Source organism: Tachyglossus aculeatus, chromosome 6 (assembly GCF_015852505.1).
Source record: "Tachyglossus aculeatus isolate mTacAcu1 chromosome 6, mTacAcu1.pri, whole genome shotgun sequence".
NCBI classification, from domain to species: domain Eukaryota; kingdom Metazoa; phylum Chordata; class Mammalia; order Monotremata; family Tachyglossidae; genus Tachyglossus; species Tachyglossus aculeatus.
This window is the reverse complement of record NC_052071.1, coordinates 4,137,688-4,209,776: the sequence shown is the minus strand read 5'-3', so window position 1 is coordinate 4,209,776 and position 72,089 is coordinate 4,137,688. Positions and strand designations below refer to the sequence as shown.

Here is a 72,089-nt window from a genome sequence, read left to right as displayed (position 1 = left end):
CTGACTTTATCTGACTTTATCTTCTAGACTGTGAGCCCGCCGTTGGGGAGGGACCGTCTCTCTATGTTGCCAACCTGTACTTCCCAAGCGCTTAGTACAGTGCTCTGCACACAGTAAGCGCTCAATAAATACGATTGATTGATTGATTGATTGATTAGTACAGTGCTCTGCACACAGTAAGCGCTCAACAAACACGATTGAATGAATGAATGAATCTGGGGTACCACACAGTGATAATAATAATCATAATGGCACTTGTTAAGCCCTCACTACGTGCCAGGCACTGTACTAAGCGCCGAGGCAGACCCCAGCTAATGGGGTTGGATGCAGCCCCTGTCCCCCGTGGGGCTCCCGGTCTTCCTCCCCATTTTCCAGGTGAGGGAACTGAGGCCCAGAGAGGTGAAAGCGACTCGCCCAAGGTCACAAGCGGCGGAGCCGGGATTAGAACCCATGACCTCTGGCTCCCAAGCCCGGGCTCTACCCCTCCGCCATGCTGCTTCCCCTTCTTTCAGTCACGTTACTGAGCACTTACTGCGTGCAGAGCACTGTACTAAGCGCTTGGGAGAGCACAATATCACCCTTGGAGACGCATTCCCCGCCCGCAACGGCCTCAATAAATACGACTGAATGAATGAGTGAATGAATGAATGAACGAACTGGCCATCTAGAGGGGGAAGAGAACCGAGGTCAATCAATGAGACAGGCCCTTGTATTTACTGAGCGCTTCCTGCGGGCAGAGCACTGTACTAAGCGCTTGGGAGCGGACAACCGGACAACAGAACAGACACATTTTCCGCCCACAGCGGGCTGACAGTCGGGAGGGGGAGGACGGATGGGAAAAGAAATCAATTATAGCGATCTGCAATTTATTACCAGATTTCTTTGATTACTGTGTATACTTGTACGTATTTATTACTCTATTTCATTAATTTGTATAGCTCTAGAATTCTATTTATCTATTTTGACAACTGGACAACAGAACAGACCCATTTTCCGCCCACAGCAGGCTGACAGTCGGGAGGGGGAGGATGGACGGGAAAAGAAATCAATTATAGCCATCTGTAATTTACTACCAGATTTCTTTGATTACTGTGTATACTTGTACGTATTTATTACTTTATTTCATTAATTTGTATAGCTCTAGAATTCTATTTATCTATTTTGACAACTGGACAACAGAACAGACCCATTTTCCGCCCACAGCGGGCTGACAGTCGGGAGGGGGAGGACGGATGGGAAACGAAATAAATTATAGCCATCTGTAATTTATTACCAGATTTCTTTGATTACTGTGTATACTTGTACGTATTTATTACTCTATTTCATTAATTTGTATATCTCTAGAATTCTATTTATCTATTTTGACAACTGGACAACAGAACAGACCCATTTTCCGCCCACAGCGGGCTGACAGTCAGGAGCGGGAGGACGGATGGGAAATGAAATAAATTATAGCGATCTGCAATTTATTACCAGATTTCTTTGATTCCTGTGTATACTTGTACGTATTTATTACTCTATTTCATTAATTTGTATAGCTCTAGAATTCTATTTATCTATTTTGACAACCGTACAACAGAACAGACCCATTTTCCGCCCACAGCGGGCTGACAGTCGGGAGGGGGAGGACGGACGGGAAAAGAAATCAATTACAGCCATCTGTAATTTATTACCAGATTTCTTTGATTACTGTGTATACTGGTATGTATTTATTACTCTATTTTATTAATTTGTATAGCTCTAGAATTCTATTTATTTTGATGCTACTGTCTACTCATTTTGTTTTGTTGCCTGTCTCCCCCCGTCTAGGCCGCGAGCCCGTTGTGGGGTAGGGACTGTCTCTCTCTCACTGAGTTGTCCTTCCCAAGCGCTTAGTCCAGTGCTCTGCACACAGTAAGCGCTCAATAAATACGATGGAATGACTAAATCTGACATCACCCAATAGCCGCCCCCGACCTTCCCGCCGCTGAGCAATGGGGAGAGAACCAAAGCGTCAGTCGATTCGAACTCTGCCCTCCAGGAGCTGGGTTACCAAATTTTTGGTTGTGATGAATTGTGCTATTTATATTCAAGTCACTATATATATATATATATATATATATATATGTTTGTACATATTTATTACTCTATTATTTATTTTACTTGTACATATTTATTCTGTTTATTTTATTTAGATAATATGTGTGCGGAGCACTGAGCTGAGCGCTGGGGAGAGCACTATAGAGGGAGCAAACTCAATCCCTGCCCTCGGAGGAGTTTCCCGTCTACCCTGCGCAGAGTGCTGTGCCGAACGCTCGGGCCGCGTCTGAAGGGCTGGAATCATTCACTCAATCGTATTTATTGAGCGCCTACTGTGTGCAGAGCACTGTGCTAAGCGCTTGGGAAGTCCAAGTTGGCAACATCTAGAGCCCAACAGCGGGCTCACGGTCTAGAAGGGGGAGACAGGCGACAAAACAAAACGTATTGACCAAATAAAATAAATAGAATAAATATGTGCAAATAAAATAGAGTAATAAATACGTACAAACATATATACATAGTGACTTGACTATAAATGGCACAATTCATCACAACCAAAAATTTGGTAACCCAGTTTTCTGGATACGCATATGCTAGCGTGGGGATTTTCCTTCTTTCAGAGCAGTAGTTGCCCAAAATCAATCAATTAATCAATGGTATTTATAATAAGAAGAATAAGAATGGCATGTATTAAGTGGCTACTATGTGCCGAGCGCTGTTATAATAATAATGGCATTTATCAAGCGCTTACTATGTGCAAGGCACTGTTCTAAGCGCTGGGGAGCTTACATGGTGATCAGGTTGTCCCCCGTGGGGCTCACAGTCAATCCCCATTTTCCAGATGAGGGAACTAAGGCCCAGAGAAGTGAAGTGACTTGCCCAAGGTCACACAGCTGACAATTAGTGGAGCCGGGAAGTTAGAAGGTGATCAGGTTGTCCCACCTGGGGCTCACAGTCTTAATATCCATTTTACAGATGAGGCAACCGAGGCCCAGAGAAGTGAAGTGACTCGTCCAAAGTCACCCAGCTGACAAGTGGCGGCGCCGGGATTTGAACCCGTGACCTCTGACTCCAAAGCCCGGGCTCTTTCCACTGAGCCGTGCTGCTTGGCCAACAACTGCTGGCGCTCATTAAGTTTCCCCAACGGTCCCCGGGTTGGGAAGCCGCCAGGATTCCGACGCATTCCGACATGCCTTTAATTAAGGTTTATTTCAGGAGATTCCCGAATTGTGGCTTATCAAACCATCAGGCCCGGAGAATTTAGCGAGATGAGAAAGATTGGCCGGGCCGGATCCGCCGCCGTGGACAAGTTAGTTCTGGGGCGCGGGGAGGGCGACGTTTCCAAATTCATTCATTCAGTCGTATTTACTGAGCGCTTACGGTGCGCAGAGCACTGTACTAAGCGCCGCCGGCAACATCTAGAGACGGTCCCTCCCCGACGACGGGCTCGCAGTCTAGAAGGGGGAGACGGACGACAAAACACGTGGACAGGTGTCAAAATCGTCAGAACAAATCGAATTAAAGCTCTGTGCGCATCATTAAGAAAATAAATAAGATAGTAAATATGGACAAGTAAAATAGAGTAATAAATCTGTACAAATATATATATGTTTATATATATATATATCTATATATATATCTATATATATATATAGATATATATATAGAGATATATATATATACAAGTGCTGTGGGGAGGGGAAGGAGGTAGGGCGGGGTGGATGGGGAGGAGGAGAGGAAAAGGACGGGAATTGCGGGACGGGTCTTTAAATTCATTCAATCGTATTTATTGAGCGCTTACTGTGTGCAGAGCACTGTACTGAGCGCTTGGGAAGGACAAGTTGGCAACATACAAAGACAGGCCCTACCCAACAGTGGGCTCACAGTCTCGTGAAATATTCATTCCCTCCCATTTACTGAGCACTTGCTGGGCGCAGAGCACTGCACTAAGCGCCTGAGCAGCACGTCACACGCTGTTCGCGGGAAAATTCCCTCAGATTTGGGAATATTTCCCGATGGTTTTCCGGGGAAGACTCGCTTCAGCCCCTAGCCATCGATTTCTGCGGTTACGAGGAGGAAGGCCGCCTCCTCTCCGGGCCCCAGGATGCCGGTTGTGATTAAGCCGCAAAAAATAAAATAAATGGATTTCACAACTGGAAAAGAACAGCTGTTTCCTCTTCCTGAGGAAGCCCGTGTCCCTAACTAAACCGCAACTAAACCGCGGCTCGGCCTGAAGCAGCGTGGCCTTGGGAGTCGGAGGGTCCTGGGTTCTAATCCCGGCTCCGCCCCTTGTCTGCCGGGTGACCTTGGGCCAGTCACTTCGCTTCTCTGGGCGACCTCCAATCTGTAAAATGGGCGTTGAGACCGTGAGCCCCACGGGGGACGGGGACTGTGTCCAATCCCATTTGCTGGTAATAATAATGATAATAATGATGGGACAACCTGTTTACCTTGTATCTACCCCAGCGCTTAGAACAGTGCTTTGCACATAGTAAGCGCTTAATAAATGCCACTATTATTATTATTATTATTATGCTGGAATCATGCCAGAGAAGCAGCGTGGCTCAGTGGAAAGAGCCCGGGCTTTGGAGGCAGAGGTCATGGGTTCAAATTCCAGCTCCGCCGTTTATCAGCTGTGTGACTCTGGGCAAGTCGCTTCACTTCTCTGGGCCTCAGTGACCTCATCTGGAAAATGGGGATGAAGATTGTGAACCCCCCGTGGGACAACTTGATCACCTTGTTAACCTCCTCAGCGTTCAGAGCAGTGCTCAGCACATAGTAAGTGCTTAATAAATGCTATCATTATTATTATTATTATTATTATTATTATATGTTAAGCGCTTACTATGTGCCAAGCACTGTTCTAAGCGTCGGGGTAAATACATGGTCCATCAGGTTGTCCAATGTGCAGCTCGCAGTCTTCATCCCCATTTGACAGATAAGGGAACTGAGGCCCAATCAATCAATCATCAATCGCATTTATTGAGCGCTTACTGTGTGCAGAGCACTGTACTAAGCGCTTAGGAAGTACAAGTTGGCAACATATAGAGACAGTCCCTACCCAACAGTGGGCTCACAGTCTAGAAAGGGGAGACAGAGAACAAAACCAAACATATTAACAAAATAAAATAAATAGAATAGATATGTGTAAAATAAATAAGTATTCAATCGTATTTATTGAGCGCCTACTGTGTGCACAGCACTGTACTAAGCGCTTAGGAAGTACAAGTTGGCAACATATAGAGACGGCCCCTACGCAACAGTGGGCTCACAGTCTAGAAAGGGGAGACAGAGAACAAAACCAAACATATTAACAAAATAAAACAAATAGAATAGATATGTACAAGTAAAATAAATAAATATTCAATTGTATTTATTGAGCGCTTACTGTGTGCACAGCGCTGTACTAAGCGCTTGGGAAGTCCAAGTTGGCAACATATAGAGACGATCCCTACTCAACAGTGGGCTCACAGTCTAGAAGGGGGAGACAGAGAACAAAACCAAACATATTAACAAAATAAAATAAATAGAATAGATATGTACGAGTAAAATAAATAAATATTCAATCGTATTTATTGAGCGCTTACTGTGTGCAGAGCACTGGACTAAGCGCTTGGGAAGTACAAGCTGGCAACATATAGAGACGGTCCCTACCCAACAGTGGGGCTCACAGTCTAGAAGGGGGAGACAGAGAACAAAACCAAACATACTAACAAAATAAAATAGAATAAATATGTACAAATAAAATAAATAAATAGAGTAATAAATACATACAAACATATATGCATATATACAGGTGCTGTGGGGAGGGGAAGGCGCCCGGCCCAGAGTAAGCACTTAAACGCCACAGTTATTCCCATTAGGGAACTTACAGTCCAGAGGGCTACCCCATCCCTGCAGGACCAGAATAATAATAATAATAACAATAATAATAATAATAACAATAATAATAATAATAATGGAATTTATTAAGCGCTTACTATGTGCCAAGCACTGTTCTAAGCGTGGGGGAGGTTACAAGGTGATCAGGTTGTCCCACGGGGGGCTCCCAGTCTTCATCCCCATTTGACAGATGAGGTAAGTGAGGCCCAGAGAAGTGAAGTGACTTGCCCAAAGTCCCCCAGCTGACAACTGGTGGAGCTGGGATTTGAACCCATGACCTCTGACTCCAAAGCCCGGGCTCTTTCCACTGAGCCACGCTGAGGAGGAAACTGAGGCCCAGGGAAGCCAAGTGACTTGCCAGAGGTGGGATTCGAACCCAGGTCCCCTGCCTCTCCAGCCCGGGCTCTACCCACTGGGCTGCCCTCCTCTTCCTCATTTTGCAGTTGTCAATCAATCAATCAATCAATCGTATTTATTGAGCGCTTACTGTGTGCACAGCACTGGACTAAGCGCTTGGGAAGTACAAGTCAGCAACATATACAGACAGTCCCTAACCCAACAGTGGGCTCACAGTCTAAAAGGGGGAGACAGAGAACAAAACCAAACATACTAACAAAATAAAATAAATAGAATAGATATGGACAAGTAAAATAAATAAATAGAGTAATAAATATGTACAAACATATATATACAGGTGCTGCGGGGACAGGTCCGGGGCGGGCTCGGCTGTCTCTCCCGCGGCCTCAACGCCGAAAATCACCTGTGACTTCAGGTCCGACTTACTGTTTTTCCAGTATAAGATTCCTTGTACTTCCCAAGCGCTTAGTACAGTGCTCTGCACACAGTAGGCGCTCAATAAATACGACTGATTGATTGATTGATCGATCCAATTTGTTCCTCCCGTTCAATTCCGCGCCCGGATGCTTTCTTGGGGTTTCACTGAAGTTGTGATCATCCACACCTCAAAGCCTCACCCCATCACCCAATTCTGGCGCGTCGGGAAAAAGAGGCCGTCCACACACCCGCCGGGCACTGTACTAAGCGCCGGGCGGGGACCCAGGTGGGTCGGATTGGACACAGTCCCTGTTCATTCATTCAATTCAATCGTATTTATTGAGCGCTTACTGTGTGCAGGGCACTGGACTAAGCGCTTGGGAGGTCCAAGTTGGCAACATTTAGAGACAGGCCCTACCCGACAGTGGGCTCATTGAAGTGGGAGACAGAGAATAAAACCAAACATATTAATATAAAATAAAATAAATGGAATAAATATGTACAAATAAAATAAATAGAGTAATAAATACATACAAACATATATACATATATACAGGTGCTGTGCGCGGGGGGGCTCGCAGTCTTCATCCCTATTTTATGACAAGGTAACTGAAGTAAAGCGACTCACCCAAGGTCACCCAGGAGACAATAATAATAATAATAATAATAATAATGGCATTTATTAAGCACTCACTATGTGCAAAGCACTGTTCTAAGCGCTGGGGAGGTGACAAGGTGATCGGGTTGCCCCACAGGGGGCTCGCCGTCTTCATCCCCATTTTACGACGAGATGACTGAAGTAAAGGGACTCGCCCAAGGTCACCCAGGAGACAATAATAATAATAATAATAATAATAATAATGGCATTTATTAAGTGCTTACTATGTGGAAAGCACTGTTCTAAGTGCTGGGGAGGTCACAAGGTGAGCGGGTTGCCCCACAGGGGCCTCTCAGTCTTCATCCCCATTTCGCAGATGGGGGAACTGAGGCGCAGAGAAGTGAAATGACTGGCCCGAGGTCACCCGGCAGACAAGCGGTGGGGTCAGGATTGGAACCCAGGGCCTCCTGACTCCCAGGCTCTTGGGAAGAACACAATGGAAAAGGGACTTTTTCCCTGCCCCCCTCCCCACGCTGGGGGAGACGGCCAGAAAAATCAAGAACTCAAGTCGGCCTATTTGCCCAAGCCTCTCCCCGGACTGGACTGTCACCTCCGGATGGATGGCGTCTACTACCTCTACTTGTCTTCCCCAAGCGCTCAGTACAGTGCCCTGCACTCAGCAGACTGTCAGCTCCTCCAGGGCAGGGATCAGGTCTACTAGCTCTAGTCATTCATCCATTTGATCGCATTTATTGAGCGCTTTCTCTATTGTCCTCTCCCAAAGTGCTCAGTCCATTCATTCATTCATTCAATCGTATCTACTGAGTGCTTGCTGTGAGCAGGGCACTGTACTAAGCGCTTGGGAAATACAAGTTGGCAACAGAGACAATCCTTACCCCTAGCTCTAGTCATTCATCCATTTGATCGCATTTATTGAGCGCTTTCTCTATTGTCCTCTCCCACAGTGCTCAGTCCATTCATTCATTCATTCAATCGTATCTACTGAGCGCTTGCTGTGAGCAGGGCACTGTACTAAGCACTTGGAAAGTACAATTTGCCAAAAAAATTACTCAACAACGGGCTACCTTCTAGAAGGGGAGAGACGGACAACAAAATAAAGCAGAGAGACAGGTGGCTTTGCCTGTATCCACCCCGGCGCTCAGTACAGTGCCTGGCGCATAGGAAGTGCTTAACAACTTCCATCATTGTTCATTCATTCATTCAACCACACTTACTGAGAGCTAACTGTGTACACAGCACTGTACTAAGCGCTCAGGAAGTACAACTCGGCAACAGACTGTATAGAGTGTATCCACTCCAGCGCTCACTACAGTGCCTGCCACATAGGAAGTGCTCAACAAGTACCATCATTATTCATTCAATCGTATTTATTGAGTGCTTACTGTGAGCAACGCACTGTACTAAGTGCTTGGGAAGTACAACTCGGCAACAGACTGTATAGAGTGTACCCACTCCAGCGCTCCCTACAGTGCCTGCCACAAAGGAAGTGCTCAACAAGTACCATCATTATTCATTCATTCACTCAATCGTATTTATTGAGCGCTTACTGTGAGCAAAGCACTGTACTAAGCGCTTGGGAAGTACAACTCGGCAACAGACTGTATAGAGTGTACCCACTCCAGCGCTCACTACAGTGCCTGCCACATAGGAAGTGCTCAACAAGTACCATCATTATTCATTCATTCATTCAATCGTATTTATTGAGCACTTACTGTGAGCAAAGCACTGTACTAAGCGCTTGGGAAGTCCAATTCAGCAACAAAGAGAGACAATCCCTGCCCACAACGGGCTCACAGTCTAGAAGGGGCTGGAGCCGGGGGGAGACAGATATCAAAACAAGTCATTTGTAGCATCATTATAAATCAATCAATCAATCAATCATATTTATTGAGCGCTTACTGTGTGCAGAGCACTGTACTAAGCACTTGGGAAGTACAAGTTGGCAACATTAAATAAATGAATGAATGAATGAATCAATCAATCAATCAATCAATAAAAAGAAGCCATGTGGCTCAGTGGAAAGAGCCCGGGTTTGGGAGTCAGAGGTCATGGGTTCTAATCCCGGCTCTGCCACTTGTCAGCTGGGTGACTTTGGGCAAGTCACTTCACTTCTCTGGGCCTCAGTTCCCTCATCTGGAAAATGGGGATGAAGACCGGGAGCCCCACATGGGACAACATCATTGCCTTGTATCCCCCCGGCGCTTAGAACGGTGCTTTGCACTTAGTAAGCGCTTAACAAATACCATCCTTATTATTATTATTAATAAAAATAATTATACGTATATATGTATTCATTCATTCAATCATATTTGTTGAGCGCTTACTGTGTGCAGAGCACTGTACTAAGCGCTTGGGAAGTTCAAGTTGGCAACATACAGAGACGGTCCTTAACCAACAATGGGCTCACAGTACGCATATTTTTATTAATTAATTCATTCATTCAATCGTATTTATTGAGCACTTACTGTGTGCAGAGCACTGGACTAAGCGCTTGGGAAGGACAAGCTGGCAACATACATGATGTATATATACATCATATACATCATTAATAAAAATAATTATAAAGATTCCATTCCCAGCCCACCTGATTCATTCATTCATTCATTCAATCGTATTTATTGAGCGCTTACTGTGTGCAGAGCACTGGACTAAGCGCTTGGGAAGTACAAGTCGGCAACATCTAGAGACGGTCCCTACCCATCAGCGGGCTCACAGTCTAGAAGGGGGAGACAGACGACAAAACAAAGCATATTAACAAAATAAAATAAATTCATTCATTCATTCAATCGTACTTATTGAGCGCTTACTGTGTGCCGAGCACTGTATTAAGCGCTTGGGAAGGACAAGTTGGCAACATCTAGAGACGGTCCCTACCCAACAGCGGGCTCACAGTCTAGAAGGGGGAGGCAGACGACAAAACGAAACATATTAACAAAATAAAATAAATAGAATAAATATGTACAAATAAAATAAATAGAGTAATAAGTACGTACAAACATATATACAGTGCCAGGCACTGTACTAGGCGCTGGGGTGGATACAAGCAGCGTGGCTCGGCGGAAAGAGCCCGGGCTTTGGAGTCACAGGTCGTGGGTTCGAATCCCGGCTCCGCCACTCATCAGCTGCGTGACTTTGGGCGAGTCGCTTCCCTTCCCTGGGCCTCACTTTCCTCATCTGGAAAATGGGGATGAAGACTGGGAGCCCCACATGGGACAACCCGATGACCTGGTATCTTCCCCCAGCGCTTAGAACAGTGCTTGGCACATAGTAAGCGCTTAACAAATACCATTATTATTATTATTACTATTACAAACAGATCGGGCTGGACACAGTCCCCGTCCCCCGTGGGGGCTCACGGGCTCCATCCCCATTTTGCAGATGAGGGAACTGAGGCTCAGGGGAAGGGAAGTGACTCACCCAAGGTCACCCGGCAGATAAGGGGAGGGGCCGGAATTCGAACCCATGACCTTCTCACTCCCAGGCCTGGGCTCTGTCCACTTTGAGTTCCAACCTGTGAGCCCACTGTTGGGTAGGGACTGTCTCTATATGTTCCCAACTTGGACTTCCCAGGCGCTTAGTACAGTGGTCTGCACACAGTAAGTGCTCAATAAATACGACTGATTGATTGATTGATTGATTGAACCCCTTGATTGATTGATTGAACCCACCCGGCCTGCGCTTCGCAGCGAGCGCTCAATAAATGCCACTCGTCCCAACCTGCTCCCCTGAGCGCTTAGTCCAGTGCTCTGCCCACAGTGGGCGCTCAATACAGCCGATCAAAGGAAGGAGTCGGAAATTGGATCCCAAATCCCGTTGGGAAAACCAGGGCAGGAGTCCAGTGCCCGGCCACCTTGCTCCCTCGGGAAACTGTCACTGCCCAGGCCTCTTCCTACAGGGAATCATTACAGTCATTACGGGAATTATTGGGCGCTTACTATGTGCCACGTGCTGTGCTGAGCGCCGCCGTCGGTCCCAGCAAACCGGGTCGGACCCGGTTCCCGTCCCATGTCTCCATCCCCACTTTCCAGACGAGGGAACTGAGGCCCGGAGAATAATAACGACGGTATCGGGGAGGCGCTTACTATGTGCCAGGCACTGTTCTGAGCGCTGGGGCGGAGCCAAGGTCCCCATCCCCATTGTACGGGTGAGGGAACTGAGGCCCAGAGAGGGGAAGCGACTTGTCCAAGGTCACACAGCAGACGAGGGGACTGGTGGTACCGGTTAAGCGCTTACTACGTGCCAAGCACTGTCCTAAGCGCTGGGCCCAGGTCCGTCTCTCCCCACCACACCGTGCTGCTTCTCCCAAGTGAAGTGACTTGCCTAAGGTCACACGGCAGTCATTCAATCGTATTTATTGAGCGCTTACTGTATGCAGAGCACTGTAATAATGATAGTAATAATAATGATGGCACTTATTAAGCGCTTACTATGTGCAAAGCACTCTTCGAAGAGCCGGGATTAGAACCCACGACCCTCTGAATCCCGGGCCCGCGCTCTAGCCACTATACTACGTGCGGAGGTTACCATGTGCAGAGCACTGCCCTAAACGCTGGGGAGGACGCCACAATAGCCACGATCCCTGCCCTCCAGGGGCTGACAGTCTACTGTGTGCAGAGCGCTGTACTGAGCGCTTTGGAGAGTCCAACAGAGGTAGTAGACATAATCCCTACCTGTGAGCCCGCTGTTGGGTAAGGACCATCTCTCTATGTTGCCAACTTGGACTTCCCAAGTGCTTAGTACAGTGCTCTGAACACAGTGAGCGCTCAATAAATACGATTGAATGAATGAATGAAGGAGCTGCCACTCTCCTTTTTCATTCATTCATCCAATCAAATCTATTGAGCGCTGTGTGCGGGGCACTGTACTGAGCGCCGGGGGGAGGACAAACGATAAACGGACGGATTCCCGGCCCACAGTGAGCTTACAGAGAAGCAGCGTGGCTTGGTGGAAAGAGCCCGGGCTTTGGAGTCCGAGGTCCTGGGTTCTAATCCTGGCTCCGCCACTTGTCAGCTGTGGGACTTTGGGCTAGCCACTTCACTTCCCTGGGCCTCAGTTTCCTCATCTGGAAAATGGGGATGAAGACCGTGAGCCCCCCGTGGGACAACCTGATCACCTTGTATCCCCCCAGTGCTTAGAACAGTGCTTGGCATGTAGTAAGCGCTTAACAAATGATATCATTATTATCATTATTACCCCAGTGCTTAGAACAGTGCTTGACACATAGTAAGCGCTTAACAAATGCCATTATTATTATTATTATCATTATTACCCCAGCTCTTAGAACAGTGCTTGGCGCATAGTAAGCGCTTAACAAATGCCATTATTATTATTTTTATTATTATCATTATTATCCCAGTGCTTAGAACAGTGCTTGGCACAGAGTAAGCGCTTAACAAATGCCATTATTATTATTATTATTATCATTATTACCCCAGCTCTTAGAACAGTGCTTGGCACATAGTAAGCGCTTAACAAATGCCATCATTATTATTTTTATTATTATCATTATTACCCTAGTGCTTAGAACAGTGCTTGGCACATAGTAAGCGCTTAACAAATGCTATCATTATTATTATTATCATTATTACCCCAGCTCTTAGAACAGTGCTTGGCACATAGTAAGTACTTAACAAATGATATCATTATTATTATTATTATCATTATTACCCCAGTGCTTAGAACAGTGCTTGGCACATAGTAAGCGCTTAACAAATGCCATTATTATTATTATTATTATTATCATTATTACCCCAGCTCTTAGAACAGTGCTTGGCACATAGTAAGCGCTTAACAAATGCCATCATTATTATTTTTATTATTATCATTATTACCCCAGCTCTTAGAACAGTGCTTGGCACATAGTAAGCGCTTAACAAATGCCATCATTATTATTATTATCATTATTACCCCAGCTCTTAGAACAGTGCTTGGCACATAGTAAGCGCTTAACAAATGCCATTATTATTATTATTATCATTATTACCCCAGCTCTTAGAACAGTGCTTGGCACATAGTAAGCGCTTAACAAATGCCATCATTATTATTTTTATTATTATCATTATTACCCCAGTGCTTAGAACAGTGCTTGGCACATAGTAAGCGCTTAACAAATGCCATTATTACTATTATTACTATCATTATTACCCCAGCTCTTAGAACAGTGCTTGGCACATAGTAAGCGCTTAACAAATGCCATCATTATTATTTTTATTATTATCATTATTGCCCCAGTGCTTAGAACAGTGCTTGGCACATAGTAAGTGCTTAACAAATGCTATTATTATTATTATTATTATTATTATTACAAAATGAGAGAATCCCTATACCATAAAAAGCACGGACACGGAGCATCAGGAGGCCTGGATTCTAATCCCGGCCGGACGGCTTGCCTGCTGTGTGCCTCAGTTTCCTCAGCCGTCCAAATGCGCCTCAAAGACCCATTCTCTCTCCCCCTTCACCGATCGACGACGGTACTTACTGAGCGCCTTCTGCGGGCAGGGCACTGAACTAAGCGCTGGGGAAAGGCTGATACAACGGTTCTTGGGCGAGTCACAGCCTCTCTCGGCCTCAGTTTCCTCAGCCGTACAAATGAGCGTTAAAAATCCATTCTCCCTCTTAATCGATTAAGGGTACTTACTGAGCGCTGTCCGTGGGCAGGGCACTGTAGTGAGCGCTTGGGAGGGGATAACACAACAGATCTTGGGCGAGTCCCAACCTCTCTCGGCCTCGGTTACCTCGGCCATACAAATGAGCCTCGAAGACCCATTCTCTCTCCCCCTTGATCGGCGGTACTTACTGAGCGCTTCCTGCGGGCAGAGCACTGTACTAAGCGCTCGGAAGAGGACCCTACAACGGGGCATCCCTGCCAACAGGAAGCTTCCACAATAGAAGGGGAAGGCAGATGTGAAACTGAGAGGTCGGATCTGCTCATCTCCGATCCGCCCTGGTGCTCAGTACATAGTGGGCGCTTAGCAAGTAGCTGGAGCGTTATCTGGGGCTGGGATGGGATGGCAGCGGTCTCCACCAGCACCCCAGAGTCTGTCCCCGACCCCCCATGGCCCCTTTCTCCCCCAAAGTTGCCCACCATCCACTAGCCCCCTCCCCATCCACGAAAGCCCAAGCAGGAGGAGGGTGATGGTTGGGCCTCCTCCTCAGGCGGGCCTAGTGGGTACAGCCCGGGCCTCGGAGTCGGAAGGACCTGGGTTCTAATCCTGCTCCGCCTCTTGCCTGCTGTGTGACCTCGGGCAGGCCGCTTCACTTCTCTGGGCCTCGGGACCCAACCGAGGTCAAAACTGGCCGCGGTTCCCACTTCTTCACAGACAACAGCACCTGTATATATGTATATATGTATTTATTACTCTATTTTATTGGTACATATTTATTCTATTTATTTTACTTTGTTAATATGCTTTGTTTTGTTCTCTGTCTCCCCCTTCTAGACTGGGAGCCCGCTGTTGGATAGGGGCCGGCTCTCAATGTTGCCAACTTGGACTTCCCAAGCGCTTAGTACAGTGCTAGCGCTCAATAAATATGACTGAATGAATGAATGAATGAATGAAAATGGGGATGGGGACTTGGAGCCCCATGGGGAACAGTGACCGGGTCCAACCCTGATTCGCTCAGTATCCACCCCAGCGCTTTGTACAGTGTCTGGCGCTTAAAACTATCATTCTTTATTATTCAACAGGGACTGGGTCCAACCCTGATTCGCTCGGTATCCACCCCAGAGCTTTGTACAGTGTCTGGTGCTTAAATACTATCAATCTTTATTATTATTATTATTATTATTATTATTATTATTATTATTATCATTATTATTACCCAGCCAGAGTTCACCCAAGGCCCTGGTCACCCCCAGGGTCTTCCCTCCACCTGTCCTGCCCCCCGTCGGAGCCAACTGCCCCAACGGCTGCCCCCCACCTTCCCAGATCTTGGGGGTGGGGGTCCCCCAGAGACGGCCCCCCCACCCACCCCGTCCCTTGCTGCCCTGATCACCCCCAGGGTCTCCCCCAACTCAGCCCCCCTCAGAACCACGTGACCCAACGGTTGCCCCCCACCCACCCACCCTCCCGGGCCTTGAGGAAGGGGGGGGGTCCCCCAGACATTGTGCCCCCTAGTCATGCAATAACCCCCTCAGTGCCCGCCCGAGGCCCTGGTCACCCCACACCTGTTTGGTTCCCCCTCAGAACCACGTGACCCGGTGGCTGCCCCCCACCCTCCCAGGACTTGGGGACAGGGGGTCCCCCAGACATTGCCCCCCATCCTGTGCCCCCCTGTCATGACATGACCCCCTCAGGGTCCGCCCCAAGGCGCTGGTCACCCCCAGGGTCTTCCCCTCACCTGTCTGGAGCCCCCCTTGCCTCAGAGACCCGTGCCCCAGTTGGTGCCCCCCACCCTCCCAGGACTTGGGGAGTGGGGGGTCCCCCAGACATTGTGCCCCCCACCCTGTGCCCCCATGTCATACAATCATGCCCTCAGGCTCCTGGTCACCCCCAGGACCCCGTGACCCAGTTGGTGTCCCCCACCTTCCTGGGACTTGAGGAAGGGGGGGGGATCCCGCAGACACTGTGCCCCCCAGTCATGCAATAATCCCCTCAGGATCCACCCCAGGCCCTGCTCACCCCCAGGGTCTGCCCCGTCACAGAACCAGGTGACCCAACGGTAGCACCCCACCTTCCCGGGGCTCTGGAGTCAGAGGTCATGGGTTCAAATCCCGCTTCTGCCCCTTGTCAGCTGTGTGACTTTGGGCGAGGCGCTTCACTTCTCTGGGCCTGGGTGACCTCATCTGGAAAATGGGGATGAAGGCCGTGAGCCCCCCCGTGGGACCACCTGATCACCCTGTCACCTCCCCGGTGCTCAGAACAGTGCTTGGCACATAGTAAGCGCTTAACAAATGCCATCATTAATGAGCCCGGGCTTTGGAGTCAGAGGTCATGGGTTCCAATCCCGGCTCCGCCACTTGCTAGCTGTGTGAATTTGGGCGAGTCACTTCTCTGGGCCTCAGTTCCCTCATTTGTAAAACGGGGATGAGGGCTGGAAGCCCCCCGAGGGACAACCTGATCACCTTGTCACCTCCCCGGCGCTTAGAACGGTGCTTTGCACATATTAAGCGCTTAACAAATACCATCATTGTTATTCTCTGAGCCTCAGTTCCCTCATCTGTCAAATGGGGATGAAGCCTGTAAGCCCCACGTGGGACAACCTGATCACCCTGTCACCTCCCCAGGGCTTAGAACGGTGCTTTGCACATAGTAAGCACTTAACAAATGCCATTATTATTATTATTATTATTATTATTATCATTATTATTATTAGAATGAAGCCTGTGAACCCCCCCCGTGGGGCAACCTGATCACCTTGTCACCTCCTCAGGGCTTAGAACGGTGCTTGGCACATAGTAAGCGCTTAATAAATGCCATCATTATTAGTATTATTATGGGGATGAAGCCTGTGAGCCCCACGTGGGCCAACCTGATCACCATGTAACCTCCTCAGGGCTTAGAACGGTGCTTGGCACATAGTAAGCACTTAGTAAATGCCATCATTATTAGTATTATTATGGGGATGAGGCCTGTGAGCCCCACGTGGGCCAACCTGATCACCATGTCACCTCCTCAGGGCTTAGAACGGCGCTTGGCACATAGTAAGCACTTAATAAATGCCATCATTATTAGTATTATTATGGGGATGAGGCCTGTGAGCCCCACGTGGGCCAACCTGATCACCTTGTCACCTCCCCGGCGCTCAGAACGGTGCTCAGCACATAGTAAGAGCTTAATAAATGCCATCATTATTATTATGGGGCTGAAGACTGTGAGCCCCACGTGGGACAACCTGATCACCCTGTCACCTTCTCAGGGCTTAGAACAGTGCATGGCACATGGTAAGCGCTTAATAAATGCCATCATTATTATCATGGGGATGAAGACTGTGAGCCCCACGTGGGCCAACCTGATCACCTTGTCACCTCCTCAGGGATTAGAACGGTGCTTGGAACATAGTAAGCGCTTAATAATTGCCATCATTATTATGGGGATGAAGACTGTGCGCCCCACGTGGGCCAACCTGATCGCCTTGTCACCTCCTCAGGGCTTAGAACGGTGCTTGGCACAGAGTAAGCACTTAACAATTGCCATCATTATTAGTATTATTATGGTGATGAAGCCTGTGAACCCCACGTGGGCCAACCTAATCACTTTGTCACCTCCTCAGGGCTTAGAACGGTGCTTGGCACATGGTAAGCGCTTAACAATTGCCATCATTAGATTATTATTATGGGGCTGAAGACTGTGAGCCCCACGTGGGCCAACCTGATCGCCTTGTCACCTCCTCAGGGCTTAGAACGGTGCTTGGCACAGAGTAAACGCTTAATAAATGCCATTATTATCATGGGGATGAAGATTGTGGGCCAACCTGATCACCTTGTCACCTCCTCAGGGCTTAGAACGGCGCTTGGCACATAGTAAGCGCTTAACAATTGCCATCATTATTAGTATTATTATGGGGATGAAGACTGTGAGCCCCACGTGGGCCAACCTGATCGCCTTGTCACCTCCCAGGCTCTTAGAATGGTGCTTGGCACATAGTGAGTGTTCAATAATTGCCATCATTATTATGGGGATGAAGACTGTGAGCCCCACGTGGGGCAACCTGATCACCTTGTCACCTCCCCGGCGCTCGGAACAGTGTTCGGCACATAGTAAGCGCTTAATAACTGCCATCATTATTATGGGGATGAAGATTGTGAGCCCCACGTGGGGCAACCTAATCACTTTGTCACCTCCTCAGGGCTTAGAACGGTGCTTGGCACGTAGTAAGCGCTTAGTAAATGCCATCATTATTATCATGGGGATGAAGACTGTGAGCCCCACGTGGGCCAACCTGATCACCTTGTCACCTCCTCAGGGCTTAGAACGGTGCTTGGCACATAGTAAGCGCTTAACAATTGCCATCATATTATGGGGATGAAGACTGTGAGCCCCACGTGGGCCAACCTGATCACCTTGTCACCTCCTCAGGGCTTAGAACGGTGCTTGGCACATAGTAAGCGCTTAACAATTGCCATCATTATTATGGGGATGAACACTGTGAGTCCCCACGTGGGCCAACCTGATCGCCCTGTCACCTCCCTGGCGCTCAGAACGGTGCTTGGCTTAACAAATACAAGCAAAACCAGTTAGTATAAACGCAGAACTTTGTATTTTTGTACAAATAACTTGTACACAGGGGTACAAACACAAAAACGAATAAGCAAACGGTAGCAAATGCCATCATTATAATTATTGAGGAGACAAGTTAAACGGTAACAAATACCATCATCATCATTATTATGGGGGAGGGCAAATACCGTGATTATTATTGAGGAGGCGAGGTGCTTGGCTTAACAGATAGAAGCAAAACGAGTGAGTACAAACGCAAAACTTTGTATTTTGGGGGCAAATAACCTGCCCAAAGGGGTACAAACACGAATAAGTAAACGGTAGCAAACGCCATCATTATTATGATTATTATTGAGGAGACAAGTAAACGGTAACAAATACCATCATCATCATTATTATGGGGGGCAAATGCCATCATTATCATTATTATTATTGAGGAGACAAACGGTAACAAATACCATCATCATCATTATTATGGGGGAGGACAAACACCGTGATTATTATTGAGGAGGCGAGGTGCTTGGCTTAACAGATACAAGCCAAACGAGTGAGTACAAACGCCAAACTTTGTATTTTGGGGGCAAATAACCTGCCCAAAGAGGTACAAACACAAAAACGAATAAGTAAACGGTAGCAAATGCCATCATTATTATGATTATTTTTGAGGAGACAAGTAAACGGTAACAAATACCATCATCATCATTATTATGGGGGAGGACAAATGCCATGATTATTATTGAGGCGAGGTGCTTGCCTTAACAGATACAAACGCCATCATTATTATGATTATTATTGAGGAGACAAGTAAACGGTAACAAATACCATCATCATCATTATTATGGGGGAGGGCAAATGCCATGATTATTATTGAGGAGGCGAGGTGCTTGGCTTAACAGACACAAGCCAAACGAGTGAGTACAAACGCCAAACTTTGTATTTTGGGGGCAAATAACCTGCGCAAAGGGGAACAAACACAAAAACGAAGAAGTAAACGGTAGCAAATGCCATCATTATTATTACTGAGGAGACAAGTAAACGGTAACAAATACCATCCTCATCATCATTATGGGAGAGGACAAATGCCGTGACTATTACTGAGCAGGCGAGGTGCTTGGCTTAACAGATAAAACGCCATCATTATTATGATTATTATTGAGGAGACAAGTAAACGGTAACAAATACCATCATCATTATTATTATGGGGGAGGACAAATGCCATGATTATTATTGAGGAGGCGAGGTGCTTAGCTTAACAGACACAAGCCAAACGGGTGAGTACAAACGTCAAACTTTGTATTTTGGGGGCAAATAACCTGCCCAAAGGGGAACAAACACGAAAACGAATAAGTAAACGGTAGCAAATGCGATCATTATTATTATTGAGGAGACAAGTAAACGGTAACAAATACCATCCTCATCACTATTATGGGAGAGGACAAATGCCGTGACTATTACTGAGCAGGCGAGGTGCTTGGCTTAACAGATAAAACGCCATCATTATTATGATTATTATTGAGGAGACAAGTAAACGGTAACAAATACCATCATCATCATTATTATTATGGGGGAGGACAAACACCGTGATTATTACTGAGGAGGCCAGGTGTTTGGCTTAACAGACGCAAGCCAAACGAGTGAGTATAAACGCCAAACTTTGTATTTTGGGGGCAAATAACCTGCGCAAAGGGGTACAAACACGAAAACGAATAAGTAAACGGTAGCAAATGCCATCATTATTATTATTGAGGGGACAAGTAAACGGTAACAAATACCATCATCATCATTATTATGGAGGAGGACAAACACCGTGATTATTACTGAGGAGGCGAGGTGCTTGGCTTAACAGACACAAGCCAAACGGGTGAGTACAAACGCCAAACTTTGTATTTGGGGGCAAATAACCTGCGCAAAGGGGTACAAACACAAAAACGAATAAGTAAACGGTAGCAAAAAAACGGTAGCCAAAAAACGGTAGCAAATGCCATCATTATTATGATTATTTTTGAGGAGACAAATACCATCATCATTATTATGGGGGAGGACAAATGCCGTGATTATTATGATTATTATTGAGGAGACAAGTAAACGGTAACAAATACCATCCTCATCATTATTATGGGGGAGGACAAATACCGTGATTATTACTGAGGAGGCGAGGTGCTTGGCTTAACAGACACAGGCCAAACGAGTGAGTATAAACGCCAAACTTTGTATTTTGGGGGCAAATAACCTGCGCAAAGGGGTACAAACACGAAAACGAATAAGTAAACGGTAGCAAATGCCATCATTATTATTATTGAGGAGACAAGTAAACGGTAACAAATACCATCATCATTATTATGGGGGAGGACACACACCGTGATTATTATTGAGGAGGCGAGGTGCTTAGCTTAACAGACACAAGCCAAACGGGTGAGTACAAACGTCAAACTTTGTATTTTGGGGGCAAATAACCTGCCCAAAGGGGAACAAACACGAAAACGAATAAGTAAACGGTAGCAAATGCCATCATTATTATTATTGAGGAGACAAGTAAACGGTAACAAATACCATCATCATCATTATTATGGGGGTCAAATGCCATCATTATTATGATTATTATTGAGGAGACAAGTAAACGGTAACAAATACCATCATCATCATTATTATGGGGGAGGACAAATGCCATGATTATTATTGAGGAGGCGAGGTGCTTGTCTTAACAGACACAACCCAAACGGGTGAGTACAAACGCCAAACTTTGTATTTTGGGGGCAAATAACCTGCCCAAAGGGGAACAAACACAAAAACGAGTAAGTAAACGGTAGCAAATGCCATCATTATTATTATTGAGGAGACAAGTAAACGGTAACAAATACCATCATCATCATTATTATGGGGGTCAAATGCCATCATTATTATGATTATTATTGAGGAGACAAGTAAACGGTAACAAATACCATCATCATTATTATTATGGGGGAGGACAAATGCCATGATTATTATTGAGGAGGCGAGGTGCTTAGCTTAACAGACACAAGCCAAACGGGTGAGTACAAACGTCAAACTTTGTATTTTGGGGTCAAATAACCTGCCCAAAGGGGAACAAACACAAAAACGAGTAAGTAAACGGTAGCAAACGCCATCATTATTATTATTGAGGAGACAAGTAAACGGTAACAAATACCATCATCATCATTATTATGGGGGTCAAATGCCATCATTATTATGATTATTATTGAGGAGACAAGTAAACGGTAACAAATACCATCATCATCATTATTATGGGGGAGGACAAATGCCATGATTATTATTGAGGAGGCGAGGTGCTTGTCTTAACAGACACAACCCAAACGGGTGAGTACAAACGCCAAACTTTGCATTTTGGGGGCAAATAACCTGCCCAAAGGGGAACAAACACAAAAACGAGTAAGTAAACGGTAGCAAACGCCATCATTATTATTATTGAGGAGACAAGTAAACGGTAACAAATACCATCATCATCATTATTATGGGGGTCAAATGCCATCATTATTATGATTATTATTGAGGAGACAAGTAAACGGTAACAAATACCATCATCATCATTATTATGGGGGAGGACAAATGCCATGATTATTATTAAGGAGGCGAGGTGCTTGTCTTAACAGACACAACCCAAACGGGTGAGTACAAACGCCAAACTTTGCATTTTGGGGGCAAATAACCTGCCCAAAGGGGAACAAACACGAAAACGAATAAGTAAACGGTAGCAAATGCCATCATTATTATTATTGTGGAGACAAGTAAACGATAACAAATACCATCATCATCATTATTATTATGGGGGAGGACAAACACCGTGATTATTATTGAGGAGGCGAGGTGCTTGGCTTAACAGATACAAACGCCATCATTATTATGATTACTATTGAGGAGACAAGTAAACGGTAACAAATACCATCATCATCATTATTATGGGGGGTCAAATGCCATCATTATTATGATTATTATTGAGGACACAAGTGAACGGTAACAAATACCATCATCATCATTATTATAGGGGGGGACAAATACCGTGATTATTACTGAGGAGGCGAGGGGCTTGGCTTAACAAGCCAAACGAGTATTCTGGGGGCAAATAACCTGCCCAAAGGGTTAGTAGTAATAATAGTAATAATAATAGTAATAATAATTACTATTATTGAGGAGAAGTAAAGGGTAACAAATACCATCCTCATCAGCATTATTATGGGGGAGGCGCCTGAGGTAACCCGTTCCCCTGAGGCGGCGCCCCTCCCCCCGCCCCCTGATTGGCTGTCCCACCTCAGGCTCCCAGAAGCCTCCGGGGCGGGCCGGTGTCCCCCCTCGGCTTGACATGAGGGGGGGCGGGGCTCACCTGAGGCCGGTCCCGGGGGGGCGAGGGGGTCCCGGGGGTCGTCCTGGTGACGGTGGTCCCCCCTCGGGGGCCGCCCGTCCGGCTCCCGCCTCAGCTCGGCCCGCAGCTCCAGGTAGCAGCCGAGGGTCAGCAGGTGGAGGGACAGCGACAGGGCCAGCAGGCCGAGGAACAGCCGGCCGGGCCGGCAGGCGCAGCCCCCGCCGCCGCCGTCCCCGGCGGTGGGCTGCGGGGGTCCCGTCGGGGGCGGGGGGGGGTCCCGGTCCGGCCCAGCCCATGGCCGCCCCGCTCCGCCCCTGCCAGGCGCCGACTGGCCGGCCGAGGGCCGCGGGCCGCGGGGCCGGGAGCGCGCGGGGGCGCGCACGCCCGCCGCCCCGCTGATTGGCTGCCGGGGAGGCCCCGGGGCGGGGCCCGGGGGGGCTGCGCGCTGATTGGCCGGCGCCGAGGACGCCCGCCAATCAGGGAGCGGGATGAAGGGGAGGGGCGCGCCTGGGGAGCCGCCCTCCCCCGGGGGAGGGGGCGGGGGCCGCGGCGGGGGGTAGGGACGAACTCTGATTGGCTGCTGTGGGAGCCCGGGGGCGGGGCCGTCGGGGGGAGGGGCAGGGCGTACGCCCTCCAATCAGGGAGCGGGATGAAGGGGAAGGGCGCGCCTGGGGAGCCGCCCTCTCCGGGGGCGGGGCCGCGGTGGGCGTAGGGACGACTCTGATTGGCTGCCCGGGAGGCCCGGGGGCGGGGCCCGCGAGCGCACGGGGGGGAGTACTACGCTGATTGGTCGGACCCGAGGACGCCCGCCAATCAGGGAGCGGGATGAAGGGGCGGTGTTAAGGGTGGGGATCCGCCCTCCTCTTGGGAGGAGGGGTGACTCTGATTGGCTGTTGGGGAGGCCCAGGGGCGAGGGGGGCTGCCCTGATTGGTCGGCGACGAGGACGCCCGCCAATCAGGGAGCGGGATGAAGGGGAGGGGCGCGCCTGGGGATCCGCCCTCCCCCGTGGAGGGGGCGGGGGCCGCGGTGGGAGTAGGGGTGAGCTGCGATTGGCTGTTGTGGGAGCCCGGGGGCGGGGCCCTAGGGGGGAAGGGGCGGGGGCCTGCGCTGATTGATCGGCGCGGCGTACGCCCTCCAATCAGGGAGCGGGATGACGGGGAGGGGCGCGCCTGGGGAGCCGCCCTCTCCGGGGGCGGGGCCGCGGTGGGAGTAGGGACGACTCTGATTGGCTGCCCGGGAGGCCCGGGGTCGGGGCCCGCGCACTCGCTGGGGAGAGGGGGGCGGCGCTGATTGGTCGGCGCCGAGGACGCCCGCCAATCAGGGAACGGGATGGAGGGGAGGGGTTAAGGGTGGGGAGCCGCCCTCCCCTTGGGTGTAGGGGTGACTCTGGTTGGCTGATGGGGAGGCCCAGGGGCGAGGGGGGCTGCGCTGATTGGTCGGCGACGAGGACGCCCACCAATCAGGGAGCGGGATGGAGGGGCGGGGTAAGGATGGGGATCCGCCCTCTCCGGGGGCGGGGCCGCGGTGGGAGTAGGGACGAACTCTGGCTGTTGTGGTAGCCCAGGGGCGGGGCCCTCGGGGGGAGGGGCGGGAGACTGCGCTGATTGGTCACTGCGGTGGCCGCCCGCCAATCAGGGAACGGAATGAAGGGGTGGGGTAAGGATGGGGATCCGCCCTCCCCGAGTGAGGGGGGCGGGCCGCGGTGGGTGAAGTGAGGACTCTGATTGGATGCTGTGGGGCCTGGGGGCGGGCCCCGCGGGGAAGAACGGGGGGGACTGCGCTGATTGGCCAGCGCGGTGGCCGCCCGCCAATCAGGGAGCGGGATGAAGGGGAGGGGCGGGATAAAGATGGGGATCCGCCCTCCCCGGTCGAGGGGCGGGTTAAGGGGAGGCTTCGATTGGCTGCCGCTGAGGCCCGGAGGGGAGGGGGAAGAGGCGGCCTGCGCTGATTGGTCACCACGATGGCGGGGGGCGGGGCCGAGAGGGAATGGGAGCCGCTTGGGCTGGGCGGCCTGCGCTGATTGGCCGCCGCCACGGGCATTGGGCGCCGCTGTCTGCGCTGATTGGTCGCCGCCACGTTAAGGGGGGCGTAGCCAGGAGGCTCCGCCCCCAGAGGCGAGCGCCCTCCCCGGCGACCAATCAGCGCGCGCCCCCCGCCGTCCCTGTCTCCCATTGGTCGGAGCGGCTGTCGCTCAGCCTCGAGGCCCGCCCACAATTAACCCCTGCCGTGCTGCAGGCGGCCGCCGCCCCCTTCAGTCATTCCTTCCATCGTATTTATTGAGCGCTTACTACGCGCGGGGCACTGCACTAAGCGCTCGGGCCAGCCCAGCCCCCAACCCTTCCTTTCCCTCCCCCCCTTCCCTTTAATAACAATAATGATGGTATTTGTTAAGCGCTTACTACGCGCCAGGCACTGTGCTAAGCGCTGGGGTGGATCCAAGTGAATCCAGTTGGACACAGTCCCACGTGAAGCCTTCATCCCCATTTTTTTTTTTTACAGATGAGGGACCTGAGGCACGGAGAAGTGAAGTGACTCCCCCAATCCGCTAATAATAATGATAATACTGCAGTTATTATTATTATTATTATTATTATTATTATTATTATTACTTCTCTGTGCCTCAGTTACCTCATCTGTAAAATGGGAATTAAGCGTGTGAGCCCCCCGTGGGACAACCTGATCACCCTGTAACCTCCCCAGCGCTTAGAACAGTGCTTTGCACACAGTAAGCGCCTAATAAATGCCATTATAAAAAATAAAATAATAATGACATTTATTAAGCGCTATGTGCAGAGCACTGTTCTAAGCGCTGGGGATAATAATAATGACATTTATTACGCGCTTACTATGTGCAGAGCACTGTTCTAAGCGCTGGGGGGGTTACAAGGTGACCAGGCTGTCCCACGGGGGGCTCCCAGTCTTCATCCCCATTTTCCAGATGAGGGAACTGAGGCCCAGAGAAGTGAAGTGACTCACCCAAAGTCACACAGCTGACAAGGGGCAGGGCGCAGATTTGAACCCATGAGCTCTCACTCCAAAGCCCGGGCTCCTTCCCCTGAGCCACACAGCTTCTCTTTTATTATTATTATTATTATTACTAATAATCATGTTAGGCGCTTAGTATGCACCAGACGCTGGGGTGGAACCAAGCAGATCGGGTTGGACATAGTCCCTGTCCCACGTGGGGCTCACAGTCTCCATCCCCAATTTACAGATGAGATAACTGAGGCACAACGAAGTGAAGTGACTTACCCAAGGTCCCCCAGCAGACAGGGGCAATAATGACAGTATTTGTTCATGTTCTCTGTCTCCCACTGTTGGGTAGGGACCGTCTCTATATGTTGCCAACTTGGACTTCCCAAGCGCTTAGTACAGTGCTCTGCACACAGTGAGCGCTCAATAAATACGATTGATTGATTGATCGCTCTGCTCCAAGCACCGTATTAAGCGCTGGGCTGGATATAAGCAAATCCGGTCGGACGCAGTCCCTGTCCCCCGTGGGGCTCACGGTCTCCATCCCCATTTTCCAGATGAGGGAACTGAGGCCCAGAGAAGGGAAGTGACTCACCCAAGGTCACCCAGCAGACAGGTGGCAGAGCCGGAGAAGCGCCCCGGGCTTCTCAACTTGCCAAACTTGTACTTCCCAAGCGCTTAGTACAGTGCTCTGCACACAGTAAGCGCTCAATAAATACGATTGATCGATTGATTGGGCCGGGCAGTCCAATGTCTGGGGCTCCGGAAGCCGCAAGGGCTTCTGGGAGTATCCCAAAGTATCCCTGGGATCCCTGCTCTGCACATAGTAAGCGTTCAATAAATACGATTGATGATGATCCCGGAGTATCCCGTGGGAGCCGTCCGCGGGAAGCGCCAGCTGTCCCGGTTCCAAGGGGTTTCCTCATCCCCCGACTCTTCCCGCGGGCCTCGGCCTCCTTCCCGTGAGGAAGGAGGAGGAGAAAATAGTGAACGCCAAGAAACGCTGAGGCAAATCCTGCGCGAGAAATAGATTACGGGGCAGTCCAAATTCCTCCCTTGTCTCTTGGGCCATCAAGCAGTGGGAGATGACAGTCTTTAATGGTCTGAAATCAATCAATAATCGTATTTATTGAGCGCGTACTGTGTGCAGAGCACTGTACTAAGCGCTTGGGAAGTCCAAGGTGGCAACATGTAGAGACGGTCCCTACCCAACAGTGGGCTCACAGTCTGAAAGTCTGAAATGCATTCATTCAATCGTTTTGATGGGTGGAGCGCTTACTGTGTGCCCACTGTTGGGTAGGGACTGTCTCTATATGTTGCCAACTTGTCCTTCCCAAGCGATTAGTACAGTGCTCTGCACACAGTAAGCACTCAATAAATACGATTGATTGACTGATTGATTGACAATGACAACAATTCTAGATTCCCCCTTCTAGACTGTGAGCCCGCTGTTGGGTAGGGACTGTCTCTCTATGTTGCCAACTTGGACTTCCCAAGCGCTTAGTACAGTGCCCTGCACACAGTAAGCGCTCAATAAATACAATTGATTGACCATCCCTATATGTTGCCAACTTGTACATCCCAAGCGTTTAGTATAGTGCTCTGCACAGTAAGCGCTCAATAAATACGACTGAATGAATGAATGAGTGAACAATAAACAGTGCAGCGTGGCTTAGGCGCAACAGGCCGGGCTTGGGAGTCAAAGGTCGTGGGTTCTAATCCCGGCTCCGCCACTGGTCAGCTGGGTGACTTCGGGCGAGTCACTTCACTTCTCCGGGCCTCAGTTCCCTCATCTGGAAAATGGGGATGAAGACTGCGAGCTCCCCATGGGACAACTCATCACTTTGTAACCTCCCCAGCGCTTAGAACAGTGCTACGCACATAGTAAGCGCTTAATAAATGCCATCGTTATTATTATTATTATTATTATTATTATTGTCCCAGTGCTTAGAGCAGTGCTTGGCACATAGTAAGCGCTTAACAAATACCCTCATTATTATTATTATTCCCTGCCCACAACAATCTCACGGTCTAGAGGGGGGTCTCTGTCGAGCACTTACGATGTGCCAGGCACTGCACTAGACGCTGGGGTGGATCCAGGGAAATCGGATCGGACGCAGTCCCCGTCCCACGTGGGGCTCACAGCCTCCGTCCCCATTTTCCAGATGAGGGAACCGAGGCCCAGAGAAGTGAAGCGGCTCGCCCAGGGTCACACGGCAGACAAGGGGCAGAGCCGGGATGAGAATCAATCAATCAATCGTATTTATTGAGCGCTTACTGTGGGCAGAGCACTGTACTAAACGCTTGGGAAGTACAAGTTGGCAAGTTGAGAAGCCCAGGAGCTTCTCCGGCTCTGCCACCTGTCTGCTGGGCGACCTTGGGTGAGTCACTTCCCTTCTCTGGGCCTCAGTTCCCTCATCTGGAAAATGGGGATGGAGACCGTGAGCCCCACGGGGGACAGGGACTGCGTCCGACCTGATTTGCTTTTATCCACCCCAGCGCTTAATACAGTGCTTGGAGCAGAGCAATCAGTCAATCAATTGTATTTATTGAGCGCTTACTGTGTGCAGAGCACTGGACTAAGCGCTTGGGAAGCACAAGTTGGCAACATATAGAGACGGTCCCTACCCAACAGTGGGCTCACAGTCTAAAAGGGGGAGACAGAGAACAAAACCAAACATACTAACAAAATAAAATAAATAGAATAGACATGTACAGGCAAAATAAATAAATAAATAAATACATAATAAATGAATGAATGAATGAATAAATAAATAAATAAATACATAGATAGATACATAGATAGATAGATAGATAGAGTAATAAATATGTACTCCCAGGCCCGGGCTCTGCTTTTTCGCCGTCGGATCGGTCAAGCATCGCGTGTCCAGCACTGTGCTAAGGGTTGAGTCCCATACCGAACTCCCAGTTTAAGGCCGGAGGCAGAACAGGCTTTTCAGACCATGCGCTCGTTGTGGACAGGGAATGAGTCTGTCGGTTGTTCACCCAAGCGCTCAGTACAGTGCTCTGCGCGCATTCATTCATTCGTATTTATTGAGTGCTTACCGTGTGCAGAGCACTGGACTAAGCGCTTGGGAAGTCCAAGTTGGCAACATCTAGAGACGGTCCCTACCCACCAGCAGGCTCACAGTCTAGAAGGGGGAAACGGACGACAAAACCAAACATATTAATAAAATAAAATAAATGGAAAAAATACGTACAAATAAAATAGAGTGAGCGGCCAAGAAATACGATCGAACGAATCCCCATTTGACAGAGGAGGAAACTGAGGCCCCGAGAAGTCAAGTGACTCTGGGCTTTGTTCTCTGCCCCGGGTCGGACCCGGTGTCCTGGGCAGAGCCGTCTTCGGGAAGGTCCGAGTTCTAATCCCCCCTCTGCCTCAATCGTTCATTCAATCGTACTTATTGAGCGCTTACTGTGTGCAGAGCACTGGACTAAGCGCTTTGTCCTCGACCTGTCGCATGACTTTAGAGGGGGGAAAAAAACCAATCTCGCTGCTGCCAGCCCGGGCCAACCTTCCTCCTCCCCCGAGTTGGCTGGGTAAGTGTTTTGGGTGAACTGCTACTTACGTATCACGTTTTATAATCATGAGAAATAATAATAAACACACACAATTAGAGCCCCTTTCATCAGAAGAATTCCAAGTGCTTCTACAAATGTTACAGTAATTTCAGCGTAATTATGTGCTCCCTCCCCCGTCTCTCTCGTCTCTCACCTTTCTATCGCTTACTTTATTCCCTCACTTTTTCTTTCTCTCTTACTCTTTCCTCATTTTCTCACCCCATTTCTCCTTAAATCTCTCTCCTTCTTTCTTACTGCTTTACTCTCCTCTTTTCCTCCTATTTCTTTCTGTCCCGTTCTCTGTTTTTACCTCTCCTCTTACTTATATTCTCTTTCTGTCTCTTTCTCTGCGTCACTTTGGGTCTTTCTCATTATTTCTCGTTCGTTCATTCATTCAATCGTATTGAGCACTTACTCATCATCAATCTTATTTATTGAGCGCTTACTGTGTGCAGAGCGCTGTACTAAGCGCTTGGGAAGTACCTCTTTCACTCTGCTTCTCTTTATGGCTTCTTCTCTCATTCCCTGCCCTGCTCAACCTGTCTCTCTCACCTCTCTGCCCTCTCTTTCATTTTCTCAATCGATCGACGCTACCGAGTGCTGATCGTGGGCAAAACACTAGACTGGGCACTCGGGAATGGGCGGCGGACAGTTTTCCTTCACATCGACCTTCCAGTCAAGGGGAGGAGACGGCCGTTAATATAAATAAATCGCATTTATGCTCTCCTCTCTCTTTCCTCTATTTCTCTTTCTAGCTTTGTCTTTCTCTTCTAAATAAATCACATTTATGCTCTCCTCTCTCTTTCCTCTATTTCTTTGTCTTTCTCTTCTCCTCTCTCCCTCTCTCTTTCTCCTCAACGCTTCCCTCTTGCTTCTAAATCCAGGAGGGCCTGGGGTAGGGCATTAACCACTTAGCACGTTAGTCACCTGGCTCATGACCGAGGTATTTATTAAGCATCTGAGGGCCTGGAATTCAGGCAGTCATGTTTATTAAGCATCGACTTTTAGACCGTGAGCCCACTGTTGGGTAGGGACCGTCTCTATATGTTGCCAACTTGGACTTCCCAAGCGCTTAGTCCAGTGCTCTGCACGCAGTTAGCGCTCAATAAATACGATTGAGGATGATGATGATGAGGGGAAGGGGTTGAAGACGGGCGCGTGAGAGACCAACGAAATTGGAAAAGATACGGATGATGCTAAAGGTAAAGAATGATAGTACAAGGATGTATTTTTTAAGCACTTACTAGGCGTCAAGCGCTGTTCTAAGCGCTGGGTGAGTAGGCCTCAGGTGGCGGCCATGCGTTTGAGTCCTTCCCGGGTGTGGAGAGGAGGCTGAAGGGAGATAGCACGGCGGCCGGCGGCGACGAGGTTCCTCTCCCTCACGGCTCGGCCCGGCAGTCACCGAAGACGAGGCCGCGGCCACCGCGGGGGCCCGTCCGACCTCCTCAGGGTCGAGCCTCCGTTCATGGCCTTCCCGGGCCGGAGCGGAGGCCGATGGGCAGTGAGATGGCGGCCGGGGGAGAAGAGGTTCGGCTCCCTCACGGCTCAATCAACCAATCAATCAATCAATCGTATTTATTGAGCGCTTACTATGTGCAGAGCACTGTACTAAGCGCTTGGGAAGTACAAATTGGCATCACACAGAGACAGCCCCTACCCAACAGTGGGCTCACAGTCTAAAAGGGGGAGACAGAGAACAGAACCAAACATACCAACAAAATAAAATAAATAGGATAGAAATGTACAAGTGAAATAGAGTAATAAATATGTACAACCGTATATACATATGTACAGGTGCTGTGGGGAAGGGAAGGAGGTAAGATGGGGGGATGGAGAGGGGGACGAGGGGGAGAGGAAGGATGGGGCTCAGTGTGGGAAGGCCTCCTGGAGGAGGTGAGCTCTCAGCGGGGCCTTGAAGGAAGGAAGAGAGCGAGCTCGGCGGAGGGGCAGAGGGAGGGCATTCCGGGCCCGGGGGATGACGTGGGCTCGGCCCGGTAGTCACCGAAGACGAGGCCGCGGCCACCACGGGGGCCTGTCCGACCTCCTCAGGGTCGAGCCTCCGTTCGAGGCCTTCTCAGGCCGGGGCGGAGGCCGATGGGCAGTGAGATGGCGGCCGGGGGAGACGAGTTTCCGCGCTCCCCGTCGGCTCCGGCGTGGAGAGAGAACCCATTACGAACCTCGAGGGCAAGGAATTCCTGGTGGAGCGGGAGGTCAATTCCCTCTCCATTCCCCGGAGCGAGGGCCCGGAGGAAGGTTGGAAGCCGCCTCTCCGCCGACCCTTCGGGCGGGTCGGCCGCTCCCGCGTCCCCCTCCCTCCTCCGGCCCCCCGACATCAAAAGCCCGCCGGCGGCGGCAGGAATCCGTAGGACGCAGAGTTAATTAGTTATTAGTTAATGTGTGCGAAACGCTTTGATGATGAAAAACGTTCCCTTAGCCCGAAGGAGGGTAATCATACGACAGAGACCCGTATTCTGTTGCTGTTTAGGGCAATTATAGGCGAATCAGGCTCCGTTTTTATTCACCGCCTCCTTTCCAGGCAGACCGACTCGGCCGGCGGCGAGGCGGGATGGGTTCTCCTCGGCCCGGTTTGGCCACGTCCTTAAAAAACGCTTCCCCGCGCCCTCCCGGCTCTCGGTCTGCTGAGCTCAGCGGCTTCTTCGGGTCTCCCGCCGCGGCGGATCCTCCTCACGCGCTCCCCTCCACGTGGCCGTGTAACGGGGAGCGCAGTCGGTATTTACTGAGCGCTTACCGTGTGCCGGGCGCCGGGCCGAGCGCTTCGGAGAGGCCGGTGGGACCACGGGACGGTCCCCCGACCATCGAGGGCTGACGGTCTAGAGGGCCGGGGCTCGGGAGTCGGAGGTCGCGGGTTCTAATCCCGGCCCCGTCGCTCGTCCGCTGGGCGACCTCGGGCGAGTCGCTCCGCTTCTCTGGGCCTCAGTGACCTCACCTGGAGAATGGGGATGAAAAGCGTGAGCCCCACGGGGGACAACCTGATGACCCTGTATCTACCCCGGCGCTTAGAACAGTGCTTGGCACACAGTAAGCGCTTCGAGCAGTGCTTCGCACATAGGAAGCGCATCACAATAATAATGATGGCATTTGTAACAAATACAACAACAACAATAATAATGATGGCATTTGTTAAGCGCTTACTACGTGCCAAGCACTGTTCGAAGCGCTGGGGTAGTTGCGAGTTAAGCAGGCGGTCGGTCGGTATTTATTGAGCGCTTACTGTGTGCAGAGCACTGGACTGAGCGCTTGGGAGAGGACGGTACAATAGAACAGCACCTTCCCTGCCCCTGGTAGGCTGACAGTCTAGAGGCCCATCTCCTCCAGGAAGCCTTCCCTGACTAAGCCCTCATCTCCTCTTCTCCCGCTCCCCTCTGCATCGCCCTGGAACTTGGATTTGCCCCCCTTATTCCCTCCCTCCCTCAGCCCCCCAGCACTTGGCGCTTAGAACAGTGCTTGGCACATAATAAGCGCCTAACCAATGCCATCATGAGAAGCAGCTGGGCTCACTGGGAAAGAGCCCGGGCTTTGGAGTCAGGGGTCATGGGTTCAAATCCTGGCTCTGCCGGTTCATTCAATCGTATTTATTGAGTGCTTACTGTGGGCAGAGCACTGTACTGACAGCTTGGGAAGTACAAGTTTTTCGTCAGCTGTGCGACTTTGGGCAAATCACTTCACTTCTCTGGGCCTCAGTGACCTCATTCCATGAACGAGTCGTCTACAGTCGCTGCCTGAATTCCTCAACCCCAACTCTCTCGACTCCCTCCGATCTGGCTTCCGTCCGCTACGATCCACGGAAACTGCCCTCTCAAACATCACCTCCTACTTGCCAAATCCAACGGCTCCTACTCTGTCCTAATCCTCCTCGACCTCTCGGCTGCCTTCGACACTGTGGACCACCCCCTTCTCCTCAACACGCTATCCGACCTTGGCTTCCCAGACTCCGTCCTCTCCCGGTTCTCCCTCTTATCTCTCCGGCCGCTCATTCTCGGTCTCCTTCGCGGGTTCCTCCTCCCATCCCCTTACCGTAGGAGTTCCTCAAGGGTCAGTTCTTGGCCCCCTTCTGTTCTCCATCTACAGTCACTCCCTCGGTGAACTCATTCGCTCCCACGGCCTCAACTATCGTCTCTACGCTGATGACAACCCAAATCTACATCTCTGCCCCTGCTCTCTCCCTCCCTTCGGGCTCGTGTCTCCTCCCGCCTTCAAGACATCTCCACCTGGATGTCTGCCCGCCATCTAAAACTCAACATGTCCAAGACTGAACTCCTTATCTTCCCTCCCAGACCCTGCCCTCTCCCCGACTTTCCCGTCACTGCAGACGGCACTACCATCCTTCCCGTCTCACAAGCCCGCAACCTCGGTGTCGTCCTCGACTCCGCTCTCTCGTTCACCCCTCACATCCGATCCGTCGCCAAAAACTGCCGGTCTCACCTCCGCGACATTGCCAAGATCCGCCCTTTCCTCTCCATCCAAACCGCTGCCCTGCCGGTTCGATCTCTCATCCTATCCCGACTGGATTACTGCATCGGCCTCCTCTCTGATCTCCCCGCCTCAATCTATACTTCACGCTGCTGCCCGGATCGTCTCTGTGCACAAACGCTCTGGGCCTGTCACTCCCCTCCTCAAAAATCTCCAGTGGCTACCAATCAACCCACGCATCAGGCAAAAACTCCTCACCCTGGGCTTCCAGGCTGTCCATCCCCTCGCCCCCTCCTACCTCACCTCCCTTCTCTCCTTCTTCAGCCCACCCCACACCCTCCGCTCCTCTGCCGCCACTCATCTCCTCACTGGGCCTCGTTCTCGCCCGTCCCACCGTCGACCCCCAGCCCACATCATCCCCCTGGCCTGGAATGCCCTCCCTCCACACATCCGCCAAGCTCGCTCTCTTCCTCCCTTCAAAGCCCTACTGAGAGCTCACCTCCTCCGGGAGGCCTTCCCACACTGAGCCCCCTTTTTCCTCTCCCCCTCCCCATCCCCCCACCCTACCTCCTTCCCCTCCCCACAGCACTTGTATATATATATATATGTATATATATATATATATATATATATATATATGTACAGATTTCTTACTCTATTTATTTTACTTGTCCATATTTACTATTCTATTTATTTTGTCAATGATGTCCATCTAGCCTTACTTCTATTTGTTCTGACGACTTGACACCCGTCCACATGTTTTGTTTTGTCATCTGTCTCCCCCTTCTAGGCTGCGAGCCCATTGTGGGGTAGGGACCGTCTCTCTATGTTGCCGACTTGTCCTTCCCAAGCGCTTAGTACAGTGCTCTTTACACAGTAAGCGCTCAATAAATACGATTGAATGAATGAATGAGGGCGCCCCCCCCCCGGGCGGGGCTGGGGCTGCGCGCATGCGCAGTCGGGACGTTGGCCGCTGGGCGGCAGCGCCGCCCAGCGGCCTCCAGGGGGAATGCAGCCTGGGAAACCCACCCAGCCGTCAATCAACCGAGTCATTCATTCATTCAATCGCATTTATTGAGCGCTTACTGTGTGCAGAGCACTGTACTAAGCGCTTGGGAAGGACAAGTCGGCAACATCTTGTTGCCAATTTGTACGTCCCAAGCGCTTAGTCCAGTGCTCTGCACATAGTAAGCGCTCAATAAATACGATTGATGATGATGATGATGATGACGGGCTCACAGTCTAGAAGGGGGAGACAGGCGACCAAACAAAACAAGTAGATGGGCGTCAATACCATCAAAATAAATAGAGTAAATAAATAAATAATAAATAAATAGATTTATACACATCATTAATGAAACAGAGTAATATGTACCAACAGACACAAGAGCCATGGGGAGGGGAAGGGGGTATCACGGAGTGTGGGTGATGGGGTCTTACTTCCTTCCCTTCCCCACGGCACCTGTATATATGTATATACATTTGTACATATTTATTACTCTATTTATTTACTTGTACTTATCTATTATATTTATTTTATTTTGTTAATATGTTTGGTTTTGTTCTCTGTCTCCCCCTTCTAGACTGTGAGCCCACTGTTGGGTAGGGACTGTCTCTATCCGTTGCCAGCTTGTACTTCCCAAGCGCTTAGTCCAGTGCTCTGCACACAGTAAGCGCTCAATAAATGATTGATTGATTGAGGGGAGGAGGAGAGGAGGAAAAGGGGGCTCAGTGTGGGAAGGCCTCCTGGAGGAGGTGAGCTCTCAGTAGGGCTTTGGAGGGGGGGAGAGAGCTAGTTTGGCGGATGTGAGGAGCGCTTACTGCGTGCAGAGCACTGGACTAAGCGCTTGAGAGAGGACAATACAACAATAAACAGGCACATTCCCTCCCCGCCAGGAGCTTGACAGTCTAGAGGTGGAAACAAAAGTACAAATAAATAAAATAAAGATCTGGACATAAGCGGTGTGGGGCTGGGACGGGGGATGAAGAAAGGGAGCGAGTTGGGGCGACGCAGAAGAGGAAAAGTGGGGGGCTTAGTCTGGGAAGGCCTCCTGGAGGAGACGGGCCTTCGATAAGGCTTTGAAGGGGGAGAGCGGTGGGCTGGGGGATGTGAGGAGAGAGGGCGTCCAGGCCGGAGGCAGGACGGGGGCCGTCGGCGAGATGGACGAGAAGGAGGGACAACGAGCGGGTCGGCGTGCGGGCCGGACCGGAGGAGGAGGAAATCAGGGAGGGGAGGCAGGAGGGGGCGGCCCCGGGGAGGCCTTTAAAGCCAATGATGAGGAGTTTCTGTTTGCCGCGGAGGTGGACGGGCAACCACTGGAAGGTCTTGAGAAGCGGGGAAAGACGGTCCTGAACGTTTTTGGAGAAAAATGATGCAGGCAGCACAGGGAAGTCTGGACCGGAGTGGGGAGAGGCGGGAGGCAGGGAGGCCGAGGCACTCGGCCGGGCGGGAGAGGATGAGTGATGGGATTAACGTGAAGCAGTGAGGAGGGAAAGGATTTTAGCCATGTTGTGAAGGTGGGACCGACAGGATTTCACCAGAGCAGACGTTCTTGGGCTCGATCTCAGCCCAATCCCCCGGCTTGCCCCCCTCCTCTCTCCAGGCCTTGATGATAATTGTGGTGTTGGTTAAACGCTTACTATGTGCCCCCCGTAAAGAATGAGGGCAAATGTTAAGCGCTTACTATGTGCCAGGCAGTGTATTAAGCGCTGGGATACGTATAAGCAAATCAGGTGGGGCTCACAGTCTCAATCTCCATTTTACAATGAGGTAACTGAAGCTCAGAGTAGTGAAGCTTTTTTTATTTATTTGTACATATCTATTCTATTTATTTTATTTTGTTAGTATGTTTGGTTTTGTTCTCTGTCTCCCCCTTTTAGACTGTGAGCCCACTGTTGGGTAGGGACTGTCTCTATATGGTGCCAATTTGTACTTCCCAAGCGCTTAGTACAGTGCTCTGCACATAGTAAGCACTCAATAAATACGATTGATGATGATGATGATGATGAAGCGACTTGCCCAGCTGACAAGTACCGAAGCCGGCAGCAGATCCCATGACTTTCTCACTTCCAAGCCCGTGCTCTCTCCGCTTTGCCGTGCTGCTTCTCACCGCCGTTCGAACATATTTACTGAACGCTTACTGGGGGCAGAGCGCTGTACTAAGCGCTTGGGAAGTATAATTCGGCAACGGATAGCGACAATCCCTACCCGACAACGTATCTACCCCAGTACTTAGAACAGGCGCTGGACAAATAGTCAGCACTTAACAAATACCATAATTACTTGTACTATTATCGTTAAGCGGTAAGGTGACTTACCCAAGATCACACAGCAGACGGGTGGCAGGGTCCCAGGTGGGTGCTCTTTCCACTAATAATGACTGTGGTGTCTATTAAGCGCTTACGAGGTACCAGGCACCGCACTAAGCGCCGGGGCGGGTCCAGGCAGATCGGGTCGGACACGGTCCCCGACTTCATCCCCATTTTCCAGATGAGGTCACGGAGGCCCGGAGAAGCGAGGCGACTCACCCAGGCCCGGCCGGCGGAGCCGGGATTCGAACCCACGACCTTCTGACCGCAAGGCCCACGATGCTTCCCCACCAGACCCCCGGGCTCCACTGATTGATCCGCTTTCTGTGCGCCCGGCGATGTACTGAGCCCCAAAGTCCGGCCCACCCCTGCCCGCCCGTGACCCGGAGGGGAGAGAAAAAGAGCGGGGAAAAACCGGGTATCATCAAGTCTTACCATTTTATTTCTTTTAACTGGGCTAAACAGGGAGCCGAGTCGCTTCTGTGCCCCAACGGTACAACGGAACGGAAAACGATACAGGTACGGAGACTATCGAACACAGAGTCAGAGTATAAGAGTGGGGGGTACAACTAAATTATAGCGGGGAGGGGGAAAGGGTGCCGGGGGGCTGGGAGGGAGAGAGAAGGGGGGCTTTTGTTTCGTTTTTCTTTTCCTGGTCAAGTCAAAACCAGCTTGGAAAAATCAATGGCACAGGGAATAGTGCAAAAGAGTCCTATCCATGAAGCACAGTGTAGAAAACGGCGGAAGGCGACCCTGCTCCTGCTTTGCCCCTGCCTGGAATGGGGGGCGGAGGCGGAGGATGGGGTTTGGGGAGGGGGCCGGCTGAGAAAGGACGGACGGAGGGTCCGGGAATGCCCCCTCTCCGGCCTGCTCCGGCCCGTCCTTGAGCCCCCCGAGGTGGGAAGACCCCCCACCCACCCTTCTCAGCTCCGGCTTCCCCCCACCGTGTGCCTTTGGGGCGGCCCCCTCCCCATCGGCTCTGAGCATCTTGGGGTCCCCTTCCCTGAGCCGGCCCCCCCAACACCCTCCAGGGGGTCCCGGCTACTGCTGCCCCTCACCCCCACCGGGGCCCAGAGAGGGGGCGAAGGGTTGGGGGGGGGGGCATCACCCTTGAGGACCACCCCGCCATCATCAGTTACCATGGCAACCCACGGGGATGGAGGAGGGGCGGCTCTTTGGTAGGTTTTGGGGGGCGGAGGAGGAGGGGCCGCCCCCCTCCCGTAGGCACAGACTCTTGTGGGGGGGAGGGGAAGGGGGGGGAGGGGATCGACTGCAATGGAGACCCCCCCCATCCCCCACCCCCGGCCTCAGTTGCCTCCACTGACGCCCCTCTGATGATGGGTCCGTCGTGCTGCCTCCCCGGCGACCCGCAAGGCGGCGCCCGTTCCCACTGGAGTCTAACCCGCATCCTTCCTGCTGCAGTCAGCCCCAACTGGTGGGGGGGGGGGGGGGCGGGGATCCCTCCGCCTCGTCTTCTCTGCTCCCCCTTTTAGACCGTGAGCCCACTGTCGGGTAGGGACCGTCTCTCTATGTTGCCATCTTGTACTTCCCAAGCGCTCAGTACAGTGCTCTGCACACAGTAAGCGCTCAATAAGTACAACTTGATTCCTACCCTGCCCCCCCACAGCTGGAGATGGCCGTGCGCATGCGCACACGGGCGCCCCCTGGCGGCTATTGGTGGCGAGGGCGCCCTCCCGCGGCGGGAGTGCGCATGCGCGCGCACGCTCCCCCTGCCGGCCGTTGGCGACGAGGGCTCCCTCCGCGGCGGGAGAGCGCATGTTCGCATGCGCGCACGCGCGCCACCCGCCAGCCGCTACCTATGCGGGCTCCCACCCCCCATCGCTGCTGGAGAGAATTGGCCGCGCGCATGCGCGCGCACGCTCTCCCCCCGCCGGCCGTTAGCGATGAGGCCTCTCGCCCCCCATCGCTGCTGGAGGGAGTTGGCCGCGCGCATGCGCGCGCACGCTCCCCCTGCCGGCCGCCGGTGCAGATGCGGGCTCCCCGCCCGGCCCTTAGGTCACTCGTCCCGGGCCAGGCCCTCCTCCCGGGCGGGCAGCGCCTCCGGTCCGGCCCCGGCCCCGGCCCCGGAGAAGGACACCACGCTGTGCAGGAGCACGAGGACCAGGACGCAGAGGCGCATGCGCAGGCGCGAGCCCGCCGACACGGGCGGCGGGGGGCGCGCATGCGCGGCGGGGGGCGGCTGCTGCTGCTGCCGTCGCCGCCGCCGCGTTGGCTGCTGGTGGTGATGGTGGTGGTGGCGGCGGCGGCGGTGGTGGTGGTGGTCGGGGGGCGGGGCGGACGCGTTGCCGCCGCCGCCTTCGCCTCCGTCCGGCGGGAAGTCGCACGAGTCCCACTGCACGTCGCAGCACGTGGCCTCCTCGCCGCCCGCCGGGCCCTCCAGCCACCCTGCAGCGCATGCGCGCGGGGAAGGGCGGGGCCCCGTCACCACGTGCGCGGCACGACGCCGCCGGCCCCCCCCGTGCCGCGTGCGTGCGTGCGTCACGGCGGGTGACGTCAGGGATCCCCGCCCGAGGCCACGCCCCACGCCGCGTGCGTACGTGCGTCACGGCGGGTCGGGTGACGTCAGGGATCCCCGGGCGAGGCCACGCCTCCCGGCGCCCGGCGGCGCCCCCTGCCGGCCGGTCCGGGAAAGGCCTCGGGATGGACCGCGTTGCACGACGCCCGGGCCGCGTTGCACGAACATCCGCCCATTTGCACTACGCCCAACCCGCGTTGCACGAACATCCGCCCTTTTGCACGACGCCCAGCCCGCGGTGCACGAACATCCGCCCATTTGCACGACGCCCAGCCCGCGTTGCACGAACATCCTCCCTTTTGCACGACGCCCGGCCCGCGTTGCACGAACATCCAGCCATTTGCACGACGCCCAGCCCGTGTTGCACGAAGCCCAGCCCGTGTTGCATGAACATCCACGCCTGTGCACAACGCCCAGGCCGCGTTGCACGAACATCTGCCCCTTTGCACGATGCCCGGCCCGCGTTGCACGAACATCCGCCCCTGTGCACGACGCCCAGCCCGCGTTGCATGAACATCCATGCCTGTGCACGCCACCCAGCCTGCGTTGCACGAACATCCACGCCTGTGCACGACGCCCAGCCCGTGTTGCACGAACATCCACACCTGTGCATGACGCCCGGCCCGCGTTGCACGAACATCCACGCCTGTGCACGATGCCCAGCCCGCGTTGCACGAAAACCCTCCCTTTTGCGCGACGCCCAGCCTGCGTTGCACGAACATCCACCCCGTGCACGACGCCCAGCCTCCGTTGCACGAACATCCACCCCGTGCACGACACCCAGTCTGCGTTGCACGAACATCCGTCCCTCTGCACGACGCCCAGCCCGCACTGCACAAACATCCACCCCTCTGCACGACGCCCAGGCCGCGTTGCACAAACATCCGCCCTTTAGCATGACGCCCGGCCCACGTCACACGCCCCCCCGCCCCGCTGACCTGCACAGATGAAGCCGGGGAGCCCTCCGTAGATCAGGTCGTCGTTGTCCGGGAGCACGAAGGGGCACCTGGTCTGCACCTCCAGGCAGTATTGCTTGCACGGGACCCGGCGGCGGCACTGTTGCTGGGTCACGTTGAAGTACTCGGAGCACAACCAGGCTTTGTACACGGCCTGCACGGAAGCGGGGCGGCCCACCGTCAGGCGACAATGACCGTAATACTGACCATAAAGCTCTTTGTGGGGCGCTCACGATGTGCCAAGCACTGTTCTAAGCGCTGGGGGGATCCCAGGTGATCAGGTCGTCCCACGTGGGGCTCACCGTCTTCATCCCCATTTTACAGGCCAGGGAACTGAGGCCCAGAGAAGAATAATAATGGAACAGTGCTTGGCACAGAGTAAGCACTTCACCAATGCCATCATTATTATTATTATAATGGTGATGCCGGTTTCTGTTGAGCGCTTACCATGTGCCAACCGCTGTTCTAATAATAATAATGGCATTTATTAAGCACTTACTATGTGCAAAACACTGTTCGAAGCACTGGGGAGGTTACAAGGCGATCAGGTTGTCCCACGGGGGGCTCACAGGCTTCATCCCCATTTTGCAAACTAGGGAACTAAGGCCCAGAGAATAATAATAATAGTAATGATGGCATTTATTAAGCGCTTACTATGTGCCAAGCACTGTTCTAAGCGCTGGGGAGGTTACAAGGAGATCAGGTTGTCCCACAGCGGGCTCACAGTCTTCATCCTCATTTTACAGATGAGGTAACTGAGGCCCAGAGAAGTGAAGTGACTTGCCCAAAGTCACACAGCTGACAGGTGGCAGAGCTGGAATTTGAACCCATGACCTCAGACTCCAAAGCCCGGGCTCTTTCCACTGAGCCCCGAGAGAAGTGAAGTGGCTTGCCCCAAGTCACCCAGCTGACAAGCGATGGAGTGGGGACTCGAACCCGTGACCTCAGACTCCCAAGCCCGGGCTCTTTCCCCTGAGCCACGCTGCTTCTAAGCGCCGGGGGAGATCCCAGGTGATCAGGTTGACCCACGTGGGGCTCCCCGTCTTCATCCCCATTTGACAGGTGAGGGAACTGAGGCCCAGAGACGGGAAGCGACTTGCCCACGGTCACACAGCAGACGGGCGCGGAGCCGGGATTAGAACCCATGACCCAACAGTGGAGGCGTGGCATAGTACCCAGCCCCGCCGCTTGTCTGCTGGGTGACTTTGGGCGAGTCACTTCGCTTCTCTGGGCCTCAGTTCCTTCATCCGCAGAATGGGGATTCAATACTTGTTGTCCCTCCTGCTTAGACTTCTGCCGACCGGTCAGGCCAGACCAACTCCATCTTTGTGACCATCTGCTTCTTGCGAGCCAACCTGTGCTTCCCAAGCGCTCAGTACAGTGCTCTGCACACAGTATGCGCTCGATAAATACGATTGATTGATTGATTGATAGAGGTTACTGAGCGTTTGCTATACACACACACAGCACCGCACTAAGCGCTGGGGAGAGGACGGCACAACCATAAACACACACATTCCCTGCCCACAATGAGCTTATCGTCTTGTCCTTCCCAAGCGCTTAGTCCAGTGCTCTGCACACGGTGAGCGCTCAATAAATACGATTGATGATGATGATAGGGGGAGAAAGAGACGTGAATAGAAATTAATAAATGAGGGACGGGGACATAAGCACCTGTCTACATGTTTCGTTTTGCTGTCTGTCCCCCCCTTCTAGACAGGGACTGTCTCTATATGTTGCCAACTTGTCCTTCCCAAGCGCTTAGTCCAGTGCTCTGCACACAGTAAGCGCTCAATAAATACGATGGAATGGAGGAATCATCATCATCATCAATCGTATTTACTGAGCGCTTACTGTGTGCAGAGCACTGGACTAAGCGCTTGGGAAGTCCAAGTGGGCAACAACTTGGCATTATCAATCAATCATATTTATTGAGCGCTTACTATGTGCAGAGCACTGTACTAAGCGCTTGGGAAGTACAAACTGGCAACATATAGAGACAGTCCCTACCCAACAGTGGGCTCACAGTCTAAAAGGGGGAGACAGAGGAAAAAAAAACCCAAACATACTAACAAAATCAATCAATCAATCAATCAATCGTATTTATTGAGCGCTTACTATGTGCAGAGCACTGTACTAAGCGCTTGGGAAGTACAAATTGGCAACACATAGAGACAGTCCCTACCCAACAGTGGGCTCACAGTCTAAAAGGGGGAGACAGAGAACAGAACCAAACATACCAACAAAATAAAATAAATAGGATAGAAATGCCCAAGTAAAATAAATAAATAAATAAATAAATAGAGTAATAAATATGTACAAAATAAAATAAATAGAATAGATATGCACAAGTAAAATAGAGTAATAAATATGTACAAACATATATCCATATATACAGGTGCTGTGGGGAAGGGAAGGAGGTAAGATGGGGGGGATGGAGAGGGGGACGAGGGGGAGAGGAAGGAAGGGGCTCAGTCTGGGAAGGCCTCCTGGAGGAGGTGAGCTCTCGGGAGGGCTTTGAAGGGAGGAAGAGAGCGAGCTTGAAGGATGTGCAGAGGGAGGGCATTCCGGGCCAGGGGGAGGACGTGGGCCGGGGGTCGATGGCGGGACAGGCGAGAGCGAGGTACGGTGAGGAGATCAGCGGCGGAGGAGCGGAGGGTGCGGGCTGGGCTGGACAAGGACAGAAGGGAGGGGAGGTAGGAGGGGGCCAGGGGATGGACAGCCTGGAAGCCCAGGGTGAGGAGTTTCTGCCTGATGCGCAGATTGATTGGTAGCCACTGGAGATTTTTGAGGAGGGGAGTGATATGCCCAGAGCATTTCTGGACAAAGATAATCCGGGCAGCAGCATGAAGTATGGATTGAAGTGGAGAGAGACACGAGGATGGGAGATCAGAGAGAAGGCTGGTGCAGTAGTCCGGACGGCATAGGATGAGAGCTTGAACGAGCAGGGTAGCGGTTGGGATGGAGAGGAAAGGGCGGATCTTGGCAATGTTGTGGAGCTGAGACGCACACAGTAAGCACTCAATAAATACGATTGATTGATTGATTGATTGATAGGGCACGGGCCAGGGAGTCAGAAGGTTTGCTGCCATTTGTCTGCTGCATAGGGATCCGCCAAGCTCGCTCTCTTCCTCCCTTCAAGGCCCTACTGAGAGCTCACCTCCTCCAGGAGGCCTTCCCGGACTGAACCCCTTCCTTCCTCTCCCCCTCGTTCCCCTCTCCATCCCCCCATCTTACCTCCTTCTCTTCCCCACAGCACCTGTATATATGGATATATGTTTGTACATATTTATTACTCTATTTATTTATTTATTTATTTATTGTACCTTTACATATCTAGTCTATTTTATTTTATTAGTATATTTCTTTTTGTTCTCTGTCTCCCCCTTTTAGACTGTGAGCCCACTGGTGGGTAGGGACCGTCTCTATATGTTGCCAACTTGGATTTCCCAAGCGCTTAGCACAGTGCTCCGCACACAGTAAGCGCTCAATAAATACGATTGATTGATTGATTGATTGACTGATAGGGCACGGGCCAGGGAGTCACAAGGTTTGCTGCCATTTGTCTGCTGCATAGGGATCCGCCAAGCTCGCTCTCTTCCTCCCTTCAAGGCCCTACTGAGAGCTCACCTCCTCCAGGAGGCCTTCCCAGACTGAGCCCCTTCCTTCCTCCCCCCCTCATCCCCCTCTCCATCCCCCCATCTTACCTCCTTCCCTTCCCCACAGCACCTGTATATATGTATATATGTTTGTACATATTTATTACTCTATTTATTTATTTATTTATTTATTTATTTATTTTACCTGTACATATCTAGTCTATTTATTTTATTTTGTTAGTATGTTTGGTTTTGTTCTCTGTCTCCCCCTTTAAGACTGTGAGCCCACTGTTGGGTAGGGACCGTCTCTATATGTTGCCAACTTGGATTTCCCAAGCGTTAGTGCAGTGCTCCGCATCATCATCATCATCATCATCAATCGTATTTATTGAGCGCTTACTATGTGCAGAGCACTGTACTAAGCCCTTGGGAAGTACAAATTGGCAACATATAGAGACAGTCCCTACCCAACAGTGGGCTCACAGTCTAAAAGGGGGAGACAGAGCCCAAACATACTGACAAAATAAAATAAATAGAATAGATATGTACAAATAAATTAATTAAATAAATAAATAGAGTAAAAAAATATGTACAAACATATATGCATATATGCATATATACAGGTGCTGTGGGGAAGGGAGGGAGGTAAGATGGGGGGATGGAGAGGGGGACAAGGGGGAGAGGAAGGGAGGGGCCCAGTCTGGGAAGGCCTCTTGGAGGAGGTGAGCTCTCAGCAGGGCCTTGAAGGGAGGAAGAGAGCGAGCTTAAAGGATGGGCAGAGGGAGGGCATTCCAGGCCAGGGGGATGACGTGGGCCGGGGGTCGACGGCGGGACGGGCGAGAACGAGGTACGGTGAGGAGATCAGCGGTGGAGGAGCGGAGGGTGCGGGCTGGGCTGGAGAAGGAGAGAAGGGAGGTGAGGGAGGAGGGGGCGAGGGGATGGACAGCCTGGAAGCCCAGGGTGAGGAGTTTCTGCCTGATGCGCAGATTGATTGGTAGCCACTGGAGATTTTTGAGGAGGGGAGTGACAGGCCCAGAGCGTTTCTGGACAAAGACAATCCGGGCAGCGGCGTGAAGTACGGATTGAAGTGGAGAGAGACACGAGGATGGGAGATCAGAGAGAAGGCTGATGCAGGCATTACCTCACGTCCCTTCTCTCCTTCTCCAGCCCAGTCCGCCCCCTCCGCTCCTCTGGTGCCAACCTTGTCCCTGGGCCTCTGTCTCGCCCATCCCGCCGTCGACCCCCGGCCCGGCACGCCCTCCCTCCTCAAATCCCCCAGCCCACCGCTCTCCCCGGCTTCAAACCCTTACTAAAGTCCCGTCTCCTCCAGGAGGCCTTCCCTGACTGTGCCCCCCACTTTTCCTCGTCTCCCCTTCCCTTCTGCGCCGCCCCGACTCGCTCCCTTTCTTCATCCCCTCATCCCAGCGCCATAACGCTTATGTCCAGATCTGTCATTTTATTTATTTGTACCGATGTCTGTCTCCCCCGCTGTAGACCGTGAGCTCACTGTGGGCAGGGATTGTCACTATTTATTGTTATATTGTTCTTTCCCAAGCGCTCAGTCCAGTGCTCTGCACACAGTCAGCGCGCAATCCATACGCCTGAATGAATGGACGACCCTCAGGCGTGTTCCTGCTTGCACCCACGTGGTTTCGGGTGTGCAATAATAATACTAACTAGTGGTATTTGTTAAGCGCTTACTCTCTGCCAGGCACCGTACTAAGCGCCAGGCCGGATACAAAGAAATCCGGCCGGACACAGTCCCCGTCCCGCGTGGGGCTCACAGTCTCCATCCCCGATTTCCAGATAACTGAGACCCAGAGAAGTGAAGTGACTTGTCCGAGGTCACATGGCAGACAAGCGGCAGCCCCGGGATTAGAACCCGTGACCTTCTGACTCCCAGGCACTGTATTAAGCGCCGGGGTGGATACAAGGAAATCAGGTTGGACACAGTCCCCGTCCCACGTGGGGCTCACAATCTCCATCCCCATTTTACAGATAACTGAGACCCACAGAAGTGACTTATCTGAGGTCACCCAGCAGACAAGTGGCAGCCTGGGGATTAGAACTCATGACCGTCTGGCTCCCAGGCACTGTACTAAGCGCTGGGGTGGATACAAGGAAATCAGCTTGGACCCAGTCCCAGTCCCACGTGTGGGCTCACGGTCTCCATCCCCGCTTTACAGATGAGGGAACTGAGGCCCAGAGAAGGGAAGTGACTTACCTAAGGCCACACTGCGGACAAGTGTCCCCGCTTGCTTGCAGGGGGGCTGGTATGTGCGTGGATGGTGGAGTGCGTAAGGGGGGGTACACACTGTGTCCCCCATACATGTATACATGTCAGCTGTGTGACTTTGGGCAAGCCACTTAACTTCTCTGGGCCCCACTTCCCTCATCTGTCAAATGGGGATGAAGACTGGGAGCCCCCCGTGGGGCAACCTGATCACCTTGTAACCTCCCCAGCGCTTAGAACAGTGCTTGGCACATAGTAAGCGCTAAACAAATGCCATCATTGTTATATACAGAGAAGCAGCACGGCTCAGTGGAAAGAGCCCGGGCTGGGGAGTCGGAGGTCGTGGGTTCGAAATCCGACTCCGCCACGTGTCAGCTGTGTGACCTTGGGGAAGCCACTTCACTTCTCTGGGCCTCAGTTCCCTCATCTGTAAAATGGGGATGAAGACTGGGAGCCCCATGGGGGGGCAACTTGATCACCTTGTATCCCCCCCAGCACTTAGAACAGTGCTTCGCACACAATAAGCGCTTAACAAGTGTTATTATTATTATATACATACATACACACATATACACACACACACACACACACACTGCGCACAGGTGACCCAAGGTGCGAAGCAAAGGGGCCTCGCCCGCGCATGCGCACTCCCCCTCCGGGATACCGCGCCCCTACCCGCGCATTCGCCCTCCCCCTCCGGGAGACCACGCCCCCTGGGCCGGAGGTCACGTGCTCTCCCCTCCCGCGCGGCCCCCGCTCTATGACGTCAGGAGGCCCCGACCCCCAGCGCGCGCGTCGGCCAGGGCGTTCCCGTTGCCGTGGCAACCTTAGCAGGCAGACACGCGCCGGCGCAAGCGGACCGGAAGTGGCCGCGAGGCTGTCCGGATGTCGGGGGGGGGGGGGGCCCAGCGGGGGACCCACTTTATTCATTCATTCATTGTCAGAGCCATTCATTCATCCATTCATTCATTTAGTCAGAGTCATTCATTCCTTCCTTCCTTCATTCATTCATTCAGAGTCATTCATTCATTCCTTCCTTCCTTCAGTCAGAGTCATTCATTCCTTCATTCATTCCTTCATTCATTCAGAGTCATTCATTCCTTCATTCAGTCAGAGTCATTCATTCATTCATTCCTTCATTCAGTCAGTCAGAGTCATTCATTCATTCCTTCATTCAGTCAGAGTCATTCATTCCTTCATTCCTTCATTCAGTCATTCATTCATTCCTTCATTCAGTCAGTCAGAGTCATTCATTCATTCATTCATTCATTCATTCATTCCTTCATTCATTCATTCCTTCATTCAGTCAGTCAGAGTCATTCATTCATTTAGTCAGTCAGTCAGTCAGTCAGTCAGAGTCATTCATTCAGTCAGTGCGTCAGTCAGTCATTCATTCATTCGGTCAGTCATATCTACTGAGCGCTTACTGTGGGCAAAACACTGGACTAAGCGCTTGGGAGAGGACCTCCCAGCGTGGCTCAGTGGAAAGAGCCCGGGCTTTGGAGTCGGAGGTCATGGGTTCAAATCCCACCTCCACCACTTGTCAGCTGGGTTGCCTTTGGACAAGTCACGCAACTCCTCTGGGCCTCGGCTCCCTCATCTGGAAAATGGGGATTAAAACCGTGAGCCCCCCGTGGGACAACCCGATCACCTTGTAACCTCCTCAGCGCTTAGAACAGTGCTTTGCACTTAGTACACGCTTAACAAATACCATCATTGTTATTCCCCCCTCCTTCCTCTCTCCCTCTCCATCCCCCTCCACCTTACCTCCTTCCCCTCCCCACAACACCTGTATATATGTATAGATGTTTGTATGTATTTATTACTCTATTTATTTATTTGTACATATTTATTCTATTTCTTTTATTTTGTTAATACGTTTTGTTTTGTTCTGTCTCCCCCTTCTAGACTGTGAGCCCGCTGTTGGGTAGGGACCGTCTCTAGATGTTGCCAACTTGGACTTCCCAAGCGCTTAGTACAGTGCTCTGCACACAGTAAGTGCTCAATAAATATGACTGACTGACTGAATGAATGTTATTATTATTATTACTTTCCTCTTCTCCCCTTCCTGTTTCTTCATCGCCCCCCCCCCCCCCCCCGTCCCAGCCCCGCACCCTCTATGAAGCAGGAGTTGAGAAGCAGCGTGGCTTAGTGGGCAAAGCCCCGGCTTGGGAGTCCAGCGCTTAGAACAGTGCTTTGCAATCAATCAATCAATCAATCGTATTTATTGAGCGCTTACTGTGTGCAGAGCACTGGACTAAGCACTTGGGAAGTACAAGTTAGCAACATCTAGAGACGGTCCCTACCCAACAGTTGGCTCACAGTCTAGAAGGGGGAGACAGAGAACAAAACCAAACATACTAACAAAATAAAATAGAATAGATATGTACAAGTAAAATAAAGAAATGAATAAATAGCGCTTAATAAATGCCGTTACTGTTATTTTTAGTCAGAGGTTCTAATCCCGCCTCCGCCACCAGTCAGCTGTGTGACTTTGGGCAAGTCACTTCACTTCGCTGGGCTTCAGTGACCTCAACTGTAAAATGGGGATGAAGATTGTGAGCCCCCCGTGGGACAACCTGATCGCCTTGTATCCCCCCACGGCGCTTACAACAGTGCTTTGAACTTAGTAAGCGCTTGATAAATGTACTTCCCAAGCACTTAGTACAGTGCTTTGCACACAGTAAGCGCTCAATAAATACGATTGACTGAATGAATAAATGCCATCATTATTATTATTTATTATTATTATTATTACCCCCCCTTCCTCATTTCTTTCTGTCTCTTCCTGCCCGTCTCCCCCTCTAGGCTGTCAGTGCTTTGCACATAGTAAGCGCTTAGTAAATGCCATCATCATTATTACTATGGACGGGGACTGTCTGTTTATTGCTATCTTGTCCTCTCCCCAGCGTTCAGTACAATGTTCCACACAATAGGCGATCAATAAATACGACTGTTTGATTTTGTTCTCTGTCTCCCCCTTCTAGACGGTGAGCCCACTGTTGGGTAGGGACCGCCTCTATATGTTGCCAACTTGTACTCCCCAAGCGCTTAGTACAGTGCTCTGCACACAGTAAGCGCTCAATAAATACGATTGATTGACTGATTGACTGAATGAATGAAGGGACCCCCAGCCCCAGGAGGCTCGGAAATTAAAGATGTAGGGTGGGGGGGAGGGGGGGAGACTGAGATCTCCCCCCCCACCCACATTCATGCCGACGACCCTCAGAAGGTCTCTGAACAGAGACAAGGGCCTCATCATTAAGACACACAGCACTACCCAATGGTTAGAGCCCTGGCCTGGGAATCGGAAGGTCCCGTGTTCTAATCCCGGCTCTGTCGCTTGTCTGCTGGGTGACCTTGGACGAGTCACTTCACTTCTCTGGGCTTAGGTTCCCTCATCAATCAATCAATCAATCAATCAATCGCATTTATTGAGCGCTTACTGTGTGCAGAGCACTGTACTAAGCACTTGGGAAGTACAAGTTGGCAACATATAGAGACGGTCCCTACCCAACAGTGGGCTTATCAGGAACATGGGGATGGAGACCGTGAGCCCCACAGGGGGACATGGACTGTGTCCGACCCAATCGCCTTGGATCTCCCCCAGTGCTTAGAACAGTGCTTGGTACATAGTATGCGCTTAGCAAGTACTATTATTATTATTATTATTATTATTATTAACTGGTGGGGAAGGATGGAGCTAGACTTCAGGCTCATTGTGGGCAGGGACTGTTTCTGTTGAAACTGTCCTCTCCCAAACATTGATTACAGTGCTTAATAAATGACAAGGAGTGATTGATAATAATAATAATAATAATAATGGCATTTATTAAGTGCTTACTATGCGCAAAGCACTGTTCTAAGCGCTGTTGATCTGGCGGGTAACTGACGGGGTGAGGAAGCTGGAGGGGAGAACTGGGGAGGGACTGGTGGGGAGATCTGGCGAGGAGATGGAGAGCAGCATGGCCTAGTGGCTAGCGCACAGGCCTCGGAGTCAGAGGGTCATGGGTTCTAATCCTGCCTCCCCCCTCCTCGTCTGCTGTGTGACCCCGGACGAGTCACTTCCCTTCTCTGGGCCTCGGTTCCCTCCCCTGGAAAATGGGGCTGGAGGCCGTGAGCCCCACGGAGGACGGGGACCGGGTCCGACCCGAGTTGCTTGGATCCACCCCAGCACAAAGGAAGCGCTCAACAAATACCGTCATTATTAATTATTATTATTAGAGGCGGGGGTGGGGGGGCTGGATTTCCCCGGGTCCGGCGGGGGTCACAAAGGAGGGGTGACCAGCGTCTGAACCCCCCCCCCACCCCGCCGTGCCCACTGCTGTGGGGGTTGGGGGGAGCTCCCTTGGCTCGCCCTGGGGGTAGGCAGGGAGGGCGGGCTGTTACGTCTCTGACAGCTGTCTCCCCCCAAAAACCCTCTCTTGACCCCACTGCCCCTTCTAGTTACCGCCCCACCTCCCTCCTACCCTTCCTTTCCAAACTCCTTGAACGAGTCGTCTACCGTCGCTGCCTCGAATTCCTCAACGCCAACTCTCTCCGCGACCCCCTCCGATCTGGCATCCGTCCCCTACACTCCACCGAAACTTCCCTCTCAAAGGTCACCGATGACCTCCTGCTTGCCAAAACCAGCGGCTCCTACTCTATCCTAATCCTCCTCGACCTCTCGGCTGCCTTCGACACCGCGGACCACCCCCTTCTCCTCAACACGCTCTCCGACCTGGGCTTCCCAGACTCCGTCCTCTCCCGGTTCTCCCTCTTATCTCTCCGGCCGTTCATTCTCCGTCTCCTTCGCGGGTTCCCCCTCCCATCCCCTTACCGTAGGAGTTCCTCAAGGGTCAGTTCTCGGTCCCCTTCTGTTCTCCATCTACAGTCACTCCCTCGGTGAACTCAGTTGCTCCCACGGCCTCAACTATCGTCTCTACGCTGATGACCCCCAAATCTACATCCCTGCCCCTGCTCTCTCTCCCTCCCTTCGGGCTCGTGTCTCCTCCCGCCTTCAGGACATCTCCATCTGGATGTCTGCCCGCCATCTAAAACTCAATACGTCCAAGACTGAACTCCTTATCTTCCCTCCCAAACCCTGCCTGCTCCCTGATTTTCCCATCACTGTAGACGGCACTACCATCCTTCCCGTCTCACTAAGCCCGCACCCTCCGCTCCTCTGCCACTCACCTCCTCCTCACCAGGCCTCATTCTCGCCCATCCCACCGTCGACCCCTGGCCCACGTCCTCTCCCTGGCCTGGAATTCCCTCCCTCCCAAAATCCGCCAAGCTCGCTCCCTTCCTCCCTTCAAAGCCCTACTGAGAGCTCACCTCCTCCAGGAGGCCTTCCCACACTGAGCCCCCTTTTTCCTCTCCTCCTCCCCACGCCCCCACCCTACCTCCTTCCCCTCCCCACAGCACCTGCATATATATATATATTTGTACAGATTTATTCCTCTATTTATTTTACTTGTCCATATTTACTATTCTATTTATTTTGCTAATGATATACATAGACTATAATTCTATTTGTTCTCACGATTTTGACAATTGTCTACATGTTTTGTTTTGTGGTCTGTCTCCCCCTTCTAGACCGTGAGCCCGTCGTCGGGTAGGGACCGTCTCTCTATGTCGCCGACTTGTCCTTCCCGAGCGCTCAGTCCAGTGCTCTGCACACAGTAGGCGCTCAATAAATACGACTGAATGAAGGAATGACAGTTGTGTCTCTGCCGACGACCGTGAGTCTCTGGGGATGCGGATTTCGGCCGGCGAGTATGGGGTTCGAGACAACCTGATCACCTTGCAACCTCCCCGGCGCTTAGAACAGTGCACATAGTAAGCGCTTAATAAATGCCATCATTATTATTATTATTATTACAGGGCACTGTCCCGAGCGCTTAGTCCAGTGCTTTGCGCACACTAAGCGCTCACTAAATACCGCTGAACTGGACGAATGAGGGGCGCCTGGCTGGGAAGCGGCCCTGACTGCTGGGCTCCTGAAGGAGGTCAGACGGCCAGCCAAAGGGATTTACAGAGCGCTTACGGTGTGCGGAGCACTGTACTGGACGCCGATACAGCCAGAGGACAGACACGCTCCCAGCCCGCCACGAGTTGACGGAAGCAAGAGTCGGGGCGGGACGGGGGGTCTCCGTCCATGCCCGTCCCCCTCCCCTGGGGTCACCTGAGGTCACCGACCTCATTCGATCGTATTTATTGAGCGCTCACTGCGTGCAGAGCACTGTAGTAAGCGCTTGGAAAGTCCAATTCGGCCACGGAGAGAGACAATCCCTCACCCAAGCAGACCCACCTGGGGCGCCTAGTCTAGACGGGCGGGAAAGAACGGGTTCTGATCCCGGCTCCGCCACCTGTCCGCTGTGCGGCCTTGGGCAAGTCACGTCCCTCCTCCGGGCCTCAGTTCCCTCATCCGCAAAATGGGGGTGAAGACCGGGAGCCCCACGTGGGACAGGGACCGTGTCCAACCCGATTTACTAGTATCCAGCCCGGTGCTCAGTACAGTGCTTTGGCACATAGTAAGCACCTAAAATGCCATCATTATTATTGCACTCGATCGCATGTATTGAGCGCTTACTGTGTGCACGGCGCTGGGGAACGCTCCCCTCCCCATCCCCCCCCGCCCTACCTCCTTCCCCTCCCCACAGCACCTGTATATATGTTTGTACAGATTTATTCCTCTATTTATTTTACTTGTACATATTTACTATTCTATTTATTTTATTTTGTTAATGATGTGCATCTAGCTTTACTTCTATTTATTCCGATGACTTGACACCTGTTCACATGTTTTGTTTCGTCGTCTGCCTCCCCCTTCTAGACTGTGAGCCCGTTGTCGGGTAGGGACCGTCTCTAGGTGTTGCCAACTTGGACTTCCCAAGCGCTCAGTACAGTGCTCTGCACACGGTAAGCGCTCAATAAATACGACCGAATGAATGAATGTGCATCTAGCTTTATTTCTATTTATTCCAATGTCTTGACACCTGTTCACATGTTTTGTTTCGTCGTCTGTCTCCCCCTTCTAGACTGTGAGCCCATTGTCGGGTACGGACCGTCTCTAGGTGTTGCCAACTTGGACTTCCCAAGCGCTCAGTACAGTGCTCTGCACGCAGTAAATGCTCAATAAATACGACCGAATGAATGAATGGGGAGAGGATAATACGACAATAAGCAGACACATTCCCTGCCCACAAAGAGCTGATGATCTAGAAAGGTGGCGTGGCTCAGTGGCAAGAGCCCGGACGCTCGGGAGTCCGAGGTCCTGGGTTCTAATCCCGGCTCCACCACTTGTCAGCTGGGTGACTTTGGGCAGGTCGCTGCGCTTCTCTGGGCCTCAGTTCCCTCATCTGGAAAATGGGGATGAAAACTGTGAGCCCCCCGTGGGACAACCTGATCACCTTGGAACCTCCCCAGCGCTTAGAACAGTGCTTTACACATAGTAAGCGCTTAACAAATACCACTATTATTATTATTATCTGGGCCTCAGTTAACTCATCTGTAAAATGGGGATTAAAACTGTGAGCCCCCAACCTGATCACCTTGTAACCTCCCCAGCGCTTAGAACAGTGCTTTGCACGTAGTAAGCGCTTAACAAATACCACTATTATTATTATTATCTAGGCCTCAGTTCCCTCCTCTGTAAAAAGGGGATTAAGATTGTGAGCTCCACGTGGGACAGTTCAGTCATTCATTCATTCAATCGTATTTATTGAGCGCTTACCGTGTGCACAGCACTGTACTAAGCGCTTGGGAAGTCCAAGTTGGCAACATACAGAGACGGTCCCTACCCAACAACGGGCTCACGGTCTAGAAGGGGGGGACGGACGACAAAACAAAACATGTGGACGGGTGTCAAGTCATCGGAATAAATAGAAATAAAGCTAGATGCACATCATTAACAAAATAAATAGAATAGTAAACACGTACAAGTAAAATAAAGTAATAAATGTGATGACAATCTGATGACCTTGTAGCTCCCCCAGCGCTTAGAACAGTGCTCGGCACATAGTAAGCGCTGAACAATTGCCATCGTTATTATTATTATTATTGGGGTGATATGGGAGGGAGAGGGGGGACGCTCCGACCAGGCAAAGCAGCGTGGCTTAGCGGGTATCAATCAATCAATCAATCAATCGTATTTATTGAGCGCTTACTGTGTGCAGAGCACTGTACTAAGCGCTTGGGAAGTCCAAGTTGGCAACATAGAGAGACAGTCCCTACCCAACAGTGGGCTCACAGTCTAAAAGGGGGAGACAGAGAAACAAAACCAGACTAACAAAATAAAATAAATAGAATAGATATGTACAAGTAAAATAAATCAATAAATAGAGTAATAAATCTGTACAAACATATATCCATATATACAGGGGCTGTGGGGAAGGGAAGGAGGTAAGATGGGGGGGATGGAGAGGGGGACGAGGGGGAGAGGAAGGAGGGTAGAGCCCGGACTGGAGAGTTAGAAGACGTGGGTTCGAATCCCGCCTCCGTCGCGTGACCCCGGGCCAGCCACTTCGTTCACGCGATGGTATTTATTGAGCGCTTACAGTGCGCAGAGCACTGGACTAAGCGCCGGGAAAGAACAATTTAGCGCTTTGCTTCTCCGGGCCTCAGTGACCTCCTCTGGAAAATGGGGACGGGGCCCCATTTAATCGCATTTATTGAGCGCTTACTGCGTGCAGAGCACTGTACTAAGCGCCTGGGAAAGATAAGTCGGCAACATCGAGAGACGGTCCCTACCCGACAGCGGGCTCACAGTCTAGAAGGGGGAGACGGACGACAAAATAAAACATGGAGACAGTTGCCCCACGTGGGATCGCCCCGTCTCCCCCACGGCGTTCAGGACAGCGGTGGGCACGAAGTGAGCGCTTAAGAAGCGGCATTCCTCATTCATTCGATCGTACTTATTGAGCGCTTACGGACACTGTACTGAGCGCTTGGAAAGTACAAATGGGCACCCACTGGGCCTCAGCCACCTCCTCTGGGAAAAGGGGACGGTTGGCACGCAGTGAGCGCTTAAGAAGTCGCACCGGTCATACCTCCTATCGTACTTATTGAACGCTCACTGTGTACTGAGCGCTAGGAGAGAAGGAGCAGCGGAAGGAGCCGGGGCTCGGGAGTCAGAGGTCGTGGGTTCTAATCCCGGCTCCACCACTCGTCAGCCGCGTGACTCTGGGCGAGTCACTTCGCTTCTCTGGGCCTCAGTTCCCTCATCTGGAAAATGGGGATGAAGACTGGGAGCCCCCCGGGGGACAACCCGATCACCTTGTATCTCCCCCAGCGCTTAGAACAGTGCTCGGCACATAGTAAGCGCTTAACAAATATCATTCATTCATTCAATCGTACTTTCATTCATTCAGTCGTATTTATTGAGCACTCACTGTGTGCAGAGCACTGGACTAAGCGTTTGGGAAGTACAGGTTGGCAACATATAGAGACGGTCCCTACCCAACAGTGGGCTCCCAGTCTAGAAGAGGGTGTTGAACTTGTCCAGTGCTCTGCACACAGCAAGCGCTCAATAAATACGATTGATTGATGACTGCTACTATGGATTAATAATAATATAATAATAATGGCATTTATTAAGCGCTTACTATGTGCAAAGCACTGTTCTAAGCGCTGGGGAGGGTACAAGGTGATCAGGTTGTCCCACGGGGGGCTCACAGTCTTAGCCCTTATTTTACCGATGAGGTAACTGAGGCCCAGAGAAGTGAAGTGACTTGCCCAAAGTCACACAGCTGACAATTGGTGGGGCCGGGATTTGAACCCATGACCTCTGACTCCAAAGCCCGGGCTCTTTCCACTGAGCCACGCTGCTTCTCCTTGCAGTCCCCCGCGCAGGAGCGCACGGAGTAGTCCGGGGCCGGCAGGTACTTCTGCAAGAGGCCGAACTCGTCCAGTGCTCTGCACACAGTAAGCGCTCAATAAATACGATTGATTGATCTCGTCCAGTGCTCTGCACACAGTAAGCGCTCAATAAATACGATTGATTGATTGATTGATTGGCTGATTGATTGATTGTTCCTATGGATCACCTTGCAGTCCCCCACGCAGGAGCGCACGGAGTAGTCTGGGGCCGGCAGGTACTTCTGCAAGAGGCTGTCGAACTTGTCCAGTGCTCTGCACACAGTAAGTGCTCAATAAGTACGATTGATTGATTGATCTTGTCCAGTGCTCTGCACACAGTAAGTGCTCAATAAATACGATTGATTGATTGATTGTTCCTATGGATTACCTTGCAGTCCCCTACGCAGAAGCGCACAGAGTAATCTGGGGCTGGCAAGTACTTCTGCAAGAGGCCGTCGAACTCGTCCAGTGCTCTGCACACAGTAAGCGCTCAATAAATATGATTGATTGATCTTGTCCAGTGCTCTGCACACAGAAGCGCTCAATAAATACGATTGATTGATTGACTGATTGACTGATTGTTCCTATGGATCACCTTGCAGTCCCCCATGCAGGAGCGCTCGGAGTAGTCCGGGGCCGGCAGGTACTTCTGCAAGAGGTTGTCGAACTCGTCCAGCGCTCCGCACACAGTAAGCGCTCAATAAGTACGATTGATTGATTGATCTTGTCCAGTGCTCTGCACACAGTAAGTGCTCAATAAATACGATTGATTGACTGATTGTTCCTATGGATTACCTTGCAGTCCCCCATGCAGGAGCGCACGGAGTAGTCTTGGGCGGGAAGGTACTTCTGCAAGAGGCTGTGGAACTCGTCCAGTGCTCTGCACACAGTAAGCGCTCAATAAATACGATTGATTGATCTCGTCCAGCGCTCTGCACACAGTAAGCGCTCAATAAATACGATTGATTGATCGATTGATTGATTGTTCCTATGGATCACCTTGCAGTTCCCTACGCAGGAGCGCACGGAGTAGTCTGGGGCCGGCAAGTACTTCTGCAAGAGGCTGTGGAACTCGTCCAGTGCTCTGCACACAGTAGGTGCTCAATAAGTACGATTGATTGATCTTGTCCAGTGCTCTGCACATAGTAAGCACTCAATAAATACGATTGATTGATTGATCGTTACTATGACTGATTGATTGTTACTATGATTGATTGATTGATTGATTGTTACTATGGATTACCTTGCAGTCCCCTATGCAGGAGCGCACGGAGTAGTCTGGGGCCGGCAAGTACTTCTGCAAGAGGCTGTGGAACTCGTCCAGTGCTCTGCACACAGTAAGCGCTCAATAAATACGATTGATTGATTGATTGTTACTATGATTGATTGATTGATTGATTGTTACTATGGATTACCTTGCAGTCCCCTATGCAGGAGCGCACGGAGTAGTCTGGGGCCGGCAAGTACTTCTGCAAGAGGCTGTGGAACTCGTCCAGTGCTCTGCACACAGTAAGCGCTCAATAAATACGATTGATTGATTGTTACTATGATTGATTGACTGATTGTTACTATGGATTACCTTGCAGTCCCCCTACGCGGGAGCGCACGGAGTAGTCTGGGGCCGGCAGGTACTTCTGCAAGAGGCCGTCGAACTCGTCCAGTGCTCCGCACACAGTAGGTGCTCAATAAGTATGGTTGACTGATTGATCTCGTCCAGTGCTCTGCACATAGTAAATACTCAATAAATACAATTGATTGATTGATTGATTGACTGATTGTTACTATGGATTACCTTTCAGTCCCCCATGCACGAGCACACGGAGTAGTCTTGGGTGGGAAGGTACTTCTGCAAGAGGCTGTGCAACTCGTCCAGTGCTCTGCACACAGTAAGCACTCAATAAGTACGATTGATTGATCTCGTCCAGTGCTCTGCACACAGTAAGCGCTCAATAAATACGATTGATTGATTGATTGTTACTATGGATTAACTTTCAGTCCCCCATGCACGAGTGCATGGAGTAGTCTTGGGCGGGAAGGTACTTCTGCAAGAGGCTGTGGAACTCGTCCAGCGCTCTGCACACAGTAAGCGCTCAATAAATACGATTGATTGATCTCATCCAGTGCTCTGCACACAGTAAGCGCTCAATAAATATGACTGCTTGACTGATTGTTACTATGGATTACCTTGCAGTCCCCCATGCAGGAGCGCATGGAATAGTCTTGGGCGGGAAGGTACTTCTGCAAGAGGCTGTGGAACTCGTCCAGTGCTCTGCACACAGTAAGCGCTCAATAAATACGATTGATTGGTTGATTGATCGATTGACTGATTGTTCTGCACATAGTAAGCGCTCAATAAATACGACTGATTGATTGATTGTTACTATGGATTACCTTGCAGTCCCCCATGCACGAGCGCACGGAGTAGTCTGGGGCGGGAAGGTACTTCTGCAAGAGGCTGTGGAACTCGTCCAGTGCTCTGCACACAGTAAGCGCTCAATACGATTGATTGATCTCGTCCAGTGCTCTGCACACAGGAACCGCTCAATAAATACAATTGATTGATTGATTGATTGATTGACTGTTACTATGGATTACCTTGCAGTCCCCCACGCAGGAGTGCAAGGAGTAGTCCGGGGCTGGCAGGTACTTCTGCAAGAGGCCATCGAACTCGTCCAGTGCTCTGCACACAGTAGGTGCTCAATAAGCATGATTGATTGATCTCGTCCAGTGCTCTGCACATAGTAAGCGCTCAATAAATACAATTGATTGACTGATTGTTACTATGATTGACTGATTGATTGATTGTTACTATGGATTACCTTGCAGTCCCCCAAGCAGGAGTACACGGAGTAGTCCGGGGCCGGCAGGTACTTCTGCAAGAGGCTGTGGAACTCGTCCAGTGCTCTGCACACAGTAGGTGCTCAATAAGAAGTACGATTGATTGATCTCGTCCAGTGCTCTGCACACAGTAAGTGCTCAATAAATACGATTGATTGATTGATTGTTACTATGATTGACTGATTGACTAATGCTATGGATTACCTTTCAGTCCCCCATGCACGAGCGCACGGAGTAGTCTGGGGCGGGAAGGTACTCCTGCAAGAGGCTGTGGAACTCGTCCAGCGCTCTGCACACAGTAGGCGCTCGATAAATACAACTGATTGATGGATCGCTCGATCGATCGATTGTTGCTACGGATTACCTTGCAGTCCCCGACGCAGGAGCGCACGGAGTAGTCCGGGGCCGGCAGGTACCTCCTCAGGAGGCCGTCGAACTCGTCAAACTTTTCCTGAGCGTGTCGGTCGAGGCGTCGGAAGGCCCCGAGGCAGCGGGCGCAGGCGTCGCCGTCGCCCCGGAGGGCGTCCAGGCTACAGCCCGGCCCCTGGGGCCCGGCCCGGCCGGCCAGCAGCAGGTCGCCCAGGGTGTAGGCGTCGCAGAAGGCCAGGCGGAGGGCCCCCAGGGGCCCGCCCGGGGCGTCCAGGGCCAACGGGGGGGCCGGGGCAGGCCGCGGGGGCTGGGGGAGCCGCCGCCCCCCCCGGCCGGGCCCCGGCGCACGGCCACAGGGGGGTCCACAGCAGCACCGTGAACAGCAGCAGCGTGGCCAGCCACAGGCGCCAGCCCCGGGCCCGGGGCCTGTCGGGGGGCCGGGGACCCCCGCTCCGGGGGAGCCCCCCGAGGGCCCAGCAGAAGCAGCAGCAGCAGCAGCAGCAGCAACAGCAGCAGCAGGCCCAACCACCACCGGCATCACCACCACCGGCATCACCACCACCGGCATCGCCACCACCGCCGCCGCCGCCGCCGCCGCAGGGAGGGGAGGGGGCTCCCCTGGCGCCCCCCGGCCCGGCCCCCCGGACCATAGCTCGGGGCGGGGGGCGAGCCCGCTACCTCCGGGGCCGCATGGGCCGGCCGGGGGGCGACCCCTCACCCCCAGGACCGGCTGCCCCGGGCCCCCGCCCCGGGGGACGCCGCCCGCCGCCACGGGCACCACGACGGCCCCCGCATGGCCCCCAGTGAGTGGGGGGCTCGCAGCCCACCGCCCTCCTCCTCTTCCTCCCCCTCCTCCTCCTCCTCCGGGTGGGCCTCCGGGCAGGGCCGCCCCCCACCCGCCTCACGGGGCGGCAGCCATGGGCCGCGGGGCAGAGGCTGCTGACGGACGGACGGGCACCCCAGAGACACACAGAGACACACACAGAGACAGAGAGAACACCTTGGGGGAGGGGAGGGGATGGGGATGGGGAGGGGGCGGGCCTCACGGCGCATGCGCCATCCCGCCCCCCCGCCCGCAGCCTGCGCAGGCCTGTTGAAGGCGGGACCTCCCTCCCCCCCCCCCCCCAGACTCCATTCATTCATCCGCCGCCATCCCCCTCCTCCCCATTCTCCATCTCCTCCATCCTCCTCCTCCTCCATTCATCCACATCCCCTCCTCTTCTTCCATCCCCCTCCTCCATCCATCCTCCTCCTCCCCATCCATCCTCCCCTATTCCTCCTCCATCCTCCTCCTCCCCATTCATCCTCCTCCCTTCCCCTTCTTCCATCCCCCTCCTCCATCCATCCTCCTCCTCCTCCATTCATCCTCCTCTCCTCCTCTTCTTCCATCCTCCTCCTCCTCCATCCATCTCCATCCCCCTCCTCCTCCATCCTCCTCCTCCCCTCCCCTTCTTCCATCCCCCTCCTCCATCCATCCTCCTCCTCCTCCATCCATCCCCTTCCTCCATCCTCCCCATTCCTCCTCCATCCTCCTCTCCTCCTCTTCTTCCATCCCCCTCCTCCATCCATCCTCCTCCTCCATCCATCCCCCTCCTCCATCCTCCCCTATTCCTCCTCCTCCTCCTCCTCCTCCTCCTCTTCCATTCATCCTCCTCTCCTCCTCTTCTTCCATTCATCCTCCTCTCCTCCTCTTCTTCCATCCCCCCTCCATCCTCCCCTATTCCTTCTCCATCCTCCTCCTCCTCCATTCATCCTCCTCTCCTCCTCTTCTTCCATCCCCCTCCTCCATCCATCCCCCTCCTCCATCCTCCCCTATTCCTCCTCCATCCTCCTCCTCCATTCATCCTCCTCTCCTCCTCTTCTTCCATCCCCCTCCTCCATCCATCCTCCTCCTCCATCCATCCCCCTCCTCCATCCTCCCCTATTCCTCCTCCATCCTCCTCCTCCTCCATTCATCCTCCTCTCCTCCTTTTCTTCCATCCCCCCTCCATCCATCCTCTCCTCCTCTTCTTCCATCCCCCTCCTCCATTCATCCTCCTCCTCCATCCATCCTCCTCTCCTCCTCTTCTTCCATCCCCCTCCTCCATTCATCCTCCTCCTCCTCCTCCATCCTCCCCTATTCCTCCTCCTCCCCTCCTCATTCATTCAATCAATCAATCGTATTTTTTAAAAGGTATTTGTTAAGCGCTTACTATGTGCAAAGCGCTGTTCTAAGCGCTGGGAGCGCTTACTGTGTGCAAAGCACTGCGCTAAGCGCTTGGGAAGTACAAGTTGGCAACATAGAGAGACGGTCCCTACCCAACAGTGGGCCCATTTGGGCACATAGTGGGCACACAGTGGGCACAGAGGAGCCCATTGGTTGGGTAGGGACCGTCTCTCTATGTTGCCAACTTGTAGTTCCCAAGCGCTTAGTCCAATGCTCTGCATACAGTAAGTGCTCAATAAATACGATCGAATGAATGAGGAGGGGAGGAGGATGGATAGAGGGGGATGGATGGATGAGGGGGATGGAGGAGGAGGATGGAAGAAGATGGGGAGGAGGAGCCCGTTGTTGGGTAGGACCGTCTATGGTGCCAACTTGTACTTCCCAAGCGCTTAGTCCAGTGCTCTGCACACAGTAAGCGCTCAATAAATACGATTGAATGAATGAGGAGGGGAGGAGGAGGGGGATGGAAGAAGAGGGGGAGGAGGAGCCCGTTGTTGGGTAGGGACCGTCTCTCTATGTTGCCAGAGTGATCCGGTTATCCCACCTGGGACTCACAGTCTTCATCCCCATTTTCCAGATGAGGGAACTGAGGCCCAGAGAAGTGAAGTGACTCGCCCAAAGTCACCCAGCTGACAACTGGCGGAGGCGGGATTTGAACCCACGACCTCTGACTCCAAAGCCCGGGCTCTTTCCACTGAGCCACGCTGCTTCTCAATAAATACGACGGAATGAATGAACGAATGAGAGTCGGTCCTAAACAGAACTCCTTATCTTCCCCACCCAAACCCAGTCACTTCCCTTCTCTGGGCCTCAGTTCCCTCATCTGGAAAATGGGGATGGAGACCTTGAGCCCCATGAGGGACAGGGACTGGGTGCAACCCCATTTGCTTAGATAATAATAATAATAATAATTGTATTTGTTAAGCGCGTACTATGTGCAAAGCGCTGTTCTAAGCACTGGGGTGGGGGATACAAGGTGATCAGGTTGTCCCGCATGGGGCTCACGGTCTTCATCCCCATTTTACAGATGAGGGAACCGAGGCCCAGAGAAGTAAAGTGACTCGCCCAAAGTCACCCAGCTGACAAGTGGCAGAGCCGGGATTAGAACCCACGACCTCTGACTCCCAAGCCAGGGCTCTTTCCGCTGAGCCACGCTGCTTCTCACCCCAGCGCTTCGTACAGTGCCAGGCACACAGCAAGCGCTTAACAAACACCACTATTATTATCACTGGAATATTATATATATATATATTATTATAACCATATTATTATAATATGTTGCCAACTTGTCCTTCCCAAGCGCTTAGTCCAGTGCTCTGCACACAGTAAGCGCTCAATAAATACGATTGAATGAGTATTATTATTGTTATTATTAATACTGTGCTCTGCACACTAGTAAGTGCTCAGTAAATAGGATTGATTACCTGAATGAGCGAAGCGGCGTGGCTTAGCGGAAAGAACTCCGGGCGCGGGAGCCAGAAGGTCCTGGGTTCTAATCCCGACTCCGCCACCGGTCTGCCGCGTGAAGTTGGGCAAATCGCTTCCCCTTTCTGGGCCTCGGTTCCCTCATCTGGAAAATGGGGATGGAGACCGTGAGCCCAACACGGGACGGGGACCGTGTCTAATCCGATATGCTTGGATCCACCACCGGCGCTTAGTACAGTGCCTGATGTGCATCTGGCTTTACTTCTATTTATTCTGACGACTTGACACCCGTCCGCATGTTTTGTTTTGTCGTCTTTCTCCCCCTTCTAGACTGTGGGCCCGTTGTTGGGTAGGGACTATCTCTCCAAGTTGCCAGCTTGTCCTTCCCAAGCGCTTAGCACAGTGCTCTGCACACAGTAAGCGCTCGATAAATACGATCGAATGAATGAATGAATGAATGGCACCCAATAAGGGCTTCAAAAATACCACAATTATTAATTTTCCAGTACATCATTTTCATATTATTAGGATTATATAACTGATCGTTCTAAAACTATTGCAATGATGATACTATATAACTTACGAGGATAATAGAATAGAATGATAAGAATGATTTGGTATTGTTATGATTTCGTAATAACAAAAACATTAATAATAAAACAAATACGGGGGTGGGGGGGGAATTCTGCCTCCAAGCTGCAGTTCTCGCAATGACCACGGGGAGGCAGCAGGGCTCCGTGCCAGGATAGACTGGCCTGGAATATATTAATGATATTATTATTAATTATTATATTATCATTGATAATAATTATTATATAACAATATACTATAATTATAATATAATTAATTATATATATTAATTGTATATAATTAACAACTTGTACTTCCCAAGAGCTTAGTACAGTGCTCTGCACACAGTAAGCGCTCAATACGATTTAAAAACATCATTAGTATATTATAATATAATAAATATAATTATAATATAATAATATACTATTGCATAGTATATTAAATAATAATAATAAGCAGCGTGTCCTAGTGGAAAGAACACAGACTGGGGAGTCAGAGGTCGTGGGTTCCAATCTCAGCTCCACCACTTGTCAGCTGGGTGACTTGGGGCGAGTCACTTCACTTCTCTGGGCCTCAGTTCCCTCATCTGGAAAATGGGGATGAAGACTGGGAGCCCCACGGGGACAACTTGCTTACCTTGTGTGTCCCCCCCCCCCCCCCCCAGTGCTTAGAACAGCGCTTGGCACATAGTAAGCGCTTAACAAATACCGTCATCAGTATTATGATTATTATTAAGAGAAGCAGCGTGGCTCAGTGGAAAGAGCCGGGGCTTTGGAGTCAGTGGTCATGGGTTCAAATCCCGCCTCTGCCACTTGTCAGCTGTGCGACGTTGGGCAAGTCACTTCACTTCTCTGGGCCTCAGTTCCCTCATCTGTGAAATGGGGGTTAAGACTGTGAAGCCCCTGTGGGACAACCCCATTACCTTGTGACCTCCCCAGCGCTTAGAACAGTGCTTTGGCACATAGTAAGCGCTTAATAAATGCTATCATTATTATTAATGATAATTGTGGTTTTTGTTAAGCTCTTACTATGTGCCAGGCGCTGTACTAAGCGCTGGGGCGGACAGGCAAATCGGGTCGGACGCAGTCCCCGTCCCCCGTGGGGCTCACAGTCTCCATCCCCATTTTCCAGGGGAGGGAACTGAGGCCCGGAGAAGCGAAGCGACTGGCCCAAGGTCACCCAGCAGATAATAATAATAATAATAATGATGGCATTTGTTCAGCGCTTACTATGTGCAAAGCACTGTACTAAGCGCTGGGGAGGATATAAGGTGATCGGGTTGTCCCATGTCGGGCTCACAATCTTAATCCCCATTTTCCAGGTGAGGGAACTGAGGCTTAGAGAAGTGAAGTGACTTGCCCAAGGTCACACAGCAGACATGTGGCGGAGTCGGGATTCGAACCCACGACTTTTGACTCCAAAGCCCCCAGGCCCGGGCGCTTTCCGCAACGCCCCGCTGCTTCTCCAACTAATGGGGGTCGTGACTATTGAGGGATGTGGATAATGGGAGACAGGGATCATTTAATCAATCAATCAATCAATCCTATTTATTGAGCACTTACTGTGTGCAGAGCACTGTACTAAGCGCTTGGAAAGTACAAGTTGGCAACAACTAGAGACGGTCCCTACCCGACAGTGGGCTCACAGTCTAGAAGGGGGAGACAGAGAACAAAACCAAACATACTAACAAAATAAAATAAATGGAATAGATATGTACAAGTAAAATAAATAAATAGAGTAATATGTACAAACATATATACATATTTAAGAGATAAATAATGGGTGAGGGGGACATGGAAGCAGCGTGGTACAGTGAGAAGAGCCTGGGCTTTGGAGTCAGAGGTCGTGGGTTCGAATCCCGGCTCCGCCAACTGTCACCTGGGTGACTTTGGGCAAGTCACTTCACTTCTTTCCCTCTCCATCCCCCTCATCCTACCTCCTTCCCTTCCCCACAGCACCTGTATATATGCTTGTACATATTAATTACTCTATTTATTCATTTTACCTGTACATATCTATTCTATTTATTTTATTTTGTTAGTATGTTTGGTTTTGTTCTCCGTCTCCCCCTTTTAGACTGTGAGCCCACTGTTGGGTAGGGACCGTCTCTATATGCTGCCAACTTGGACTTCCCAAGCGCTTAGTCCAGTGCTCTGCACACAGTAAGCGCTCAATAAATACGATTGATCGATTCTCTCTGGGCCTCAGTTCCCTCGTCTGTCAAACGGGGATGAAGACCGTGAGCCCGCCGTGGGACAACCTGATCATTGATTGATTCCCAAGCGCTTAGCACAGTGCTCTTTTAGACTGTGAGCCCACTGTTGGGTAGGGACTGTCTCTATATGTTGCCAATTTGGACTTCCCAAGCGCTTAGTACAGTGCTCTGCACATAGTAAGCGCTCAATAAATACGATTGATGATGATGAGTAAGTGCTCAATAAATACGATTGATTGATTGATTCTCTGGGCCTCAGTTCCCTCGTCTGTCAAACGGGGATGAAGACTGTGAGCCCGCCGTGGGACCACCTCATCACCTTGTACCCTCCCCAGCGCTTAGAACAGCGCTTTGCACATAGTAAGCGCTTAATACATTTCATCACTATCATCATTATTATTATTATTATGGAAATGTGGGGCGTGAATGGGGGGGGGAATGAGGAATTGGGTGGGCCAGGGCCTGCCTGATAAGGAGAAGGGAATTTCAGTGTTCTGTACACAGTAAGCGCTCAATAAATTGATTGATGGAGGGAGATGTAGGCCTTGGGTGGGGGGGGGGGGTTTGGAGATGGTGGGGAGGGGGTAACCAGGGGGGAGGGAGGGTCAAAGAGGGGGCGACGGGGTTTTATTTGCTCCTTTATCTCTCCCGATTGGTGGGGTCGGATTGGGGTTATCGCAGGATGAGGCCCCGTCCCAGGCCTTCGGCGGGAAGGGGCTGGACTGGGAGGGCTGGGGGGCTGGGGTGACCCTCAGCTGGGGCAGGCAGTAGCCCCCCTAGGATGGAGAAGCAGCGTGGAATAATAATAATAATAATAATAATAATAATTGTGGTATTTGCTAAGCACTTACTAATAATAGTAATAATAATAAAATTAATAATTGTGGTATTTGTTAAGCACTTACTACTACTACTACTAATAATAAAATTAATAATCATTGTGGTATTTGTTAAGCACTTACTACTACTACTACTAATAAAATTAATAATTGTGGTATTTGTTAAGCACTTACTACTACTACTACTAATAATAGTAAAATTAATAATAATTGTGGTATTTGTTAAGCACTTACTACTACTACTACTAATAAAATTAATAATTGTGGTATTTGTTAAGCACTTACTACTACTACTACTAATAATAGTAAAATTAATAATAATTGTGGTATTTGTTAAGCACTTACTACTACTACTACTAATAAAATTAATAATTGTGGTATTTGTTAAGCACTTACTACTACTACTACTACTAATAAAATTAATAATAATTGTGGTATTTGTTAAGCACTTACTACTAATAATAAAATTAATAATTGTGGTATTTGTTAAGCACTTACTACTACTACTACTACTACTAGTAATAAAATTAACAATAATTGTGGTATTTGTTAAGCACTTACTAATAACAATAATAATAAAATTAATAATTGTGGTATTTGTTAAGCACTTACTACTACTACTACTACTAGTAGTAGTAAAATTAATAATAATTGTGGTATTTGTTAAGCACTTACTACTACTAATAATAATAAAATTAATAATTGTGGTATTTGTTAAGCACTTACTACTACTAATAATAATAATATTAATAATAATTGTGGTATTTGGTAAGCACTTACTATTAAGCGCTGGGATGGACACGAGCAAATCCGAGCCTGTGTTCTATCCACCTGAATAATGATGAGAATGGTGGCATTTGTTAAGCGCTTACTATGTGCTAAGCGCTGGGATGGACACGAGCAAATCCAAGCCTGTGTTCTATCCGCCTTAATAATGATGAGACTGATGGCATTTGTTAAGCGCTTACTATGTGCCAAGCGCTGTACTAAGCGCTGGGATGGACCCGAGCAAATCCAAGCCTGTGTTCTATCCACCTTAATAATGATGATAATGATGGCATTTGTTAAGCGCTTACTATGTGCCAAGCGCTGTACTAAGCGCTGGGATGCACACAAGGAAATCAAAGCCTGTGTTCTATCCACCTTAATAAGGATGATAATGATGGCATTTGTTAAGCGCTTACTATGTGCTAAGCGCTGGGATGGACCCGATCAAATCCAAGCCTGTGTTCTATCCACCTTAATAATGATGGCATTTGTTAAGCGCTTATTATGTGCTAAGCGCTGGGATGGACCCGAGCAAATCCAAGCCTGTGTTCGATCCACCTTAATAATGATGATAATGATGGCATTTGTGAAGCGCTTACTATGTGCCAAGCGCTGTACTAAGCGCTGGGATGGACACGAGCAAATCCAGGCCTGTGTTCTATCCACCTTAATAATGATGATAATGATGGCATTTGTTAAGCGCTTACTATGTGCTAAGCGCTGGGATGGACCCGAGCAAATCCAAGCCTGTGTTCGATCCACCTTAATAATGATGGCATTTGTTAAGCGCTTACTATGTGCTAAGCGCTGGGATGGACACGAAAAAATCCAAGCCTGTGTTCTATCCACCTTAATAATGATGAGAATGATGGCATTTGTTAAGCACTTACTATGTGCCAAGCGCTGTACTAAGCGCTGGGGGGGGGATACAAACAAATCAAAGCCTTTGTTCTATCCACCTTAATAATGATGAGAATGGTGGCATTTGTTAAGCGCTTACTATGTGCTAAGCGCTGGGATGGACACGAGCAAATCCAAGCCTGTGTTCGATCCACCTTAATAATGATGAGAATGATGGCATTTGTGAAGCGCTTACTATGTGCCAAGCGCTGTACTAAGCGCTGGGATGGACACGAGCAAATCCAAGCCTGTGTTCGATCCACCTTAATAATGATGATAATGATGGCATTTGTTAAGCGCTTACTATGTGCTAAGCGCTGGGATGGACACGAGCAAATCCAAGCCTGTGTTCTATCCACCTTAATAATGATGGCATTTGTTAAGCGCTTACTATGTGCCAAGCGCTGTACTAAGCGCTGGGATGGACACGAGCAAATCCAGGCCTGTGTTCTATCCACCTTAATAATGATGGCATTTGTTAAGCGCTTACTATGTGCTAAGCACTGGGATGGACATGAGCAAATCCAAGCCTTTGTTCTACCCATCTTAATAATAATAATAATAATAATTGCATTTATTAAGCACGTACTATGTGCAAGGCACTGTTCTAAGCGCTGGGGGTATACAAGGTGATCAGGTTGTCCCACAGAGGGCTCACAGTCTTCATCCCCATTTTCCAGATGAGGGAACTGAGGCCCAGAGAAGTGAAGCGACTCGCCCAAAGTCACCCAGCAGACGAGTAGAGGAGTCGGGATTAGAACCCATGACCTCTGACTCCAAAGTCCGTGCTCTTTCCACTGAGCCACGCTGCTTCTCTAATAATGAGAATGATGGCATTTGTTAAGCGCTTACTATGTGCCAAGCGCTGTACTAACCGCTGGGATGGACACGAGCAAATCCAAGCCTGTGTCCTATCCACCATAATAATAAATACTAATGATGGCATTTATTAAGCGCTTACTATGTGCCAAGCACTGTTCTAAGCGCTGGGGAGGACACAAGGTGATCAGGCTGTCCCACGGGGAGCTCACATTCTTCATCCCCATTTTCCAGATGAGGTCACTGAGGCCCAGAGAAGTGAAGTGACTTGCCCAAAGCCACCCAGCTGACAATTGGCGGAGCCGGGATTTGAACCCATGACCTCTGACTCCCGAGCCCGGGCTCATTCCATTGTGCCACGCTGCTTCTCTGAACATGATCGAATAAATGAATAAAGGGACAAAGGCTGGAGAAGGGACAGGAACTCACTGTGAGCAGCCGATGTGTCTGTTTATTGCTGTATTGTGCTCTCTCAGGCGCTTAGTACAGTGCCCTGCACATAGTAAGCGCTCAATAAATACAAAAAAAAAATGAATGAACAAAGGGACAAGGGCTGGAGAAGGGGCAGGAACTCACTGTGCGCAGCCGATGCATCTGTTTATTGCTGTATTGTCCTCTTCCAGGCGCTTAGTACAGTGCTCTGCACACAGTAAGCGCTCAATAAATACAAAAAAATGAACAATTGAAGGGACAAGGGACCGGAACTCACTATGAGCAGCCGATGCGTCTGTTTATTGCTGTATTATCCTCTCACAGGCGCTTAATACAGTGCTCTGCACACAAGAAGCGTTCAATAAATACAAAAAAAATGAACAAACGAAGGGACAAGGGCTGGAGAAGGGACAGGAACTCACTGTGAGCAGCCGATGCATCTGTTTATTGCTGTATTATCCTCTCACAGGCGCTTAGTACAGTGCTCTGCACACAGTAAGCGCTCAATAAATACAAAAAAAAGGAACAATTGAAGGGACAAGGGCTGGAGAAAGGACAGGAACTCACTGTGAGCAGCCGATGCGTCTGTTCATTGCTGTATTATCCTCTCACAGGCGCTTAATACAGTGCTCTGCACACAAGAAGTGTTCAATAAATACAAAAAAATGAACAAATGAAGGGACAAGGGCTGGAGAAGGGACAGGAACTCACTGTGTGCAGCCGATGCATCTATTTATTGCTGTATTGTCCTCTCCCAGGCGCTTAGTACAGTGCTCTGCACACAGTAAGCGCTCAATAAATACAAAAAAATGAACGATTGAAGGGACAAGGGCTGGAAAAGGGACAGGAACTCACTATGAGCAGCCGATGCGTCTGTTTATTGCTGTATTATCCTCTCCCAGGCGCTTAATACAGTGCTCTGCACACTAGAAGCGTTCAATAAATACAAAGAAATGAACAAACGAAGGGACAAGGGCTGGAGAAGGGACAGGAATTCAATGTGAGCAGCCGCTGCGTCTGTGTATTCCTGGATTGTCCTCTCCCAGGCGCTTAGTACAGTGCTCTGCACAAACTAAGCGCTCAATAAATACAAAAAAATGAACGATTGAAGGGACAAGGGCTGGAGAAGGGACAGGAACTCACTGTGGCAGCCAAGGCATCTGTTTATTGCTGTATTGTGCTCTCCCCGGCGCTTAGTACAGTGCTCTGCACACAGTAAGCGCTCAATAAATACAAAAAAAATGAACAATTGAAGGGACAAGGGCTGGAGAAGGGACCGGAACTCACTATGAGCAGCCGATGCGTGTGTTTATTGCTGTATTATCCTCTCCCAGGCGCTTAGTACAGTGCCCTGCACACAGTAAGCGCTCAATAAATATGATTGAATGAACGATTGAAGGGACCAGGGCTGGAGAAGGGACAGGAACTCACTGTGAGCAGCCGAGGCGTCTGTTTATTGCTGTATCGTGCTCTCCCAGGCGCTTAGTACAGTGCTCTGCACACAGTAAGCGCTCAATAAATACGATTGAATGAACGATTGAAGGGACAGGAACTCACAGTGAGCAGCTGATGCGTCTATTTATTGCTGTATCGTCGTCTCCCAGGCGCTTAGTACAGTGCCCTGCATGCAGTCGGCGCTCCACAGCGCTTGGCACAGAGTAAGCTCTTAACAGCTCCTCTCCCGAGCGCTTAGTACAGTGTCCTGCACGCAGTCGGTGCTCAACAGCGCTTGGCACAGAGTAGGCGCTTAGCAGATACCATTATGACATTAAATACGATCCAATGACTGAATGAAGGGACAAGGCCGGGAGAATCAATATCACAATAACGAAGGCATTTGTTGAGCGCTCACTATGTGCTAGGCGCAGTGTGGCCTAGTGGAAAGAGCCCGGGCTTTGGAGTCGGAGGTCACGGGTTCGAATTCCGGCTCCGCCACTTGTCAGCTGGGTGACTTTGGGCGAGTCGCTTCACTTCTCTGGGCCTCAGTGGCCTCATCTGGAAAATGGGGGTGAAGACTGGGAGCCCCCCGTGGGACCACCTGATCACCTTGTAACCTCCCCAGCGCTTAGAACAGTGCTTCGCACATAGTAAGCGCTTAATAAATACCACCACCATCATCATCATCATTCTCTGAGCCTCTGTAACCTCATCTGGAAAATGGGGGTGAAGACTGTGAGCCCCCCGTGGGACAACCCGATCACCTTGTAACCTCTCCAGCGCTTAGAACAGTGCTTCGCACATAGTAAGCGCTTAACAGATACCATCATCATCATCATCATCATCATTCTCTGGGCCTCCGTAACCTCATCTGGAAAATGGGGGTGAAGACTGTGAGCCCCCCGTGGGACAACCCGATCACCTTGTATCCTCTCCGGCGCTTAGAACAGTGCTTCGCACATAGTAAGCGCTTAACAAATACCACCATCATCATCATCATTCTCTGGGCCTTTGTAATCTCA

The 72,089-nt window shown here is 51.1% G+C and overlaps 1 protein-coding gene and 1 long non-coding RNA gene across 2 annotated transcripts; one reads left to right on the top strand and one right to left on the bottom strand.

Moving 5' to 3' along the window:
- Nucleotides 1–38,918: 38,918 nt before the first annotated feature.
- FAM155B (family with sequence similarity 155 member B) lies at nt 38,919–60,251 on the bottom strand. The gene is made up of 6 exons (XM_038748407.1): nt 60,175–60,251; nt 59,795–59,906; nt 59,452–59,763; nt 40,560–40,731; nt 39,299–39,491; nt 38,919–39,187 (listed from the first exon to the last, which is right to left on the bottom strand). Exons 1-6 carry the CDS (start codon nt 60,249–60,251, stop codon nt 39,103–39,105), a joined length of 951 nt encoding a protein of 316 aa, XP_038604335.1. The 3' UTR covers nt 38,919–39,102.
- LOC119929873 lies at nt 56,852–57,874 on the top strand. Its single transcript, XR_005451596.1, has 6 exons — nt 56,852–56,938; nt 57,052–57,138; nt 57,256–57,342; nt 57,500–57,586; nt 57,672–57,758; nt 57,836–57,874. It is a non-coding gene; the product is annotated as an uncharacterized LOC119929873 (long non-coding RNA).
- Nucleotides 60,252–72,089: the final 11,838 nt, after the last annotated feature.

Excerpts from the sequence above, each read along its gene's own strand:
- FAM155B (XM_038748407.1), bottom strand. The coding sequence starts at position 60,251 with ATGCGGGGGCCGTCGTGGTGCCCGTGGCGGCGGGCGGCGTCCCCCGGG. Across the intron at positions 39,492-40,559 it reads CCCCGGCTTCATCTGTGCAG|GGTGGCTGGAGGGCCCGGCG; the intron begins GTCAGCGGGGCG and ends CATGCGCTGCAG. Across the intron at positions 39,188-39,298 it reads CCAACGCGGCGGCGGCGACG|CGTGGTGTCCTTCTCCGGGG; the intron begins GCAGCAGCAGCA and ends GCTCCTGCACAG.